Source organism: Haliotis rufescens, unplaced genomic scaffold (genome assembly GCF_023055435.1).
Source record: "Haliotis rufescens isolate VD_foot unplaced genomic scaffold, xgHalRufe1.0.p SCAF_5, whole genome shotgun sequence".
Lineage (NCBI taxonomy): Eukaryota > Metazoa > Mollusca > Gastropoda > Lepetellida > Haliotidae > Haliotis > Haliotis rufescens.
Genome location: NW_025964223.1, coordinates 44,140,205 through 44,212,293, shown reverse-complemented (window position 1 = coordinate 44,212,293; position 72,089 = coordinate 44,140,205). Strand labels below are relative to the sequence as shown.

The following is a 72,089-nucleotide window of genomic DNA, read 5'->3' as shown; positions in this document are numbered from 1 at the left end:
TTGCAGTACAATTTGTGTTGAAATCTCAAAACAATGATTAAGATTAATTAAATGGAGATAAATGCTGGTAGAGTGAATTCTATAATTTCTTTTTCCAAATGCAGAATAGTTACCCTTACCACTAAATATGCAGATACAGTAAGGAGATAAAACTAATGTGTTTTAAAATTTGAGGTCGCTTAACTGTAAGTTAGAAACCTTTAATTTTAATTTCAAAACACAATAGATATATCTGTATCTACAAAGACGACAAGAGCAATTTCAAAACGGTGCTCTTTGTGAACGCGCACTTGTGTCATGGGTCAACAGGCCAGCTATCTTAGAACGTGCCGAAAAGGAGTCACAGATTGCGTTATATATTCTTGACTAGTTCAAAATAATGGTTACAAAGTAACAAAAATTCCACACGAATTGATAAAAAGACCTCAATAGATTTATATTTAACTTCGCCGCAACCTGTTGCATATATGCACCGCGTCCGTGGTCAAGAGGTAGAGCGTCCGCCCGGAGAGCGGAAGGTTCGGGGTTCGATCCCCGGCAGCGTTATACCAAAAGATGTTAAAAGATGGTACCTGTTGTTACTCTGTCTGGTCCTCGGCATTAAGGGGCTAAAGCAAGGACTGGTCGGCTCGGGAATTATGTTAAACTGCGGCATGGTATCTAAGTGAGCTAGCACTATACATCGGCATCAGTCCGGACTAGTACAAGCAGCAACACAAACACACAAACACGTACATGCACGTCGCTATATAAGTGCAATAATCTTGGACGCGACGTTAAATCCCAATTCACCTCACCTCACCTGTTGCATTTTTGCATTGTTTGAACTCTACCAAATCGGTTTTTTTTGGAAATCAAAAGGACATCTTCCATCCGGCTGACCTGTTTCTCAAATACGTTATTATGTACACTGCTACTTAGTTATTTTGAAGGTGTATGTATGTACCAGTTTGCTGAAATACCTAGCCAGAAACAATAATACATATTCAGAACAGAATGACCAGCTCTTCACCCCAAACTTCGACATGGCTGAATTGACCTTCTACATGTCCCTTTACTCTTTGCTGTTCATGACTTCAACAAAAGTTGGTGACAGTGCTATTTACTAATTAAATGTACCCAGAGGATAACCTCGATCTGTAATAATGTTCACAAATAACGTGATGCTTTAATGATGGACATGGCCGAATCCTCATTGCCAATGGAACCACCCTGAAATAAGGCTGATTACCGCCGTTTTAAGCTGAAGACGAGCCAGCATTGTACGACACGAGACAGTCGGAGACACGGCTCACTGTTATCTTCGAATCTGTATCCATATATATAGTTATAGGTGTGTTTTGCTTAACATGTGTGTGTTCTGAAATTTATTTCAATATCCTTGTAAGCTGTTCTTCTGATATCGAACGTATACAAGTTCGATAACTGTTTATCGGCAGCCATTGTTATGTGCATCAATGTGTAGGCAATCGATAGATCGATGTTGTCATATGCAAGGTTTCTGTGAGAAAAGGCAAGACAATTCTGTGGTATCGAATACATTTAGATACCTGATTTTGTCCAATCAGAATCAAGCATTCTTCAGTGCCATGGGAGAATTCAGGTTGGTAGATTGCGACCTATTTTCTTTTCAAATACAGTTGTAGTTCATAATAGTAGTTCATAACAATAAATGAAGTTGCAATTATACTATCAAGTCAGGATGTACTACTATTGTCAATATGTATGTTGATATAGCAATAGGAATTTCATAGAATGCGAGTCCACATACATTTCAAGGAAACACTGTTCAAATGCACGTCACATAATCGTCGTCTTACCTCTTTTTCCTATCAGTCCCAGTCTGGCAGCAATGCCAACTCCAGTGAGAACCTTTCCGCCTCTGATACGAAGCCATCTGCGGCGGCGACGACGACGGAATAATCCTTCCGTTGGGAGAACAATCAAAGCCATCAGGAGGAACACCACGAGCAGCCTCATCTGGTCAAATGAAGTAAACATCTGGTGATGTATAGCATTCACTATTTAATAACATGGGAGTCCCTAGACAAATTGCACGAAAACCTGTGGACCTAATCACAGTGCTGTGAAAACTATGACAGTACTTTCTTTGGGCTGGCGAAAGGATGGACAGAGAAATAGCCTTTTTTCATTGTTGAGCTGGTTATGAATCCAAAACATAAATATCAGCGCGAATGTTGTTTTATGTAACCAATCATTCGTTCATTTATTAAACTGTAGGCAAGGCAGTTGGTTTACATAAAATACCTTTCAGTTACTTTTGCTAGACACGGTAATTTAGAAGCTGAGAAAGATGAGAAAAACAAATAAGCATATAGACATTCCGTTTGAAAACTGGGGATTTGTAAACGTCAATTACTGTAGGTCTGCATGCATCAGAGACTGTTAACCCTAAGGTCATTGATAGATACAAAATTAAAAATTTCATGAAAGAATATTTACTCATCAGAATCTTTGACGAATCGTTCAAAACACTGTTTGAGCTTGAATAGAATCTACAGATTCACTTACCTTCAGACGAATCTCGAATTCGGATGCCACAGACTTATTACTGACTGGGTTATATAGAAGGTAGATGATCACTATCACAGCTGAGGTGTTTGATGTGATAAACGATGAATAATATATTCACCTCCACATCAGACACCCCAATATGTGATTAATCAACACTGTATAATTGATACAATTATAGAACTATCAATTAGGATAAGTTATTTATGGTCATGTATTTATGACATACTCTTTATTACATGTACTCGAGTATTTATCATTTTCATGTTTACTTTCCATAAATAACACATTATCTGTAGACAACAAATACATTATTAAACAAAATTTGTGTGAAATGCCTAATCTGTCAAGGCTCAAATATCAACCATGAAATATCTAGATGAATTTTAGGGAATCAATTATCCAATTACTTGAAACACATATATGACAAGTAATAATGGCAACAGTCACACTAACCAGTGACAACTTCAGACATAGCCACGTTTTGTCGTCAGCACATCAATCACGTCCTACTACATCCTGTAAGAGGTGTGTTAGGTGTCGACAGGGGACTTTATGATTCACTCCGAGTCACACATTTCATACGTCCACCAGGATATAAGGTATCTGTTCACTGATCTATCACCTCAGATTGTCTGTCACATGACCAATTCGATAGCGAAGCTTGGGTTGTATATTGTGAAATTTCTAATTCGTATTTCTAATTTGATATGCATATATTCAAAGGTCTAGCTGCTGCTGATATATATAAATACGACGGAGTAATTAATAATGTGTTGGTGCCGGCAAAACAATGTTCACCCCCTTCAATTTATATTAACCTCTACCAGTCCCGTTTATTAATATGAACGTTTTAAACTCATTGGTAAAACCATCATTACATAGACTTAGCCGATTGGTCATTGTATTATACACGATAACACTATTCGCAATTCAACTACATTTACATGTTATAGCCCGCAATAAGTCTGCGTTCAAGAGAGTCAAGGTTATTAAAAAGTGCTGAGTTTCTTTATTTTATTCTTGAAAGAGGGTTTTATAAATTTTTAACATTGTCTTGTGTTCAGAACTTTGGATTATTTGACATTCTTCCATTTATAAACATTTGATCCTCTAGTTTTATTTTGTTAAAACAAAATTCTACCAAGAATTTGGAAAATACTGGAGTTTGATTTGTCAGTCAGATGTATAAAATCACCATAAATCCCCTCTTATAGAAACAGCAGGAACACCGCGGAAGCTAATGTCTCAGAAAAGTACTTCTTGTCATTGTCGGTAGACATATTTAAATGATAATATGTACAATGATAAGCCACAAAATGCCCTTACCACAATATTCAAATGTGTAATTTAGCGTGTTAGGTCCATAAGGAATAGAATCAGGCTACACTGTGATGTTATGTTTAAACCAAGAAAGAACACAAAACCTGTTAGCGTCCTTCCTCTATCTATTTGCCGCAGACGTGTCAGGAAATATACACTACCACAAAACTATGCGATCATGAAATATAAATGGTATAGTCGGTCTCAAAGAAAGCTCAGCTTTAAAAAGGGACTGCCAAAACCAAAACTTAATGCCCCAACACAATCGTGTACAGCAGAGACATTGCAATTAGACCAAGCAATTCATCCGTGCACTAGTAGCGGGTCAACTTGATTTTTACACTACAGTTGAAGGTTATCACGTCGCCCTAAACAATCAGCATTATTCAATTTGTTAAATCTGTAGTAAAATGTTAGCCATATACTGTTATAGTAGTGCAGTATTTGTGATCAGATTGGGAATGCACATGCGTCGTCTACAACGTGATGGACGCCTGGGTGCTACTGAAACTGGTAGAACTCAGCGAGAGGAAGCCACATGTTTTCAATGTGTCTTAGTCTGTGATTTGATGACTTTGGAACAGGTTTTGGCAGACAAAATGTCAATGCTCGGCCCTGCACATGGGCCCTTGGTCAACAACACAAGTCCATGATCGTTAAACAATTGACCCGAAACACTCAATCAAATTTACTTGCACCAGACCACAAGAGTTAGAAATCGTCTGCTTAATTGCTTATTCCGCGACCGCTTGTACCTGCATTAACAAATCGACACAGTCCAACCATACGCCAATGAATTTAGAGTTCAATCAATGTAATGTCTCGTGTAATGCTTTCAGATAAGTCCAGATTCACTCCGGACCTTCAGGATAGACGTGGACGAACGAACATCATGCGAACGTAAAAGATTTGTTTTTTTGTTTCTTTGTCTTCCATGATATGTCAGGACGCCATTACATATTGTCCCAGGACGGGTCCCTGGACAGTACAACCGAGACAACATACGTGCACCAAAAGTTGTGCCGTTTGCCCTCTATACTGGTCCACATTTTGTCTTACAAGACGATAACGCTCTTGCCCAACGGGCACGTATCGTAACTGGCTACCTCCAGCCGCAAAACATCACCATGCAATGACCAGCCATGAGACATGACCTTTCCCCCATACAGAACACATCTTGGACATGATCTGGAGACGAGTACGCCCACGTTAAAGGTCTATCGCCACGTTAGCCGAATTAGGTCAGGCGCTTCGAGTAGGCAAGACACCCCGAAATTGTCAATGTGAGATTAATTCGGCCCATACTACGCCGTATAAACGAATGAATTGTTTGATAGGCATTTCTTAGAAGTTGACGGATGACAAAGTAGACAGAATTTGTGGAGAACAACGTCTTTATTTTACTATAAAAAATATAATTAAGAAGTGGTACCGAAACCAGTTTAAGATATAAAGGGTGCAATGTGATTTATAGCACTTAAAACCAAGTATTATATTAATTATATATTTATTATTATCAGTTATTACACAGTATACCTCTGTCTGGAATGGAATTTATCTCGTCTTACACATTTCTAACTATTTGTAATCTCGAAATTCACAGTGAATTTCATGATCATGATTCACTTTAACCAACTTTACGGTAGGATTTCTTTGCTTGACATTCCTCTTATTTAAACATTTGTTCCTCTAGTTTTATGTTGTTAAAACAAAATTCTTCCAAGTATTGGGAAAATAATCGAGTTTGATTGGTCAATCAGATGTATTAAATCACAATAAATCCCCTCTTATAGAAATAGCAAGAACACCGCGGAAGCTAATGTTTTCAGAAAAGTACTTCTTGTCATTGTCGGTAGACATATTTAAATGATAATATGTAAACAATGATGGGCCACAAAATGCCCTTACCACAATATTCAAATGTGTAATTTAGCGTGTTAGGAATAGAATCAGGCTACTCTGTGATGGTATGTTTAAACCAAGAAAGAACACAAAACCTGGTAGCGTCTTTCCTCTTTCTATTTGCCGTAGACGTGTCAGGAAATAAACACTACCACAAAACTATGCGATCATGAAATATAAATGGTATAGTCGGTCTCAAAGAAAGCTCAGCTTTAAAAAGGGACTGCCAAAACCAAAACCAACACAATCGTGTACAGCAGAGACATTGCAATTAGACCAAGCAGTTCATCCGTGCACTAGTAGGGGGTCAACTTGATTTTGACACTACAGTTGAAGGTTATCACGTCGCCCTTACACAAATCTAACTATTTTGTAATCTGCGAATTCGCAGTGAATTTCATGATCATGATTCACATTAACCAACTTTATGGTAAGACTTCTAGGTTTATTTTAGGGCAACACAATTCCCATCTTTTTACGTGTCCACGATCCCGTCATGAGTATTCACTGCATTTGATAGAACAGTCGCAAACAACACAAGGCTTTTTTCCAGGTCAGAACTTTAAAACCTTTTCGCATTTGTCAACGAAATTTGGCATATGCATTTGCCATCAGCTTAACTGGTGTCTGTTGCTTTTCATTTTTGTATTATTTTACTATGTTACGTCACCATTAAAACAATTTGGATCTTGTCTCAAACAACTCTAGGCTTCGTTTCCGAGCCATAACATTCAAACTAATTAAATGTTTTTGCGTGGAGCTAGACATGAGCAGTGGCCACATGCTCAACTATTGCGTTTTCATATTTTTCAGACCGCCTCCGTGGTCTATTTAATTTGTAGTGCGTCTGCCCTGACTGCCGGAGGTCGGGGGTTCGAACCCGGCAGTGTCATGCCAAAATACGTTAAAATATGGTACTTGTTAACCTGTCTGGTGCTCGGCATCAAAGGGCTATAACAAGCACTATAAAATCGGCATTTGTCAAGACTGGTAAAAGCAGCCTCACACACGCGTGAATGCACCTCGATATATAAGTGCAACTATCTTGAACGCGACGTCATTTTTTGTTTTTCTTGTGTTCCCATAGACAAAATCTCGAATCAGTTTCAAGCAAGTAGCGTTTGTTTCCCACCAAAGCTCCACAGCAAATGAATATTCTGCATAAAACCATGAAATGTGTACAGTCTATAATTTGCATGAAACTATGAGATCTTTCCAGACGATAATTGTTTTTCGGATTTGCAAACACATTTATAGTAACTTCTTTAAATGTATTGAATTTCCATAAATGAACAAATGTATTGAAAAGGACACTACAATCATCAATCACCTGTGACAACGTACGGTCTCTATGTCATGTAGTAGTGACGCACTAGTAGCAAGCTGCAAGTATTGGGATGAGTCCGTTTATGACTCATGAAAGTCCGATGAGCCGTGCTCCGTGGGTGTATTTTGTGCGATTGCTATCATTGCTTGATAATATTTAGAGCAGACATCCACGAAGCTATGAAATATGTTGCATACGCCGTCGAACGAGAAACATGGCGATTATGTCCCTCACCAGGAAATGTTTCCCTCTCGCCGGAGCCAAATGTACATGTACTCACGGGCGATTAAGCAACACAATGCAACAAACCCGTGAAGTATCATTGCTTGTTGGTAAATGCATGCCTCTGACATTTATTTGTCGTGACCAAGCTCATAAAGTTCACATCGGCAAGTTGATTTTCCTTTTATGCCTGAATTACAATTTGCACTCTGTTGTTCATAGGCTTACATAATAGGACTCCGGAATCAACCAATTCACTTCCTCACTCATGCAACTAGTTAATATGTCAATGTTTTATTGATGTTTATTTTATTCTAAATAGCAGTGTTCTTGAGAGAAATGTCGATCATCAGGCCTGAAAACATGTCCTGTACTGGTCTAACACGACAAACAATTGAAAGTACATATTGGATTTGGAAAATCATAGAGATAGGAGTGGAACGTATAATTATATAGTTTAAATGTACCGACATACAAAACATAAAAGCGACTTTTTCTGCAATTATTTATTTTCAAGCATTAAGAAGATAACGTTATCATATCATCTTAATGCGCTGGGTTGGAAAGTATCTACTCTGCATCTGAAACAGAAAATGCACACGTGATAAAGAGATGCCTAAGTCTTACTAATCATCATGGGCGGAATAACATATGGCACATAATTCAGAATTGAAGTTGTATTTATTGACGGTCATCAGGTTATGACGACAGTGCCTCACGTGAGCAAATTCCATGATGCGCGAAGGGCTTCAGGATAAATATTCTTATGGAGGCATTGTCTTCATCAGCTGATGAACGTCAACAAATACAACTTCGATCCATATTTTGACAGACAGCATAAATCTAGATATACATAACTCATTACAAAGCAATACATTTAAACACCAAACTATTTTTTTAAATCGAACTATATTAACGAGGTAACGTTGGAATTAGATTGAAATCCAGACCCCGGTTGATGTTGAAAATGGATCAATATGAACGTTGAACATCGGGTGTGTGTTTGAGTCATACTAAGGCTAGATGACGGGGATTACCACTTGAGGCGGCGCGGTTGGATTCCCTGATGCAGTACAAAACAGTGTGGAGCTTAGTCATTTCTTTTAGAAAGTAGAGTATATATATATTGTTTACATATGTATATGATCAACAGTTTCACTGCACACTTAATTATACTGCTCTGGAAAGTAGAATTTTATCGTCACCCATACCATATTTCCTTTGAGTGACTTTGATACCAAAGCGGTTTGGATCGATTTGAGGCGTTCCGGTAATACTCGTCTGGTCGAATATGCGTTGACAGTTTGCCTAAAGAATGTGTAGATCATGTATATGAGTAACTTTTACACCACGCCGATTCCCCCAATTGCTTTTTCTTGTTTTCTTGTTTAACGCCGCACTCAGCATTATTGCAGCTATTTGACAACGGTCTGTAAATAATTGAGTCTGGACAAAACAATCCAGTGGCTGACATCATGAATATCGATCAACGCAATTGAGATACGATGACATGCATCAACCAAGTCACTTAGCCTGACAACCCGATCCCGTTAGTCGCCTCTTACGACAAGCATAGGTGCCTTTTATGGCAAACATGGGTTGCCGAGGACCTATTCTGACCAAATTGCAATAAATGGATAACTTGATATTCCTGCATCTGCCGAAACAAATAAGGTTTGACATAGGGTTTTCTATTTCAAATGAAAACAAAACAGGAATTTAAATTTATCAATTTAATTCACTGAGTATTAAATTCCTGTGGAGTCTTCATTTGTTCCCGTAGTTGATCTCTGCAATATAAAATAACGTCTACTTGTACAACAAGTATAACATTACATATATATATATATATATGCATTCATTCATTAGCATAGAAAGTTTCAAAACTTGTACAGCACGTGAAACAGTATTTCACTAGTATAATGAATATATAAGAATTGACTTCAATAGGCTTTTGTGTAAATGGGGATATAAACTGTATACACTGTTTAAATTTACGCAAAGTGTCCACACCGGTTTTTACGCAAATAGCATATTTAAGTTAATTCTTATAAATAAATACGTCAACAATTAACTTAACATTCTGCTTGTTTATTACACACAGAAATCTAGAGACAGCAATACGAAATCAGTGACATATAGTTAAAACCGCCGTTATATAGCTGGATTATTGCTGAGTGCGGCGTTAAACGAGAAACAAACAAACAAATATAGTTCAGCACTATTGCAACACAAGACCCTCTCATTCTATTATCCAGAAAGCAGGACACAGCCGTCCAGTAATTATAATGGACGCGTAAACATACATTTGAAGTTTATCCAAAAAGAAAACACATTCTTTATAATTGCCTAAAATGTAGGGAAAACTGTAAGATTTTAGTATCTCAAGATGAAAATCAAAATGCCGAATAAATAGGAAAGGAATGCTTTACAGCCTTGGTATTCTGACGAAATTAACTTGATTTTCATGAAGCAGTTCTATTCCTAAAAGACTATCAAGAAACTGTATAACGTTTCACCGACGTTTCAGAAACGTCGTTACAAAACGTGTGATTTCCGATGCAAAACGTTTTCATAAGGTTAATGTGCAAACTTGTTATTACGTTGTGAAATAACGTTGCACGGTGACGTAATAATAACGTTGTGACAACGTTGTATCACGACGTTACCAATTCACAACCTTACTACAATGTTGTGACAACGTAGTTTGTCAGCTGATTAGTGTATTAAAAATGTAAATTTCTACCCCTTGTAATTGGATAATACTGGCAAACACTGTTCACTCACTTCCATTAATACACTCTTCCAGTCCCGTTTGTTGATATGAACGTGTATGTTTAATATATACACGTAGTTATATTTAACTTTGGTCACAAATAGATTAGGATCTTAAAACACAGAATTATATTAGTGAGTGAGTGAGTGAGTTGGGTTTAACGCCGCTTATAACAGTATTCCAGTTATATCGCGGCGTGTCAGCTTATTGTGGCAGGAAAGACCAAAGTGATGCAGATCTGAGACGTTTACCACTTTGGTGAAACCCACGAGCACGGGTATGGTGCTGACAAACCTAGAAACATAACCGGGGCGAACCGGGATTCGAACCCATAATCATAGGTTTCTGGCGTGTCCAAGGGACGCAACTCTGCACAGCGAATCGAGGCGCCTTAGACGACTGGGCCACCCGTGCCCCCAGTATTATATTAAGTGATATGTATTATAATCAGTGATTACACAGTATACCACTGTCGAGAAAGGATATTATCTCCTCTTACACAAATCTAACTAATTGTAATCTGGGAATTAGCAGTTAATTAGCAGTGACTTTAACCCAGTAAGGCTTCTGGGTTTATATATGACAACACAATTTCATCAAATTCCCAATATATTACGTGCCTACGATCCAAATTATACTCTTTTATGTTTCCATGGAAACAAAAATCGACATGGACTCAAACGACAGTAGGTTTCGTTTCAGGGTTATAACTTGAAAACCGTTCAACGAAACTTATCACCTGGTGCTTAGTGCTTTTCTTAAATTTGTCTAAATTTTATTTTCTTATGTTTCCATGGAAACACTTTCGATTTAGTCTCACGCGAGGGAAGGTTTGTTTCCGGGCAATAACTTGAAAACAAATCTTGTCCATCATCTTAACAAGTGTTTTTTGCTATTATAATTTTGTTTCTTTCTAAATTTGATTTTTGAATTTACCTTTCCATTCTATGGAAACAAATTGGACCGAGTCTCAAACAACTCTGGGTTTCATTTCCGCACCATGACAACCAAACTAATGAATATGTATTGCATGACACTACAAGTACATGTGCAATGACCACATGCTCCACTGTTGACTTGACTATTTTTCTAACAAAAAAAATCTTTTGTTTCCATAAAAACAATTAGGACTAAATCTCAAACAAGTAGCATTTGTTTCCCTCCAAAACTCTACAGCTGATGAATATTGTGCATGAAACCATGAAAATTTTCCAGGCTATAATTTCCTATTATTGCTTTTCGGATTTGCAAACGCATTTATAATGGCAATTTGAACTAATGTATAAAACAGGACGGGGAGACAAATGTTTGTAGGTGTATAACACATTCTAGTTGAAATGTAAGTTTCGGCTTCAGGTATTCATTGGTAACAGAGTGAGTTGTTGCAAGTATTGAAATGTGTCTGTTTATAACTCATGAAAGTACGACGAGCCTTATCCGTGTGTGACCTTTGTGCGAACACCACCAATGCTTGATATTGTGTAGAGCTGACATCCCTACAGCTATGACATAAGTTGCATACGCCATCAAGCGAGCAACATGGCGTTTTGGGTTTGAACCCTCGCTAGGCATAGTTCCTTCTCGAGATTACACCAAATAGCAGCCACATCTTTTCACGGGTGAAAAGCGTACTGTGACGTGTCACTGATTTATGTAAAGTGTAGTGCCTCTGACCTTTATTTGTCATGACCAGGCTTATGAAGTTCATATCAGCGAGCTAATTTCCTTTTTCAGCCTCAATTATCATTAGCATTGTGTTGTTCATGGGTCACAAAATCGAACCCCGGAATAAGACCCATTCATTACCAGACAGACAGACAGACAGACCGATTTATTCAGTAATCAGGCCTCCAGCCCATAATACATGTTAACATAATGTAGATCATACATGCTTATATACTATGGCGTTATGTTAAGACAAATAGTTTGAGAATACGTTAGAACAGAGTTACGTATATTCATAACTTTAGATAGAAATAGTCCAATGTGTTTTAAAGTTCTTGTGGAGTTTGTTGACATAAGGTTTAAAAACTGCTTCACTTTCAGCAAAGCATTCTCTTCTTGCAGCTCGGTATCTGTCACAGATTGACAATACATGATACTCATCCTCAATTTGAGTTAAATCTTTGGAGTGGCAATACACGCACACACGTTCTTCATATGGGATTTTAGAATGTCTTCCGGTTTCAACTGCAAGTTTAAAGTTGTTACACCTGAACATACATATTAATCTTTTTATAATAAGCAGAGATTTCACATGATAATAAGTATATTTCTACATTAAGGAGAGATTTGTACTGTGAGTAATCTTTGCATTTAGATGAGAGCTCTATGGAGAGATGCCCGTTTTGAGAAAGACAGTCATACAGCCTCTGTTAAAATTTCATCATCAATAATTTGCTATCACCGCATTCCTGATTTATCCAAATAAAAACAAATCCTTACTGAAACAGGATATTCCTGTTGTGTGATACCCATGTGGTTTTACCAGAGTCATCAAGTGACTTGAGCATACAATAGGACCGATATAGTAATCTTTGAGGCTCCATATGGATCCCTCTGCACCAGTAACTCACTGCTCTGGACATATAATGATATTGAAGCGGCACTCTCCCACATTCTCCTTGAGCCATGTTGTTATTAGTATATTTATTAAGTTTCAAATATCTTTTGCAAAATCTGTGATGCGCTTGCTCAATAGTGTTACAGTAGTTAATTCCCCATACTTCAGCTCCATAGCATAAAATGGGAGTTATCATTGAGTCAAAAAAATTAAAAACTTCTCCAACAGGAATATATCCAAACTTTTGTTGAAATTGTTGAAGTGAGAATAAAGCTTTAATGGCTTGAGCGGCTAGACATATCTGTGTTTTAGCCCATGAAAGTTTCGTTGTGAAGGGAGTTCCCAGATATTTATAACAACTCACTGTTTCTATTTGTTCACCTTTAAAATACCATTTCTCAAATTTTCTCAGTGGGCCACCATTCCTAAACACCATGATTTTCGTCTTATTGAGATTTATCTTCATTCCTGTTGAATTGCAAAATTCTTCTAGTACATTAATTTTCTGTTAAAGTTGATTTGTTGAGTCTGAAACAGCTGACACATCATCTGCATACATCAATGCAAATATATCTTGAATATCACAAGTCATAAAAATTCCTCTTCAACTCTTTTCCTCCAATTTTATCACAAGTTTGTTAATGAAAATCAAAATGATTAGAGGACTCATTATACGCCCCTGACGGGTACCAGTGCTGCATTTGAAATAATCCGACAAACCAGAATCTGTCCTCACACAAGCAGAAAGATTTGGTGTACATAGATGTAATAAAATTTAAGAAGTTTCCTCTGAGCCCTACATCATGAAGACTTTGAAAAAGAACATCATGATTTATAAAGTCAAACGCTTTTCTAAAATCTATGAAGATGCAGTAAAATCTCCCCCCTTTCTTCAAAAGATATTTTGTTATCATTGCTTCAAAGTGAAAATATGGTCCGCTGTTGAATATGTAGATCTAAAGCCGGCTTGCGTTTCTGATAGTATGTTGTGACAGCCACACCAGTCTTTGAGTCTATTGTTTAACACTGCTATTAAAACCTTACAAAAGGAGTCAATGAGAGATATGCCTCTTTAGGTTCCAGGCTCCTGCACCGGTCTAATTTTATGAAGCGGACATATAATGCTCTGATCCCAAAGATCTGGGAATGTGTTAGTAAAAAGCATCTGATTAAAGAAGTTTGCAAGTAGTGTAGTGATATAGTCTCTGGTTGACTTCACAAATTCATTTGCAATCCCATCTGGTCCAGGAGTTATATTATTTTTCAGACTTCTAATGCGGTGATAAACTTCTTCTTCTGGAATAGGTTTGTTTAAGTCCAAACATAGTATATCTTCTCCAGTGTCACATTCTAATTGCAGCTCTTGATTAGGGTAAGATGAAAAATTATAAACTGTAGAATTAAGTAAGTTCTTAAAATAGTTCTACCATGTGCCAGTGGTGATGTTGTTAGATGAGCTACCTTTTTGTCTCTGATTCTTTAATAGCTTCCAAAATTGCTTAGAGTCTGAACAGGAAGAAGATAATAAATCTCTTTGCTTACTCAGATATATGCTCTTTTTATGTGAAAATAACTTCTTAAAATACCTTCTTTCCTTTCGATACACATTTAAATCTTGGTTAAAGTCCCTATGATTTCTAAGTGCACGGTATTTATTTTGTTTCACACATTCCAGTTCATCATCCCACCATGGCGGTTGTTTATTCTTAATACTGTGAAATGTTTTTTTGTAAACTTTTCCAAAACCTTCTCCTGCCTTATGGTACATATTCACAATTGCATGAATGCCTTGATTAACTCTGACATTGATCAATGCTGAACATTCATCATAATTTTCAAGAAAAATACTCTGAAACTTTGTTAAAAGTCGAAATGTCTATCTTCATTCCATGTGTATTTCATCCACTCTTGTGAGTCATCATTTGTAAGATCATTTTGGCTATTGATATTGTGCTGACAGTCATCATACACATTTGCTTCCATATATTGAGGGTTTGTTTGGTTAAGGTTAATCTCACATGAAAGAGGAAAGTGACAGGATTAATCTCTGTCAAGTACTTTCAAATCACTAAAATGTGGAAAGAGGTCAGACGCTGCTAGCACATAGTCTACTACACTTGCTCCATTATGGGTAATACAGGTGAAGTTACCAACTTTATCTCCAAATAAACGCCCATTTAGGGCATGAATACCATAGGCAGCACACATTTCAGCAAGCTTTAGCCCATAGTTTTAATGTCGCATGTTGTCTTTAGACTTCCTAGGCATATCAAGATTGTCTGATGGATAGTCTTGACTATCATCATGGATAAATTCAAGTGAATCTGATGGGATGTAATCAAGAAAATCTCTCATCCTTGCATTAAAATCACTAGACAGAACTAAATGATGATTATCATGAGTAGTCCAAGTAGTTTCAACATAGTGTATAAGGCGATCTATACCACCCATATTCATTGTGTGATAGATAGGAGAACTCTCTGGAGAAATGTAAACAAAAAAGATGACATTCATTACCACACCCATACAACTCATAATATCTCACTGTGTCATTGGTGTTATGTCATTCTAAACAGCAGTGTTAATTATCAATTTCGATAATCGTGCCTGAAAACTTTATCTAAACATAAGAAAGATAATTTATGGAGGTCAACTTATTTATCATGATAAGGAACACAACGTCATAATAAAGAAGTTGACATCAATAAATTCTATCCCTTATGTGTGTCACTTCGAGATGTCTTCAAAGACTTGATCTGTACAGATCAGGAAAAACAAATGAGAGGGACATATTTGTATTGGAAGATTATTGAGAGTGGAGTGGAACCTACGGCTGTTTGCTGAAGTTTTATGTATGGACATACACATAACACACGACTTTGTCCTGCAATTATTTATTTTCAAGCATTAAGTAGAAAGCATTATCATATCATATCATATCATCTTCATGGTACTGCCCTGGTTGTGAAACTATCTACTCAGCATCTGAAACAAAAAACGCAAAAATGATAAAAAGTGAGTGAGTGAGTAGGATTTGTATGCCCCTTTGGACATTATTCCGGTTATATCACGGCGTGTCAGCTTAGTGTGGGAGAAAAGCCCGAAGTAATACAGGTCTCAGAATTTTACAACTTTGGTAAAACGCACGAGCACGGGTATGGTGTTGACAAACCTGGAAACATAATCTGGACGAACTGGGATTTCAACCCTCGATCATAGGTTTCTGCTGTGCCCAAGGGATGCAACTCTGCATAGCGACTTGTGGCGCCATAGACGAGTTGGCAACCCGTGCCTCCCACGCGATAAAGAGGTCACCGTGGTTATTTGCTACTCATCATCATGAGAGGAATAACCATGATATTTAATCTGTCATATATTCGATTAAACATTGAAAAAAAAATCAACAACTCTGGGATGAACTCTGGATGTGACTAGAGATGGAGTCACCGGAAACACGCAATGACAAAACATCGAATTATCATATCACAAATGAAAGTTAGCCATGCAGTTCAACTCATACCTTTGAAACATCAGAATTGCAAAGCTTAATAATAATATTAATAAATAAAGTCAGAGACTTTACAAAGTCAAAGAAAATCTAGAAACATACTGGTCAGAATGAGAGGGAGTATCTGTATTTTTCGTCACATCAGGCACAATGGAAATCATACACATTGCGGATGTGGGAAAATTATGTGAGTACTTTCTTAAGGCGGACGAACGTATGGACAGAAAAGAAGCTCTTTTCATTTTAAAGTTGACTATGAATCTCAAACATAAATAACCGTGTGCATTGTTTTTATGAAACCATTAATTCGTTCACTTCTTTAACTATATAAATAGACATAGGAGAAAATGAGAAACACTAACAAACATATGGGCACTGAGCGGAAGACGATCGAGTCATGATCAATAACATGTCTGTTGACAGTAAACACTTTAAACCTACAAATGGTAAACAAACGCAAACGTATAAATATCATGAACGGAGACGTTAAGGAATAATTGTCTTCAAACACTGTTTGATCGTCAATAGAATGTACCTATTTACTTACCTTCAGACGAACGTCGAATTCGGAAGCCAGGGACGCATTGCTGTCTGGGTTATATAGGAGGTTTATGGCCGCAATCAGAGCTGAGGTGTTTTGTGTGATAAACGACGAATATTAGTCTCAACACCACATCAGACACCGCAATATGTGACTAGGAATTGATAACGGTGAAGCTGACGTTAATAGCATGATATAGGTGTGAATTAGGAAAGTCATTTGTGTTCATGTCAACACATATGTTTGTGTTTGCTTTTTCACAATGAACTATATTATAACAGATTAATAGTTTTTTTCTGAATTATTTTGAATAAAGTCTTTGAAAGGCATTTAGAAGTGATACACATAAGGAAGAGAATTTATGGATGTCAACTTCTTTATCATGAGGAACACGTTTCGGAGTATATGCCTACTCCTTCATCATGTGAAAGTACTGATGAAGGATTAAGCATATACTCCGAAACGTTATGTTCTCATAATGGAGAAGTTGACATCCATAAATTCTCTTCCTTATAATTGAATATGCAACCTTTGTTTATAATTGCCGTCTCTGAAGAAAACAAGCTACTGACAGTTTAGCTTGGATTATATCATTTGTTCTGGTCTTCGGATTCTACTTTACACAGACCAACATAGCGTACTAATTGGTATTCATAATGTAGTACCTGTTACTCCAGTTTTTATCATTATTGTATTTTTCATTTCCATAAATTCCACGATTATGGTCTGTAGATAACAGATATATTATCAAACCAAAATTCGTACAAAACGCTTAAGCTGACAGGGATCAAATATCAACAATAAATTATCTAAATGTGTTATAAGGAAATGACAAATAATAATGGCTACAGTCACTCTAACCAGTGACAACTTCAGCCTTAGCCACGTTTTGTCGTCAACGCACATAGATCACGTTCAACTGCATCCTGTCAGAGTTGTGTCAGGTGTCGATAGGGGACTGTATGATTCATTTTGAGTCATTTGATATCAAGTTTGCTGTCAAGCAGGGTATGAGATCTCTAATGTGTGTACATTGTATGTATGTATACATGTGTAATATATAAATGCCAGTTTTTATTTGAAATTTCAAATATATTCCAAATTCTGATTGTGAGATATCGGTACATTGGAGATAACGGAGTTTGAGATAATGAGATTCGGCTGTATGTACAAATAACAATGTTGTGTCCTGTCGTGGCAAAACAATGTTCACTCCCTTAAATTAATTAGTTCACCCAGTTCCGTTTATTAAAATGAACATGTTTCGTATTCTTATCAGACGATGAAAGAAGGTTTTGTCATTTACTGACATTGTTTTGCATTCAGAAGTGTGGATTTCCTGGTCAATAGTTGTTAAAACTAAATTATATCGCAGCGGGTACAGTCATGAATAACTCCAAAACATGTGAATTGTAACAAAGGAACCAATTGACATGGTTGACAAATCGAGACATTTGAATGTTGAGAAGAGGCATTTCTAAGACTTTTTAAGTAATCATCCTTTGCATCCAAGAATGCAGTGCCCATAACTTTCTTCACTGGTCTTGAAGATTTGAATTTCTTTGGTGTCGGAGAAGTGTAATGGTGCCATTCCATGGATTGACGTTTCAACACGGGATCATGGTGGTAGACCCATGTTTCATCACCCTATACTAATCTCTTTTTTGAATTTGACGAAATCATCATCAATTAACTCATTTCATCTGGCAATGTCAGTTATGTTTTCCTTAAGATCAGAATTTAGAAACTTTGGCACCTAACGAGTAGATGTGTTATTCATCTGTACATTTCATAAATAATATTTTCAATGGATCCATGGTTTAGACCTGAGTCCTTCTCAAGTTAAGCAATGGTGTCTATCTGAAAGTATAAGTTTTTCTGCCTCCTTGATTGAATCTTCATTGATGGAAGTTGAGGGACGTCCAAACCTAGGCTCACCTTCAAGGCTTGTTCTCACAGCCTTAAACATAGCTGCCCAACGTTTAACAGTGGAATAGCTAGGACACTTCCCCGCACACACTTGTGACATGCGGTCAGGAATTACTTGGGGTGTACTTTACTCAAAAGTCAAAACTTGATGACTGTTTGGTACTCGTTCTTTTCCATTTATGTGGAACCCCTATCACGTTCAACTTATATACAAACGACTTTCACTTTTGGCAACATATTCAAGATTGAAAACCACAGAAATAATTCTCTTTTTTAAAACGGAGTGAGTTTGAGAATTGGCATTAGGTCACAATGTCCGACATTCTGCATGTACAACAGTTTTACATCATTATAGTGAAGCGTAGATCATTTTCTCAAGCTATGACGTTTGGAAAATTCAATTATTATCTGTTTCTATAAATTTAAATGCAATGTTAATAGAGACAGTACAAATAATTGCACCTCTTGTTCATGGTAGTTTTCGTTAAACCCGTGTTGTAATCACAACAGCGTAAAACAATACTCTTCATGACAAGAGTATATCGATCGTATACATTGCAGTGAAACCATGCTCTACCACATTCCTCATTAAGCACGGTTGGTTAATGCCTATATTGTTTTCATTATAGTTGCCCTCCTTAAAACGTAGAGGAATTTGGGGAATATTCATTTATTGAATGTGCATATGGACCATTCGTTCCACATCTAGATCTGCAAAATTGCACATTTATTAACCCTCGCAACACAAGTCATGCAGTTTTGAATAAAGCTCCGACTAATGTCCAGAGTGATTTCAAAGTGCATATCGGTAGACTAACGATCACAAAGCGTGAGTGCGTGAGGTGGGTTTATCGCAAGCTATGAATACAATTTCAACTTGACGTAGGAGGAACACCTTACACGACATGGTTACATGTGCTGTACAATTTAACTTTCTCTTCTTGGCGGACATGATTTCCTATTTATTACTGATCATGAACTACGCCTTTCAACTCGCTGGTGTTGTTTTAACATGATTACAATCGTGAAACAGGCCATGCCTTGTCATGATCAGGGGAATTGAATGTCGACCCAGACGTAAAGACAAATAGTCCTTTGTAATTATAAAACCTTTAAGTCTTTTGTGGATGAAACAATATTTGGACGGTCCTAGGTCGTTTCGGACCAATGCTCTCCTTAATGAAATACATGTATATGTATTGTCATGTCATGATTGCCAGCCTAATGGTCAAATGGTCACGCCGAAGACCCGGGTTCGATTCCCGACGTGGGTACAATTTGTGAAGCCCATTTCTGGTGTCCCCCGCCGTGATATTGCTGGAATATTGCTAAAAGCGGCGTAAAACCATACTAACTCAGTCATGCATGATGACCACTTTAAACAACACGTAGTCATGTCCAGGCTGACAATGAGGAACTAGTCAATTGTTTGTCTTCTTCAGTCTGGATTACAATTTGCATTGTATTGTTTATAGTTTACATAGTGTCGGCTCATGCAGCCCCTCCATAACTACTATGAAATGCATGCTGCTGGTGTGTTTTGCCATTCAAAACGGGAGTCCTGTGTGTCTTGTGTCATTTCTGTTGGTCAATATTTAAACCCGAATTACTGTCTCATACACATGTAACAGAGTCAGAAATGGATTCAAAATAGTTGTACAGCACCTGTTTCAGATTTCTTGTTTTAAGTTTTAGCCATTTGCTGAAGGCTTCGAAAACTGACAAATAACAATTACACAACAGTTTGTTCTGCAATAATTTATTTTCAGGCATCGGATAGAAACACTGAAATATTATATCACTTGTAGCACTAGTGTTGAAAGCATCTACTCGTCACCTACAACAAAACAAAAACACATTGCATATGAGAAAGACAGAAATTACACGAATAATTAGAGAAATCACGTGCTATATTATAAGAAATTACCCGTATCCAAAAAGAACAACACCCACCCTGTGAGAAAAGGTCTTCCATTCCTCGGATGAACTCATCATGACTGACAACTGAGTCACCTGAAAACACCATCACAAACAATGAATGCCAGATACAAACGACAGGAATATAATCAAATCAATGCATGACTCTGAAACATATGTATTAGAGTTGAAGTTATAAAGCAGTTTAATAGCAAGGACCCATGAGACTGTCGACGTCACGATGACGGGGTGACCACTCATACACAGGTTAATTTCAGACAGCAATCTCAAAAGCATATTTTTATTGTGATAAAAACATACACATGACAGGTTGAAATCTATACATCTGCTATTTCGTTACTTGCCATCTATGTCAACCAAGTTTAGGATTTGTTCCGCATCTCGTTTGTCGAATAGATTCTCAGCTTCTGATTGGTCAATGTTGCCATCCTCATTCAGATCAGCAGAGGCAAGGTCATCTTGCACATCTTGGAAGATTCAAAGAATCGTGATTTAATAAATTGCTATAGAATACTGTAGTTATACAGCTATATATTATCGTTTCCTGTTTTGAAAACATACAAAACTTACGTGATTAAATTGTGTGGTTCTGTAAAACAGATTCAAATAGTATGATTTGTTGGTTCGTTGTTTGTTGTGCTATATAGTCAGCAATATTCCTATTTAACGATGTACATAAGCCGTCCTAGGCCGGACAAATAAGTGGTTGACGTTATGTGCAGCGGCTCATGCCGACGTGGTACGATAAATGCAGTCAAGCAAGTTATCCGGTTTACGCTTAATTTCAAATGATTAACGAAATTGGTCGTTTCATGACACTTATATTGCAAGGGTAAGTCATGTGTTCACGTGAACAAGTCAATATGGTGCATCGGATAACACTTTGGTCAGTGGTTCGTTCAAATTATCCTCCACGTGTCTATATAAAAGATTATAAAAGCTTTGCTGAGGCCTTGAATGCTAAAAATATATGTGATCACACACGTTTCAAGCAACAGTCGTCACATGACACAAATAACATTTATTATTGCCATGGTTGTACATGATTGAATGAGTAAGTGTGTGCATCACGATTTAATGTCATATTGGTGATATGACGACTATTGATATGTTTGCGAATAGTTTTCATCGTTAATTTGGCAGAAAAAAAGTCGAATAGACAGCAGTTGCAGATCGGATGGTTGTCAACATAACTATCCTCTTACCTCTCTTTCCTAACAGTCCCAGTTTGGCAGCAATGCCAATTCCTTTCAGAACCTTTCTGCCTCTGATTCGGAGCCATCTGCGACGACGACGACGACGAAACAGTCCTTCCGTGGGGAGAACAATCAACGCCATCAGGAGGAACACCACGAGCAGTCTCATCTAGAAGCAAAGAACGTCAAATAAAGCAATCAGATACGCATAGTAACAGAAAAGGAACAGTAACAGTATTTCAGTTATACAATGGTGCTAACTTGCCGTTGGAAGAACGCCCGAAATGATGCATGTTTCGAGAGCTGACAACTAATGTCAGTGACTGTAACCAAAGCTTCCGCCTATATTTTGACATGGAAGATTGGAGTTATGTTTAAACTTCGAGACTCAGAATCTGACAGTTACTTTGTCAAAATCGAAATCACACTCATATGCTTTCCGTTTTGAGTGAAATTTTCATTTACTGAATTTGCGCTGATAAGCTTTTCATTGAAAATAAAGTTGTATTTTTTTTAATCTGCAACAAGAGGAACATCACATCTGCCATATGGACCAGAGTGACAAACAAATACAGACATTTTTAGGACTGGTTCTACATCTGTTAACCTATATGAGTAGAATTAACGCAATATCATCAACGTACTTTTAATAGTATCTACACACAGTAACTTACCTTGAGTAGCCTCTCGAAGTCAGATGCCAGGGACATGCTTGTTGACTTTATATAGAATGTATGTGATCATTGCCACAGCTGAGGTGTTTGATGGGATCAAGGTTGAATAATGTATTCCACAGCACATCAGACACCACAATATGTGTAGCTGTCCAATCAGCGCTGAGTAATTGAAAGCAAGATATAACTATCAATTAGGGTAATTATAAGTTACATTTCCGTGTCAATATGACAAATAGGAGGCGACGTAACCGATTGGGTGGATATGACATACATCTGGCATGGGGTTCTGATTAAAATAATTAAAGGTATGCTTTGTGTTATTACACCACTGTCTTGAGTTAGGAGAGAGGGGAGTGAGTGAGTTAAAATTTAACTTTGGATCGGCATTATTCCAGCCATATAGCGACGACAGGGGGGAAGAGAGAGAGAGAGGTGGTGGCGATTGAGGGATTGGGTGAGTGCATGGCATATGATATCAATTACTGGTTTGTCTGGTCAGCGCTCGATTATATACGGATCGCTGCAATACAGGTGGAAGACTGTTCCGCTTAGAACATCCAAAAAATGAAATATAACATTCCTAGATGTTCTTTCACAAAATCACATATGGTTTCTGTGAAATTAGTCAACAATATATTGTCGCACTAACATGTCACATGCTAATGACATAAGCCACTCATCCAAAGAGGCAGGTTTAACCTGTGGTTCACATGCAGCAACCCATACCAAGCTAAACCCATCTTTTCACGTCAGTGCATAAATCATATTCTGTTTATTATGGCCATCACATCCTGTTAGAGGTGTGTCTGATGCCAGCCAGTGAGAGTGAGAATGGGTGAACGGGGGTCACATTTAGGATTTACAAGTTTGCAGTCCCAGAGTGGGTGAGTGAGTGAGTTGTGTTTAACGCCGCTTTTAACAGTATTCCAGTTATATCACGGCGTGTCAGCTTAATGTGGGAGGAAAGCCCGAAGTGATGCAGGTCTCAGACGTTTACCACTTCGGTTAATCCCACGAGCACGGGTTTGGTGCTGACAAAGCTTGAAACATAATCTGGGCGAACCGGGATTCGAACCCACAATCATAGGTTTCTGGCGTGTCCACGGGAAGCAACTCTGCACAGCGAATCGCAGCGCCTTAGACGACTGGGCCACCCGTGCCCCTTGCAGTCCCAGAGATCAATCTTTGTATAATCATACCGATCTTCCCTATTGACGAAACAAACAGACAGAGAGACAGACTTGTATTACACTTTTACTCCAAGTCGTCACAAAATTGTAACAAGTACAATACATGTATGACCACTCCGAACGGAGTTCGGAGAGACTCTTCTGAAATGTATTTACCTATTGCACATATCAAAAGAAAACAGAAGCTGATCAGCAGCTGTGTAAATCATTTTATTTTTTTGGTAAAATGTTATTGCAGGTTTTGGTGGTAAGAGGACATAAAATTTTATCTGTAAACATATAGGCATGTATTTCCTGTATATCTCATGATCACGAGTTGATACAATTTGAGAAGTGTGGCATTTGTTAAGGAAACTACATCGCTCAACATTATACACAGGACAATTTTAAATTATAGCATGGCATTCGTCTTCCATAATGTTCAAACACTGAAAACACTCAGGAGAGGGGTTGGGAAATTAATTTGTTTCAGCAAATACTGGCAAATATTTATTTTTGCTTCAGGTTTTACAAAAACAAGTATTTGTTTGATGGACACAAAATCGTCCTTATTGCTATATATATTAACGGCATCTATGAAATATCCAAGGATTGAGACTCTACGAGGGATAATGGCACACTATATGTCTCAGATAAATATTATTCGAGAACACTCGTTCAGCATTCTAATCTGAGCCGAAAGCCTCTGTCACGTCACTATACACTACACAAAAGGAGGAGTGATCAGCTTGGAACCTTGCTTGATATTTATACATAATCCAGTGATAATAATTTATACCTGTCTCATATTATCTTTGAAAACATTGTATTAGTGCTACGGGGTTATAGACAAAACCCGTTTAATCGGATATATTGAACAAATGGCATTTGTGCCAACGTTTAGCTACGTAAAGTTATATTGAAAGATATTGTGTACTTACTATGTGAATAAACAATATATTATTTTATCCAGGCCTGAAGCCTATTCTTTGTGAATTTCGTTGAGTATTTAAGCTTACACATATGAGTGAAATGGTGTTTAAGGCGGCGTCAGGTCAGGAGGCTATTACACAAAACGTCAAAGATCCAGCTTAAAATATCAAATAAAAGGAATTTATTCACATACTACGACAGGTCGTGTATACGTACATGTATTGCTATGGTCATAGGTGAATAAAATGGTGAATAGAATTTTCGCTGTGATATTTTTTATACTATGTTGTGTACAGGAAGTTGACAAATTTCGAGGCGGAAGTGTCATGGTGTGGGGTGCTTTCTGTGGCAATGCACGTTCCAGGCTTCTTGTCATCCGTGGCAACCTCAACGCTGCTGCTTACGGCGACCAGGTACTGGCACCAGAACTTCTGCCTTTTATGGCAGCACTTGGACCCGGTTTGATCTTCCACCACGACAATGCCAGACCCCACACAGCAATTTTGACAAGGAATTTCCTTCAGAATGCGGGAGTCAACGTCATGGACTGGCCGTCAAAGTCTCCCGACCTCAATCCCATCGAACTCGTCTGGGATGCTCTTGGCAGTAGTCTGCGCACTCTCCAGAACCAACCACAGAATTTGCAAGATCTTGGCACCATTTTGCAGCAACAATGGCGTCGTCTTCCAAATCATGTGTTCACAAGCATCACAAGGTCAATGCGGAGGCGTTGTATGGCAGTTGTAAACGCACATGGTGGCCATACACGCTACTGAACTTGTGTGCCATCAGATTCTCGTGCTTGGGACTTATCATTTAAACTGTTGATGTTATTACCGAATACCGTAGGTGCTTGGAACAAATTATGGTTACCATCGTTAATTAAAATCCTTCTTTGGACATTCATGATTAAAAATTACCTTCTCTGATACATTTGTCCGTTGTATATCATATATGGGATTACTTTTAAAAATGTATCTCATGATCACGAGTTGATACAATTTGAGAAGTTTTAATTTGACTCAGTATATATTATCAAACCAAATTTGTACAAAACGCTTAATCTGACAGGGATCAAATATCAACAATGAATCATCTAAATGTGGTATAAGGAAATGACAAATAATAATAGCTACAGTCACTCTGACCAGTGACAACTTCAGCCTTAGCCACGTTTTGTCGTCAACGCACATAGATCACGTTCAACTGCATCCTGTAAGAGGTGTGTCAGGTGTTGATAGGGGACTGCATGATTCACTTCGAGTCATTTGATATCAAGTTTGCTGTCAAGCAGGATATGAGATCTCTAATGTGTGTACATCGTATGTATGTATACATGTGTAATATATAATTGCCAGTTTTTATTTCAAATTTGAAATATATTCCAAATTCTGATTGTGAGATGTCGGTACATTGGAGATAACGGAGTTTGAGATAATGAGATTCGGCTGTATATACAAATAACAATGTTGTGTCCTGTCGTGGCAAAACAATGTTCACTCCCTTAAATTAATTAGTTCACCCAGTTCCGTTTATTAAAATGAACATGTATCGTATTTCTTATCAGACGATGAAAGAAGGTTTTGTCATTTACTGACATTGTTTTGCATTCAGAAGTGTGGATTTCCTGGTCAATAGTTGTTAAAACTAAATTTTATTGCAGCGGGTACAGTCATAAATAACTCCAAAACATGTGAATTGTAACAAAGGAACCAATTGACATGGTTGACAAATCGAGACATTTGAATGTTGAGAAGAGGCATTTCTAAGACTTTTTAAGTAATCATCCTTTGCATCCAAGAATACAGTGCCCATAACTTTCTTCACTGGTCTTGAAGATTTGAATTTCTTTGGTGCCGGAGAAGTGTTATGGTGCCATTCCATGGATTGACGTTTCAACACGGGATCATAGTGGTAGACCCATGTTTCATCACCCTATACTAATCTCTTTTTTGAATTTGACGAAATCATCATCAAATTGCTCATTTCATCTGGCAATGTCAGTTTTTTTTTCCTTAAGATCAGAATTTAGAAACTTTGGCACCTAACGAGTAGATGTGTTATTCATCTGTACATTTCATAAATAATATTTTCAATGGATCCATGGTTTAGACCTGAGTCTTCCTCAAGTTAAGCAATGGTGTCTATCTGAAAGTATAAGTTTTTCTGCCTCCTTGATTGAATCTTCATTGATGGAAGTTGAGGGACGTCCAAACCTAGGCTCACCTTCAAGGCTTGTTCTCACAGCCTTAAACATAGCTGCCCAACGTTTAACAGTGGAATAGCTAGGACACTTCCCCGCACACACTTGTGACATGCGGTCAGGAATTACTTGGGGTGTACTTTACTCAAAAGTCAAAACTTGATGACTGTTTGGTACTCGTTCTTTTCCATTTATGTGGAACCCCTATCATGTTCAACTTATAAACAAACGACTTTCACTTTTGGCAACATATTCAAGATTGAAAACCACAGAAATAATTCTCTTTTTTAAAACGGAGTGAGTTTGAGAATTGGCATTACCCCTTAGGTCACAATGTCCGACATTCTGCATGTACAACAGTTTTACATCATCATAGTGAAGCGTAGATCATTTTCTCAAGCTATGACGTTTGGAAAATTCAATTGTTATCTGTTTCTATAAATTTAAATGCAATGTTAATAGAGACAGTACAAATTATTGCACCTCTTGTTCATGGTAGTTTTCGTTAAACCCGTGTTGTAATCACAACAGCGTAAAACAATACTCTTCATGACAAGAGTATATCGATCGTATACATTGCAGTGAAACCATGCTCTACCACATTCCTCATTAAGCACGGTTGGTTCATGCCTATATTGTTTTCATTATAGTTGCCCTCCTTAAAACGTAGAGGAATTTGGGGAATATTCATTTATTGAATGTGCATATGGACCATTCGTTCCACATCTAGATCTGCAAAATTGCACATTTATTAACCCTCGCAACACAAGTCATGCAGTTTTGAATAAAGCCTCGACTAATGTCCAGAGTGATTTCAAAGTGCATATCGGTAGACTAACGATCACAAAGCGTGAGTGCGTGAGGTGGGTTTATCGCAAGCTATGAATACAATTTCAACTTGACGTAGGAGGAACACCTTACACGACATGGTTACATGTGCTGTACAATTTAACTTTCTCTTCTTGGCGGACATGATTTCCTATTTATTACTGATCATGAACTACGCCTTTCAACTCGCTGGTGTTGTTTTAACATGATTACAATCGTGAAACAGGCCATGCCTTGTCAGGGGAATTGAATGTCGACCCAGACGTAAAGACAAATAGTCCTTTGTAATTATAAAACCTTTAAGTCTTTTGTGGATGAAACAATATTTGGACGGTCCTAGGTCGTTTCGGACCAATGCTCTCCCTTAATGAAATACATGTATATGTATTGTCATGTCATGATTACCAGCCTAATGGTCAAATGGTCACGCCGAAGACCCGGGTTCGATTCCCGACGTGGGTACAATGTGTGAAGCCCATTTCTGGTGTCCCCCGCCGTGATATTGCTGGAATATTGCTAAAAGCGGCGTAAAACCATACTAACTCAGTCATGCATGATGACCACTTTAAACAACACGTAGTCATGTCCAGGCTGACAATGAGGAACTAGTCAGTTGTTTGTCTTCTTCAGTCTGGATTACAATTTGCATTGTATTGTTTATAGTTTACATAGTGTCGGCTCATGCAGCCCCTCCATAACTACTATGAAATGCATGCTTCTGGTGTGTTTTGCCATTCAAAAAGGGAGTCCTGTGTGTCTTGTGTCATTTCTGTTGGTCAATATTTAAATCCGAATTACTGTCTCATACACATGTAACAGAGTCAGAAATGGATTCAAAATAGTTGTACAGCATCGGTTTCAGATTTCTTGTTTTAAGTTTTAGCCATTTGCTGAAGGCTCCGAAAACTGACAAATAACAATTACACAACAGTTTGTTCTGCAATAATTTATTTTCAGGCATCGGATAGAAACACTGAAATATTATATCACTTGTAGCACTAGTGTTGAAAGCATCTACTCGTCACCTACAACAAAACAAAAACACATTGCATATGAGAAAGACAGAAATTACACGAATAATTAGAGAAATCACGTGCTATATTATAAGAAATTACCCGTATCCAAAAAGAACAACACCCACCCTGTGAGAAAAGGTCTTCCATTCCTCGGATGAACTCATCATGACTGACAACTGAGTCACCTGAAAACACCATCACAAACAATGAATGCCAGATAAAAGCGACAGGAATATAATCAAATCAATGCATGACTCTGAAACATATGTATTAGAATTGAAGTTATAAAGCAATTTAATAGCAAGGACCCCTGAGACTGTCACGATGACGGGATGACCACTCATACACAGGTTAATTTCAGACAGCAATCTCAATAGCATATTTCATTGTGATAAAAACATACACATGACAGGTTGAAATCTATACATCTGCTATTTCGTTACTTGCCATCTATGTCAACCAAGTTTAGGATTTGTTCCGCATCTCGTTTGTCGAATAGATTCTCAGCTTCTGATTGGTCAATGTTGCCATCCTCATTCAGATCAGCAGAGGCAAGGTCATCTTGCACATCTTGGAAGATTCAAAGAATCGTGATTTAATAAATTGCTATAGAATACTGTAGTTATACAGCTATATATTATCGTTTCCTGTTTTGAAAACATACAAAACATACGTGATTAAATTGTATGGTTCTGTAAAACAGATTCAAATAGTATGATTTGTTGGTTTGTTTGTTTGTTGTGCTATATAGTCAGCAATATTCCTATTTAACGATGTACATAAGCCGTCCTAGGCCGGACAAATAAGTGGTTGACGTTATGTGCAGCGGCTCATGCCGACGTGGTACGATAAATGCAGTCAAGCAACTGATCCAGTTTACACCTAATTTCAAATAATTAATGAAATTGGTCGTTTCATGACAATTAAATTGCAAGGGTAAGTCATGTGTTCACGTGAATAATCACGGGACCATATGGAACAAATCAATATGGTGCATAGGATAACACTTTGGTCAGTGGTTCGTTCAAATTATCCTCCACGTGTCTATATAAAAGATTATAAAAGCTTTGCTGAGGCCTTGAATGCTAAAAATATATGTGATCACACAAGTTTCAAGCAACAGTCGTCACATGACACCAATAACATTCATTATTGTCATAGTTTTACATGATTGAATGAGTAAGTGTGTGCATCACGATTTAATGCCATATTGGTCATATGACGACTGTTAATATGTTTGCGAATAGTTTTCATCGTTAATTTGGCAGAAAAAAAGTCGTATAGACAGCAGTTGCAGATCGGATGGTTGTCAACATAACTATCCTCTTACCTCTCTTTCCTAACAGTCCCAGTTTGGCAGCAATGCCAATTCCTTTCAGAACCTTGCTGCCTCTGATACGGAGCCATCTGCGACGACGACGACGACGGAATAGTCCTTCCGTGGGGAGAACAATCAAAGCCATCAGGAGGAACACCACGAGCAGTCTCATCTAGAAGCAAAGAACGTCAAATAAAGAAAAGGAACAGTAACAGTATTTCAGTTATACAATGGTGCTAACTTGCCGTTGGAAGAACGCCCGAAATAATGCATGTTTCGAGAGCTGACAACTAATGTCAGTGACTGTAACCAAAGCGTCCGCCTGTATTTTGACATGGAAGATTGGAGTTATGTTTAAACATCGAAATCACACTCATACGCTTTCCGTTTTGAGTGAAATTTTCATTTACTGAATTTGCGCTGATAAGCTTTTCATTGAAAATAAAGTTGTATTTTTTTTAAATCTGCAACAAGAGGAACACTACATCTGCCATATGGACCAGAGTGACAAACAAATACAGACATTTTTAGGACAGGTTCTACATTGTTAACCTATATGAGTAGAATTAACACAATATCATCAACGTACTTTTAATAGTATCTACACACAGTAACTTACCTTGAGTAGCCTCTCGAAGTCAGATGCCAGGGACATGCTTGTTGACTTTATATAGAATGTATGTGATCATTGCCACAGCTGAGGTGTTTGACGGGATCAACGTTGATTAATGTATTCCACAGCAAAACAGACACCACAATATGTGTAGCTGTCCAATCAGCGCTGAGTAATTGATAGCAAGATATAACTGTCAATTAGGGTAAGTTACATTTTCGTGTCAATATGACAAATACGAGGCGACGTAACCGATTGGGTGGATATGACAGAAATCTTGGGTTCTGATTAATATAATGAAATGTATGCTTTGTGTCATTACACCACTGTCTTGAGTTAGGAGAGAGGGGAGTGAGTTAAAATTAAACGTCGCATTGGCATTATTACAGCCATATAGCAACGAGAGGGGGGAGAGAGAAAGAGGGGTGGTGGCGATTGGGGGAGTGCGTGCCATATGATATCAATCACTGGTTTGTCTGGTCAGCGCTCGATTATATACAGATCGCTGCAATACAGGTGGAAGACTGTTCAGCTTAGAACATCCAACAAATGAAATATGACATTTCTAGATGTTCTTTCATATATGGTTTCACATATGGTTTTTGTGAAATTAATCAACAATATATTGTCGCACTGACATGTCACATGCTAATGACATTAGTCACTCATCTAACGAGGCAGGTTTAACCTGTGGTTCACATGCAGCAACCCATACCCAGCTAAACCCATCTTTTCACGTCAGTGCATAAATCATATTCTGTTTATTATGGCCACCACATCCTGTTCGAGGTGTGTCTGATGCCAGCCAATGAGAGTGAGAATGGGTGAACGGGGTTCACATTTAGGATTTACAAGTTTGCAGTCCCAGAGTGAGTGAGAGAGTTGTGTTTAACGCCGCTTTTAACAGTATTCCAGTTATATCACGGCGTGTCAGCTTAATGTGGGAGGAAAGCCCGAAGTGATGCAGGTCTCAGACTTTTACCACTTCGGTGAAACCCACGAGCACGGGTATGGTGCTGACAAAGCTTGAAACATAATCGGGGCGAACCGGGATTCGAACCCACAGTCATAGGTTTCTGGCGTGTCCACGGGACGCAACTCTGCACAGCGAATCGCAGCGCCTTAGACGACTGGGCCACCCGTGCCCCCTGCAGTCCCAGAGATCAATCTTTGTATAATCATACCGATCTTCCCTATTGACGAGACAAACAGACAGAGAGACAGACTTGTATTACACTTTTACTCCAAGTCGTCACAAAATTGTAACAAGTACAAAACATGTATGACCACTCCGAACGGAGTTCGGAGAGACTCTTCTAAAATGTATTTACCTTTTTAGCATATCAAAAGAAAACAGAAGCTGATCAGTAGCTGTGTAAATCACTTTAATTTTTTTGTAAAATGTCATTGCAGGTTTTGGTGGTAAGAGGACATAAAATATTATCTGTAAACATATAGGCTTGTATTTTCTGTATATCTCACGAGTTGATACAATTTGAGAAGTGTGGCATTTGTTAAAAAAACATGGCATTCGTCTTCCATCATGTTTAAACACTGAAAACACTCCCTGTCCTCAGAAGGCATGTTAATATACCGTCCTAGTTCAATTTGGATAGAAACATTATCAACATCTAGCTTTAGCCAAAGCGCTACTTAAGTTATATAAGTCTTACTTAAACAACACCGTCTCCTAATGTCACCTCTACAGGTATTCAGGAGGGAGGTTCGGAAATTAATTTGTTTCAGCAAATACTGGCAAATGTTTATTTTTGTTCGATGAACATGCTGGATATCCAGACACAAATCGTCCTTAGTGTCATATATATTAACGGCGTCTATAAAATATCCAAGGATTGAGACTCTACGAGACACAATGGCACACTATATGTCTCGGATAAATATTATTCGAGAACACTCGTTCAGCGTTCTAATCTGAGCCGAAAGCCTCTGTCACGTCACCATACACTACACAAAAGGTGGAGTGATGAGCTTGGAACCTTGCTTGATATCTATGCATAATCCTGTGATAATAATATATACCTTTCTCATATCATCTTTAAAAACATTGCTTAGTGCTACGGGATTATAGACAAAAAACGTTTAATCAGAAATATTGAACAAATGGCATTGATGCCAACTTTTAGCTACGTAAGGATATATTGAAAGATATTATGTACTTACTATGTGAATAAACAATATATTATTTTATCCAGCCCTGAAGCTTATTCTTTGTGAACTTCGTTGAGTATTTAAGCTTACACATGTACATGTAAGTGAAATGGTGTTTAAGGCGGCGTCAGGTCAGGAGGCTATTACACAAAACATCAAAGATCCAGCGTAAAATATCAAAATTAAGGAAATTTATTCACATACCACGACAGGTCGTGTATACGTACATGTATGGCTTTGGTCATAGGTGAATAAAATGGTGAATATAATTTGCGCTGTGATATTTTTTATACTATGACGTCCTTGCATTGCAACCTCGTTGCACTGCATGACGCCATAAAAAGAATATCTCCGCATATTAGACGTATGAGGGAATTAAAAAGTTAAAAAGTTAAATGCCATCATTTATAATGTTATGCAAAACTGTTAACGCGGTGTGTGATTTCCTGATATACCGCTATGATAAAAAGTGAATATGGCGCAGATATCCTCTACTGACCACCATTAGACATTTCATTGAGCAGGCTCGCTGACTTGGTTGATGCATGTCATCGTATCCCAATTGCGTGGATCGATGCTCATGATATCAATCACTGGATTTTCTGGTCCAGACTCGATTATTTACAGACCCCCCGTCATATAGCTGGAATATTGCTAAGTCGCGTAAAACAACATACCAGCTGACCAATCAACTTAATGTCAGTCAGCAGACAAATCCAACAAGAACCGAATGGTATTGTTAATGAAGATTATCAAAAATGTGGAAACACGAAGACAATAAAAACTAGTATTGAGGTCGTCATATGTCAAAAAGGAAATAAAATTGACTTGATTTGCGCCAAACAAAATATTGCAAAGGTTGGTTCAGCAACTGTATTAAATCAAGAAGTGCTTCATGGTTAATTCCGAATTGTCAAACTAACCAGTGTGCCATTTAAAAGCATGTTTGGAGTGAGCGATCTGTAAGCCTTACTCTTGCTTATTCTGACTTGTATACTGTTGTGTTGATACATTATGGTACATCAGAGTCGCTTCCCAAAATATGTAGTCCTAAACAGAGTCGTAGTCCACCTTAGGACATGCCAGTTACATTCAATTAGGAAAGGGTTGTGACACGGAGGATCGGACCAGGTCAGATAAAAGGACGTACATTGAGAAGGCATTTCAGGGCACTCTTACGAAGACTATATGAATGACCCTGGTCTTGAGGAATGTAACTAAACACATCGTTTTTTTGAGAGTTGTGGACATTTTTTTTCAAATGTATATACATACTGACTCCATATTTTATCCCGCGGTAGCCTGGGAATAAAAATGGGTTTTTCAGATTAAAAACGATGTTTTATTGGTCTGTTTTCAGTCGTACAAATGGGTATCTCTCATACCCTCACGTCTAATCGCACGTTTAAGAGGAAGCCAGAAGCTGGAATGTAAACATTAAACTTGTTTCCGTCCGGTTGCGCACGCACCTCCCTATGACATGTCACAAATCTCGAAGAATAAGCCATCAAGCAGGACTGGACTGGATTACTTCCCTGTGGGGATGGCTGGGTGGGAACGTACGACTGAAAACAGACCAATAAAACATCGTTTTTAATCTGAAAAAAACATGTTTTAGTCTGTTTTCAGTCGTACAAATGGGTAGAATTCGACGGAACACTGGAAGGAGGGTCGGGAAAGCAATCAGGCAGTGACCACTTTCACGTCGAATGTACCAAGTTCCTCACCCCTGTAGTGACAATAGAACATTCAACCAGATGCACGGACGAGACAAGTTTTTTATCACGAACGCACAGCATGGTTAATGCTCTTCGACACACAACTAATTATCGATGCGACAGGCCAACTGCACGCGTCAGTTGAACTGCGATCGAAGTGTGGTCGACGAATAGTTTAGTTACAGAGCAACTCGCAGTATACAAGGTAACTAAAACAGCATGTTTAATGCTCTTCGACTCACAACTAAGTATCGAAGCGACAGGACAACTGCACACGTCAATTCAATTGCGATCGAAGTGTGGTCGGCGTATAATTTAGTTACAGAACAACTCGCCGTAGACAAGGTAACTAAAATAGCATGGTTAATGCTCTTCGACACACAACTAATTATCGATGCGACAGTACAACTGCACACGTCAGTTGAACCCGGATCGAAGTGTGGTCGGCGCATAATTTAGTTACAGAGCAACTCGCAGTATACAAAGTAACTAAAAAATACGAGCAGTACTATAATGTATGGGAAGACGATGCATACACCGAATAACCATAATAAAAAGCAGAAGTACTGCACGCAACATAAAACCATAAGAATGCGTACATTCACCAACAGCTTTTATTGTAACCTGTTATATGTCACGAAGTGTCGAGCAAAAACTCCAAAGTGAATAAAACACAAATTCACTGTCTTTTCTGAGAGATCTGTTGTGCCACCACGAGTGGACCAAACTGTTTGAGTCCTTCAACATCTTCTGTGGAGATATCTCTAAGATAATGCGAAGCAAACACTGAAGTAGATCTCCAAAAGCTGCCCTCCATAATAGCTTGTAGCGAACAATTACTGTGGAGTGCTAGGGTTGAAGCGATGGCTCGAACTTCGTGCGGATGAGAGGAGGTGGGAGGTGCGAGTCCTTGCGCCTCGTAAGCTCTGAGAATTACCGCTCTCAACCAAAATGAGAGAGTATTACGTGTAATCACTTTCTTTGCATTGGTTGTGAGCGGTATGAACAGCCGTCGAAAATGTTGTCGTCGCTGTTCAGAACGCTGCAGGTAAATACGAAGCGCACGAACTGGGCACAAGGTGAGATCAGCGTGATCATGAGGGCCCATAATGGCAGACAAGGAAGGAATGTGGAACATTCTCGGATCTTGGCCAGGAAGTTGATTTTTCGCTAAAAAATCCCATCTGAGACCAAGATGGACGTTGCCATGGTTACGCTGATCGAACGTAATCCGACCGACGTCAATGGCATGTATATCCGAAATTCTCGCAGCCGTAGCCAGCGAGAGAAGGAAAGCCGTTTTCTGAGACAATAAGTCGAACGCGACCTGATCGAGAGGCTCGTAAGCCTGATTAGACAGGTTGCGCAGAACGACATCGAGGTCCCAGGCCGGCGGTCTGAATTTACGTGACTGATCTTCAACCATGAAGGCACGTAGGATCTTCTGCAACTCCGGTACTTTAGTGAGCTTGTCGCCCGTAGGAGACAGCACCACCGAAGCCAAAGCTGCCAGATATGTCGAGATCGTCGACCCTTTCAGACGCCGAGATGACCGGAGAGAGACTAGGAACTCCGCCACCTGTGGTGGGGTCGCTACCGCCGGGTTGAAGCCATGAGACCTGGCGAAAATGGAGAAAGTGGTCCACTTGTCATCGTACAGCTTACGAGTCGTAACTCGATGTGCCGACGAGACAAGCGCTGCCGCTTTAGCCGAATAGCCTTTCTTCATTAACGAGGTCTTAAGCAAACCCAGGCGTGAAGCTGGAAGTTCTTTATCCCCGGATGCAAGTCGTCGGTGTGAGGATGAAGAAGGAGGTCGTCTCGATCTGGCAACGGGAACGGTGGTTGATCGATTATCTGAAGAAGTTCCGGGAACCACCTTCTGGGCCGGCCAATAAGGCGCGACCAAAAGCAGACGTAGGTTGGCCGTTTGACGAACTTTCACCAGTATCGATGGTAACAGCACCGTTGGCGGAAACGCGTAAGCGTCTAGACCCTCCCACGATATCGCTAGAGCGTCGTGGTCCCATGCCCGTGGGTCTGGAACCGGCGACACGAATCGAGGGAGGCGGTTGTTGTACCGGGTTGCAAAGAGATCTACTTGGGGCAACCAGAGTCGATCTGTCAGCAGATGAAAGACTGTCGGATGGTTATCCACTCCGTGGGAGACGGCCTCGATGGTCTCGACAGGGCGTCGGCTATCACATTCTTGGCCCCCGGAATGTGATAGGCGCGTACGCCCATGTCCAAGTCGTCGACGAGGGCGAAGAACCTGAATGTCCGGTCCAGAAGGGCCGCCGACCGAGTCGTTCCCTGTTTGTTGACGCAGTGGACGACTGTGGAGTTGTCCGACTGTATCATCAGCCGTTTCCGACGGAGTCGAAGTTTCCAGAACTCGACCGCCCGAATCACTGCTTCCATCTCGAGGCAGTTGATGTGGAGGACCTTTTCTACTGGCGACCACAGCCCGGCCGCTTGGTCGTCCCCGAAGTGCGCTCCCCAGCCTTCCAATGACGCGTCTACGAATAGGTGTAGTATGAACGGAGGCTCGCTCATAAAGACGCCTTCGCAAACGTTCGACGGCTGGAGCCACCACTCCAGATGACAACGTAGCTGCGCCGGAAGTGGAACCAGGAGATTGGGAAACTCCAGCGGACGAAGTTGAAGACGACCTCGGCGAGTCAGGTCTTGGGCCGATGTCAACAGACCGAGGACTTCCTGCCACGTGTGCACCGACGCCGGGGCATGTAGAAGTCTCCGAACGCTGCTGACAATCGTGTCCCAACGGTCTTGAGGTACCATGACCAGATTGACTCCCGTCTGGAAGCGTATCCCAATGTACTGTAGATCCCGAGTTGGTACCAAGTCCGACTTTTGAAAGTTGACGATCCACCCGAGGTACCGTAGTAGACTCAGGGTGGTCGCCAACTCTTCTTGAAGGGCTTCTGTGAATTGGTGAGCTTGGAGCCCGTCGTCAAGGTAGAAGGCGACCCTGATCGCCTGCCGATGGAGCCATTCTACGACCGTCTTCATGATCCGTGTGAAAATGCACGGGGCCGTAGAAATTCCAAACGGGAGGGCCGCCCACTGGTAATGAATACCTTGGTATTCGAATCGGAGGTACTTCTGGAACTCGGAAGCTATTGGTACATGTAGATACGCGTCCTGAAGGTCTATCGAGACGAGGAAGTCGTTCGGTAATATCATCCGACGCAGAGAGCTGAGGGATATCATGGTGAATGTGTCGGGTTGTTGGAGGTATGTTGCGTTGAACTTTTTGAGATTGAAAATAAGCCGCATCTTTGTGGAGTTTTTTCTTGGGTACTAGAAAGATGGGCGAGTAGTACCCCGGCGATGGTGGCGAAGTACGGCCGCCTTTTCCACCAACAAATCGATGGCCTCCGTCAGCCGATCCGTTGGTGGAATGTGGAATGTCGGGGATGACGTCAGTGGTGGCGTCGATCTCAGGCGAGGGGCGTAGCCTGTTGTCAAAATGTTCTGAACGTAAGGGTCGTTGAGGAAAACCCACTTGTGGGCATAGTGATGAAGTCTCCCCCCTACCGGTAGCTCGTCTAAAGGTAGAGTCACCGGGGGGACTCCAACCACGGCGACGGCGGGGGAAGGGACCTCACTTCCTCCCCCGCTGGCCCTTTCCACCTCTGGGATACTTGGAAAAGGAGACCTGGCGACCTTTCCTGTCAGAATCTCTCTTGCGGGACGGCTGTCGAGGAACGTCCCTGCGGAAGGCCCGTTGCACATTCTCGTTTCGGTAACGTCGTCGTGGGGCGTTCGAAACCGGTGGCCGTCTGGACAGGTTGTGTGAAGCCGAAGTGATGATGTCACGCTCGGCTTCCCTGGAGTACTTGTCCAGAACGTCGTTGGTACGACCGTCAAACAACTGTTGCGATGACCACGGGGCCCGTAGGAGTGACCTGCCATGACGATCAGGTAGGTCAGTGCAGTCGATGTAACCATGGCGACGTGCCGTAGTAATCTGGCCCGATACATATCGGGACTGGGCGAGGACGTCCGAGATCCACCCTTGCATACAGGTGAGAACCGATGGCACCGTCCTGCCGTCCTCGTCCTGGGGTTCTTTCTCCTCAAAGTACACTGAGAGGGCCTCGATCGCTGTCGACGTCATAGCAAGCGGTTGTAGCTGGTGACGAACAGCAGAGTCCATGGATTCCAAATGCCTGTCTTCTACAAGAATTTTGGAGGGCGCTGGTTTCTTGAAGAGTAGCCCCCAACCCAAATCCCTAGTCATGGGTGACGAAAACGGCATGCCATAGATCGGGTAACGAGATCGACCAGGCGGCTTGCAGAAGCTCTGTCCAGGCAGAGCAGAGGCAAAGTTCTGGTCCATATCGTGAGCCATGGCCCTGAAGACATCGGGAGGAGAAAACTGAAGAGTCTGTGGTGTATCTCCGACCTTAAAGCCCGCACGCGTCGGTTTGTCATCGTCTTGTGATAACTCAGGTAGAAAGTTAGATAGCCAAGCAAACAACTCAATGTCTTTGGGAGGCCTAGGAGGGCTGTCGTTACAATCCATCGTCGACGTCGATTGTGGAGGCGTAGATGAAGGAGCTGGTGTACTAGTTGACGGGCCATGGACCCCCGACGTAGTCGTATCCTTCTTGGTCGACGCCGTCGAGGCGAGGACCGCCGCCGTGATCTGGGCTATCAAAGCCGGGTCGATATGAAAGTGAGACGAGGTCGTCGTTCTGTCACTATCTTCACTACGACGCTGAACTCCCAAACTCTCCCTGCGAGAACGTCGCACGTCCCCGTGGGGACGAGGGCTACGATCTCTAACAGTAGAAGTACTACGATCCCCATCGTAGTTATCGTCCGTCTCGTACCTACGACGACCACGATGGCGATGAACGCCCTAGTGTCGTGTACTGTCTCTCGACGAGGCACTCGACCTGTCGTACCGACTTAATCGGGAACGACTTCTGTGTCCACTGTCGTCCCGCACGACGTCCCTATCGTCGTTGGAAGAACGAGATACGGACCGACTGGGGACCGTAGTCCCCACATGGTCTTCGTCACCACCCGGTCCCGTCGTAACAGGGGAGGTTGAGTGACGCTCTCGATCAACCGATTGACGAAGATCGGTCGTGCGGGTGGTATCATCAGCAGGCGAACGGTCACGTGACTTGTCGAAAACAGAAGTTGACTGAGGCGGGTCTTTATCAACTGATTTCTTAGGTGTGGCCGACCCGCCACCCCCAGGGCCTGATGTGGAGGGTGCAGAGTCCAAGGATCCAACCGATGTCCTTCTCTGCTTGTAGCGCTTGTCAGCGGCCCGCTTCGCCAACGCACGAAGATACAAGTTAAAGTTTATTGAAGACAAGTTCTCACATTCTTTACAACGTTTAAACGTTGAAAACCCGTCCTTAATGATGCAGGAAGGACAATACTTGTGAGGGTCCACTTTAGACAGTTTTCGTTGACACGAGGCACAAATGCCCGACATATTGCCACGTGTAGAATCACTGTCAACCAGCGAAACACGCGTTGAACACAACAATGGATTACCAAGGATTACATTCCAGGAGTCTACAGGTAAGACATATTATTATTATTACTTTATTAGAACAACTGTAGATAAGCGATAAGCACTAGTAGAATACAAACTAGCAGTCTACCGCGAAAGACTTTCTCGAGCGTCCAGCACAGAGGCGCGCTGAGAGATTTGTTACATGTCATAGGGAGGTGCGTGCGCAACCGGACGGAAACAAGTTTAATGTTTACATTCCAGCTTCTGGCTTCCTCTTAAACGTGCGACTAGACGTGAGGGTATGAGAGATACCCATTTGTACGACTGAAAACAGACTAAAACTTGTAATTTGTTTGCAAAACTACGTAGTGGGGCCACGGTGAAAATTGTTTTGTCTAAGTATCACCTGCGTAGGACTTAGTATCTTCTACGTAGGACTTACTATCTCCTACGTAGGAGATACTTAGACACACAAAAATTCACCGTGGCCCTACTACGTTCCGTAAAAAACCCGTCATGCACATTGGACTGAAAAGTTTACAATGCCCGAGCCATTGGATCGATGTTGAGGATTATAACATCGTTATAGTGGAGTGGAGCTTCATGTTCTCAAGGTGTATCGTTGCAACATTTAATATTATACATACTCTATGCATACAGCAAACGAAACGTCAGTCCTATGTGATGTAACAACACATCTTGTTTAAAATATTAGAATACGTGTGTGGAAACAGCGAATGATGAAGATGTTGTGCTACTGTTGTGCTACTGTTGGAAGTCACTGTATATGGACGGGCGTTGTCCAGCTGGAATACGTATTTCTAGTGACGGACGTAACACGGCAGGACCTACGGCCCAAGAACGTGGCCGGAGTTGTCAGATAGCAATGACACCATTACCCCTGCCTTGTCCAACGTTCTGAAAGACCACACGTACAGGTCCAACTCGCTGGTTTCATCCTATTCCTCCCTAAAACATGTTGCATGGACTGTCCCTTATACAATCGTTCGCGTACCGTTCGTCCCCCTTTCGCCTGCCCTGATTCTACCATCCGAGGTTGAGATGCAATATCGACTCTCTCATCATTGTAGATGATGGTCCTCCATTGCGGATGACGCCAATGTTTATGCTGTGTTGCCAATCAAAGTCGTTCCTGTCGGTTAAGGTTTGTAAGAATGCGGACCTGAGCTGGACGATGGCATAAGACGTCGTTGGTCCTTCGACGACGTCGGACTGTGTCGGCACTGACTGAATGTCCATTGTTTGCCAAGCTGTTTCAGTGGCACTGGTGAATCGATTCTGCAGGTTCTTGCGGATATGACCATCTTGTCCAGGTGTGGTGACTGTGGGCCGACCACTTTATGGCCGTCGATACTTTTTGTGGCGTTATTACCATAGCTACCATGTGTTAAACATGTTTACAAGAACCTTTCGCAACGAGCCCACACCAGCGTTTCGGACGTTGCGTTTGCGCGAATGATGTTGGTCGTATCCCATTTGCAACTTGCGTTTCATTGTAATGATACGATTCAGTAAGACGTTACATTGTTTACTTCCAACAAAAGTATATACCAGACCCCATCACTGTTTAAAACTTGACGTTTCTTTTTCTGTTCACTTTTTATTTGTCCATCCACTAAATACTTTTTAAATGCACCTCCTGTATACTCATGGTACTTTTCACATACATTGTAATTTGCTACCGCCTTAAACATTGCTATTCGTGATAAAAGTCACTGATTGCAGACATTTTAGTAAAATGTAATATAAAAAATACGATGTTATTTTATCACGATAGATGCCCATCTTGCAAACACATTGAACAAAATAAGGTATATTTATATGTTTCTCTGCAGACTTATGCTCCCTCGTAACACATGCCATGTGGTTTTAAATAAGCGGCGAATATAGAATGCATGGGCTTAGAACATTTCCAGAGTACCTCTAAGGTGCATATCAGTATCGAGGTTACAGACCACCGATGACATGGAACATTTGCCCAGTGTTTGCGAGTTCATAAGGTGGGTTAAACGCCGCTTTGAACAGTATCTCAGTCATGTCAAGGAATGTCGGCATCAGTCATCTTGACGAGGGAGCAAGGCCCGAAGTGATGTATGGCCAAGGAGCATGCGTATGATGCTGACAAACTCATGCTGATGAACCAACAGGATGAACCGGGACTCGAACCTACGATAACAGATTTCTGACACATCAAAATGCCACCTTGGCTCCCGAACATTTTCCTAGATGCTCATAGGAACATGTCCAGTATCAAATGTTCTGCATGCATGTTCTGACATCAGCATGTAATAAGATTCCAAGTTCACCGGATTCAGCCAACTCTCTGATGACCGTGCTGGGCGATACAAAACGACAATCCTTCTGTTGGTGTTCTGTGGTTAACAAGGGAGCTTCTAGGTATGTCATCTCAAACCAACAATTCATGTTCTTACGGTGCACCCTCCTTGTCAGGTGTTTGCGAATGGGTTTCTCCTTACAGAAGATTTTCTTTCCAAACGCAAGTCCAACACCTATTGTGATCACTTGATTTACAAGTGAGACCTGGCCCTTGCCTACATTGTTTTGTCGCTTTTATTTCTATGAACATTTGATATTGGAAGGGTTTTGTAGTATTTATTTACGTGAAACACATGGAATCAAAATATACGAATCTTACACAGATTCTGGTAGTTGAATATGATATTGGTCTTTTCAAAAAGGTTAATTGCACTGTGACTGTCAGGTTAGATGACAAATAACAGTTGTTGAAGAGTTTGTTCAGCAATGATTTATTTTCAAACATCAGTGTAGAAAAACTGACATGTTATTTCATCTTGGATTTGTGTCGAATGTATCTATGCAGCATCTAAAACAAAAAACGAAAACATTCCTTGATAAAGAGAGAAGTAGTTCGCATATCATCATTTGAGAAATTCATGACATATGATGATTATATTCGATAAAATAGAACACCCACCCTGAGAGAAAAGGTCTTCCACTGCTCGGATGAACTCATCATGATTTACAACTGAGTCACCTGTACACAGAAAAAGGAAATAAGGAATGCTTAATCAAATTGGCAGGTATACAATAAAAAAAAGTCAAGACACTGCAAGATATATAATGTACGAGAATTGAAGCAACACAGTTCAGTTGCAAGGACTCTGCAACGTTTACAGTCATGGTACACTGGTGATCAGGGATTTTTTTATAAACTGCGTTACAAGAAGCACCCATTATGTCACGGTAAGTACATTGTACTCTTTCACATGTTATGTTCAGACGTGAAGCACAAAGATAAAAAAGACATTCCCAAGGCATGCATCTGCTATTTCGGTACTTGCCATCTATGTCAAGCATTTCAAGGATTTGTTCCGCATCGCGTTTATCGAAGAGATTCTCAGCTTCTGTTTGGTCAATGTTCCCATCCTTATTCAGATCAGCAGAGGTAAGTTCATTTTGCACATCTAGAAAATACGTGAAAGATTACATGAATCGTGAGTTCGTTAATGTCTTCATCAGTACAGAAACAAGGCAGTTCTTCCACAACAGAATAATTCATTATTATACCTAGCTGTAAAAACGATGTTTTAATTGACAAACAAGACACGTATGTTATTCAATGGTATGTTTGTTTGTTGTGTTATGCTGCAGTCAGCCAAACAGTAAACTACGGTTATAACGAATGCAAAGGAACCATTAATTTTAGTTCGTTATAAGCATATATACATGATATATACAGCAAATGCCCGGGACAAAAACAACAGTACGTTTTATCCGTCAAATCGTTATAAGCGTGTTCGTTAAAATCGTAGTTGACTGTATATCAATTTTTCAATGCCAGCCTGTAAATATAAATCTCTAGGCAAGATTAACCACTGGTTAGCATTATGTTCAACGTCAGGTTACAATATTTGCAATCAACCAAGACATCGAAATTCACGGCCGATCCCATTTAATCGCCTCTTATTATAAGCAAAATATAATGCGTGCTATTGACCTCTTTTAATCTGTGTCCCTGAGGTCTTGGGACATTATTATTTTCTACAATATGATATTGTTCTCTACATTATAGAACAAGATCAACATGGTTGTTTATAGCGTTTCCGTCGCAATTATACTAGAGTGCAAAGTGAACCTGACCAAACACTGTAACAAGTTGGACAAGTCAAAAAAGGGTACTCCACTGGGCATAACTTTGAAGCAACACTCGCGTGATATAACTTGTTGAAACGATTTTTAAAAAGTGAGCGAGTGAGTTTGGTTTTACGCCGCTTTCAGCAATATTCCAGCAATAGCATGGCAGGGAACACCAGAAATGTGCTTAACGCATTGTACCCATGTCGGGAATCGAACCCGGGTCATCGAGGTCATGACGAGCGCCCTGATTTAAAAAGAAATGAAATGAATAATTACTCTCCGTCATTGTTTTAGATGTAGATAACTGAATGAGTGAGTATGTGTTTTAGGATTAAACGCCAAATCTACCATATATAATGACTGTTACTATATGTATGTTAATAGTTATCATCGTTAATTTGGCACTACAAAACTTGAAGATCGGATGGTTGTCAGCATTGTCTTGCCTCTCTTTCCTATCAGTCCCAGTTTGCTAGCAACAGCAAGGCCAGTAAGAATCTTTCTGCCTCTGATACGGAGCCATCTGCGACGACGACGACGACCCTCGGTGGGGAAAACAATCAAAGCCATCAGGAGGAACACCACGAGCAGTCTCATCTTGAAACAGAGAATGGCACATAAAAGAATCAGTTATGCATTATAATTACAGGAAAACCAATGGCGGACAACTAAAAGCAAGTGTGTGTGTGTGTGTTAGTGTATTTTGTTTTAATGCCACTCTTAAAAGTAATTCAGTTATACATATTGGGTTTAGATGGATGTTCAAACAAATTCCAAAGTGAGAATAAAAACTAATTATAATTATTATCACCAAGGACTTCGGTTATCTGCGGTCATTTTGTCATGGTAGATTCAAACCAACCGTGTTTCGGGTTTTTTTAACTTGAGGTTTCTGAATCAGAATCCAATACAAAAGCTCACTCTCGCGAAATCCATTTTGAAGGAACATCACGTGTACCGAATCTACCCTGACACCCGCTTATTTTAAAGTACAGGTCTGTTTCCAAAATAACCAACATCAACATGAATACCGACCAGTATTAGGAAGAATCTGGCTACGCACAGTAATCAATATTTGAGTCAATTCATATCATTGTGTGTGTTTTTCTCATCCCTGCTCATCTTCATAGAGAACAGCTGTGAGACAAAAATGTATATTTAATTATCTTTGTTTGAGAATATGGACAAACGTGGTTCACAGTTTATTAACTCCGTAGTTTAAATCTGGTTCATAAAAAAATATAAATAAAAAACAACTTTCAAAAGTGGGATGATATCTATTATCTAATCGAATGGGTCGTTATAAACGAGAAAACATTTTCATTTTCAGCGGAAGAGTCGGTTGGAACTGCGGAAGATCATAAAACATAGGCTCAGTGGGAGACTGAGGATTTTCGTACGCCAATATAACTGCATGAAACACTAACCAAACACACAGGGAGAAAATAACCACAAAACTATGGATATCATCTATTTCTTTAACAGAATCATTGGCGAACACTTTGAACTTAGCTCTTCATGGGCATTCTTATTTTTCTTTAAGTTTCATCTGAACAAATACATGAAATACAAACATATATTATTTTGTGTTGTTGGTTTGTTGTTTAACACCGCACTCAGCAATATTCCAGCTATATGACGGCGGTCTGTAAATAATCGAGTCTGGACCAGACAATCCAGTGATTAATATCATGAGCATCGATCCACGCTATTGGGATCGATAAGATGCATCAACCAAGTCAGCGAGCCTGACCACCCGATCCCGTTAGTCGCCTTTTACGACAAGCATAGTCACCTTTTACGACAAGCATGGGTTGCTGAAGACCTATTCTAACCCGGAATCTTCACGGGACTATTATTTTGTGGGATTATTTTGTGTGGTGAGGACGAATATGGCTACGTATTGTAATCGCTGTGTTATGTTTGTAGGTCATACTATTAGGTTCAGCTTCAGCTTCAGCGGGAGTGGCCGGGCGAAAACAATGAAAAACAAGAAGCACAACTGTATTGTTTGGCATTTGGTAACTGTTTTGTCGAATATTTGGAAATGGACAGAATCATCCACAATTGGTCTTCAACACATTAAATAGATTTAAATAGTTTCTGACAATGGCACATGTACGTTCACATAAACTCTCAGCATCGTTATTGTTGATGAGGTTGGTGCATCAGTCCTGGGCGCTTAAAAAGCGGAGTTCTTTACAAAGCGGGATGGTACACATATGTGTTCAAACGAGGAATTGGATTGATATAAAACACTTTTTCGATCATTGAGCAGGATGGAAAGATGTGAGATGAGCTCAGAAACGCAAACAAATACAAATGTCTTAAAGGATGTTTGCTTGAAACTCCTGTTACCCTACGTGACGAAAATATACGCACAATTCTGAACATCATCAAAGTATCTTCCTAAACAATCGGTGGTGAACACTCGCGTTATGAAAAACTATTAGCATTTCAATCAAATCAACACAACGCAACTTACCTTGAGTAGTCTCTCGAATTCGGATGATATGGACTCATTGTTGGCTGGTTTATATAGAAGGTGTACGATCACTTTCACAGATGAGGTGTTTGGCATGACAAGCGATGAATAATGTATTTCAACACGACGTCAGTTCCAATCAGCACTGTATAATCGATAGCAGCCTTGCATCATCACCATGTGTTCGTGTGATTATAAATTATGTTTTGGGGTTGTTTTATTTCATTCACAATGAACATTGCTAAACTAGGCACAGATTATGCATGCAACTTATGCGAGGCTACTGAAAGGATCCCGTTGCCATGACAGGAATATGAGATTCTGATAATGCTTTCTTGATAATCTGATATCGTTCAACGATGGTCAACTTTGGAATTCCCTTCATACTATTTTTCGCGAAGACCTAGTATCGCCAATATTTGACAGTGATGCATAAACACATCTTTATGTTGGATGTTCTTATGATTATGATTTTGTGACTTTCATTGAGTTCTGTGAGAGAAAGGGTTGAGAGGTGTTTGATAGTAAAAATGGCATACGATGTGACTTTTTGCCAAACCTTTGTCTAATCCAAACGATCATTTACAAGCCGTTGCAATATACATGTAGATTAAAGATTGCTGAGTGTGGCCTAAAGCATCAAACAAATCAAACATCGCATATGACCTTTCTAAAAATTATTGACAACATATGGTTTCTGATAAATAGAATCAACCATTAATTGTAACATTGACATGCCCCATGTTGATGACATCTGTCACTATGATGTGGCAGACTTAATCTGTGTGCCCCATACAGCAACCTATCCCAAGCCAAACCTGTAAGTTCACGTCGGTGCTTATACAGGTATATTATTCTGCTAATAATAGCTGACTCACCACCACCTGTAAGAGTGTGTCTGATGCGAGCCGGTGAGGTTTTGCAGTCCCAGTGTTAATTAATCTAAGTAAAATTACGAAATATGTTATCTTCTACATAAACAACAGTCTCCTTATTTCACATCTTAAGTTATACAGGAAGGAGGCTGGTACTTTTGTCACAAAATAATTTGTTCCAGAAAACGGTGGAAAAAATAATTTCGCCTCAGGTGTAACACAAACAAATAATAGTTCTATACTCATGCTGGATAGTCACACAAAAATCGTAATTGGTATCATTTATATTAACGGTGTGTAATGAAGTGTCGCTTTGAAACCTGCTTGCTGTTTGTACATAATTCCTGTGACAGTGAATATTTAAGCTTCCTCATAACATTTCGTTTGCATATTTTGTCTTGGAGGCACACAATTATGGATCACAATACCGTTTAAACGGAACTATTGAACTTATAGTTACTTTAATATATTGAATGAAAATGTATATGCCTACGAATGCCTACGTGGTCTAGTGGTAGTGTGTCTGCCTGGAGAGCAAAGATATGGGGTCCGATCCGCGGCAGCGTCATACCAAAAGACGTTACACGGTGGTCCATGTTACAGGCATTAAGGGGCTAAAACGATGTCAGAATACAGTGTCGGAGTGTCGGAGTGTCGGGGTGGCCATGGAGTATTCATGTTAAACTGCTGCCAATATTTTGTGGGCTTGCACTATAAAATCGGCACGTGTCCGGGACAAGTAGAAGAAGACACGACGTTAAACCATATTTTACCTGACCTAACCTACTAACGGAATAAACAATATATTATTTTAACCGGCCCTGAAGACTTCTTCTTTGCTGACTTTCGTTCAGTGTTTATTATGGTACTTTTGGATTTTCAAATTTTCTGGGGGGTTTCATATTTGATGCCACGGATATATAATTCTTCAGTGTGGGCGTACCCCTTTTAAGATCAGAGTAAGAATAGGTCTTCAGCAACCCAATACATGTTTGCCGTAAAAGGCGACTATGCCTCGTAAGATACGGCTAGCGGGATCGGGTGGTCAGGTTCGCTGACTTGGTTAATGCATGTATCCTAATTGCGTAGATCGATGCGCATTATGTCAATCACTTGATTGTCTTGTCCAAATTGGAATATTGCAGAATGATACCGAACGTTAAACAACAAACAAACAAATCCATGGGAGCGTCACAGGTGAGTGACCCTTCAAATTGTAAAACAACACAGCAAGTCTCACCAAAGCGAACTGTCGCATCCCTTTTGAGACAATATATGTTTTGATGATAGGAGGTAAGCGATCAACAAACGAGCAAACAAGCTTTGAAGAGACAGTGGTGTCACATTCCTAGTAACACACAACGGTGATGCTGATAGTATATATTGTGAAGGCACATTGTTTGTTTGTCCCTGCCTCTTTCATCAACTGAAAAGCAGAACAAATTGAAACCACGAGTAAATAATGGAAGTAACGGCAAAATAATTGAAATTTACGAAAATATACCCGAAATGACGACCAAAATAACAAATTAGTGAAAATAAACCAATAATTGTAATATCGCGAAATTTCGATTTAAAAATAAATATATAATTATATATATGCTACCAAAGAGGCACCATTAGGCCGTCGTACCGTTAGGCTTTCGTAAAGAAACCTTGGACAAATGATTCGAAACGTGATCAATGCTTGTATCCGCTAGCTTAGTTGCTTATAACAAAGGTGATTGGGAGGCACGGTGGATATTTCAAATATATACATTAGCTACAGTCTGAATGTTGCTGACTACGCATTTTCAATAATGGCTTAAATTGCATATGATCCGGTTCAACCGTGTCCTTTACATGCAGTGGCTCAACTAGCTGAAAAGCGTCAACTCCAGCGATAAAATAATCGTGTACACTTGAACCCTGCTCAGATATGAAGGTACATTCTCATTCGGGGTCCGTTGAGAATATGAAAATTTAAAGTATTACACAGCTTTAATAATATTCTTTCAAATCTATTGGTAATATTGTCACTTGCGATAATATTGCGACTATTAAGTGGCACCGCTTCTTCTTCTGGAAAAAACGTTCCCGGCTAAGTCAGATAAACTCTCGGGAGGGGTTGTCACAGCGTCCATCGGTGAGCTAGGATATCTGGGTTGTCATCCAACCACTGCTCAAGGAGTTCAATACCAACGTTTTTCCAACTTGATGTATAGTATAGGGGCCCCTCTGGTACGTACATACCTATCAAGAAATATCATTTTTACTTTGCTGTACCCGTTTAAGTATTCTCAGAGCAACAGAATTATCAATACTAAGCATTACATGTACAAGTGTGCGCAATGGTTCTGATGTATTTTTGTCAAAATATACAAACCGTCCGACCGTCGTCCATGTGAATTTCGCTATATAAGGTGTAAACACTAATAAATATGGAATTGAATAGTAACTTATCACTGACTGTTTCTAGTAAATACAGAAAGTCAAACTCAGATAAATATTTCAGAAAATCAAAATCATCGAGTTATATGATATACCGTTAATATTCCATGTTAAAACGTTATGATAATGAATAAGTAAATATTCATCTGATAAGGAAGTGGTAAGGATTGGTGCGTGACGGTTCTCTGGTCCATGGCCTCGCCCGTATTCAGGAGCATCACTGGTATTGCTAAGTGAAGGTTGTGACTTCTCCTCCAGGTTGAAGGGCACGGGTGGCCCAGTCGTCTAAGGCGTCGCGATTCGCTGTGCAGAGTTGCGTCCCTTGGGCACGCCAGAAACCTATGATTGTGGGTTCGAATATCGGTTCGTTCCGATTATGTTTCTAGGTTTGTCAGCACCATACCCGTGCTCGTCGGTTTCAACGAAGTGGTAAACGTCTGAGACCTGCACCACTTCGGGCTTTCCTCCCACATTAAGCTGACACGCCTTGATATAACCGGAATACTGTTTAAAGCGACGTTAAACCCAACTCAATCACTCACTCCTCCAGGTTGGCATTTGGGGTCGGCTGTCTACCGTCATTAATGACCCTTTGATCTCGATCTTCTCGCTGAAGTCTGTGTTTGCCTTTTGTCATCTGTCTTCAGTTGTTTTCGTCTGGAGGCGGCCGATCTTGAAAAGTGACAATCAACCACGACATCGCATTTCTGCAATAAACTAGATCTGTCTTACACTATTTATCACATGGTTTGAGATGCCCATGTTATCTGACGAGAAAGGATTGGTGTTTACCGACTGCCTAAATTTTGTCATCAGAATATGAAAACTTGACAATAAGGGGGCGGGGCTTACTTTCAATCCCAGTTCACTTTGATTTTAGTCGGCGTGCTCTCAATATAATTCCTGAATTTGGCATACTATATTCGACACGTTGAGAAGAGTAATTACGGTATTCGCATAATCGTCATGAGTTTCCCTCTCTGGTTCTGGAACACCGTGGAACCTTCCGTTGTCCCTCTGACTAAATGCTGCTAGACCTGTGAAGATCCGGGTTAGAATAGGTCTTCAGCAACTCATGGGATTGGGTGGTCAGGCTCGCTGACTTGGTTGATACATGTCATCGTATCCCAATTGCTTAGATCGATGCTCAAGATTTCAATCACTGGGTTGTCTGTTTTTTTAAGACCCGATTATTTACAGATCGCCGTCATAAACGAGTAGATTGGATATTGTTGAGTGCGGCGTAAAACAAACAAAACAAAATGCTTCTAGACTCTCTCCTTTAGCCGATTGTTCTCTAAAAAATGTTCGAGTTTATTCATCTGACCCTGTAATGCATCAATATCAATGCACATCATTTCTTGATCGTGTCTAAAGTTCTCTATTTCTTTCTTGATGAAGTCGATTGTCATCTCAAAAGATGAACATTTCCTCTGTGGTTGGTCGTTCTTTCCTGCAATTTATGTCTTCAGGGATCCCGTTTGAAAAGCGCGCAACTCATCAACTGTTGCTGATTTAACCTCATTTATGACCAGGTATTTCATTCATAAACCGGAGTTTAATTCAACAATATCAGAATATTCAAGAGAGAAACATCCAATTCTGGCTCTATACAGTCAACTACGGTTATAACGAACTCGCTTATAACGAACTGACGGATATGAATGAATGAATGAATTTCTTTATTTCCTCCAGAGTTGAATCCGAAGATTTTACATGGGCAAGTACATTATTTAAAATACATCAATGAAATTACTTGACTATATACAAAGAAATCATGTTATACACTGCTATGAATAAACAATTTACAATGTACATTTTGAGAGCAGTAAGGTATCTAGTAGATATACATAAGGTATTTCTTTAAATTCCATACGAAGTGGCAGAAAGACAGTATGATGCTTTGCCAAGTATCGTAATCAAGTTCGTTTGTCAAGTCATGGACATCTGCACCGAGAAAGAAAGAAAGCATATCATCATCGTCAAGCATATCTATTTTCACGTATACATCTACATCAAGTTTATCAATTAGGCATGAGAAGAAATTATTTCTGTCAGGCATAAACATTTCACAGTGCAAAATAATATGGCAATCATAGTCATAGCAATGTCTATTGCAATGGTTACATTCTTTCGACACTTTTGCTCTTGATCCGATTTTAATACAAAGTTGCAGGGGTTGTCTTAGATGTGGATAGAGATACATTACATTATAAAGAACATGCATTTGTAACCGTTTATGAATTTTATGGTATCGTGAAAGATCCGGTCTCTGTGCTAGTCTCTCTCTCCAGATGTACTGTTCATTCTCTGATAGACGTCTGATTACAAGAGCTCGCCAAGCCGATTTTGTTGGGAACGAACCGCTATCAGTATATCCCTTTATATAGTTATCCAAATGGTATTTTTTAGCAGTATATAGAAGGATGTTGCATATGCTTACTGGACGGCTAATATTGACAAAAGCTTTGGTAGCAATGTGAGCACAAAATAGGTCTTTTGTTATTGAGTTACAATCGTTATTGCAGAGCCTTCCTAATAATTGTAGTCTACATTTATCAATGTAGCCATTCATTGACCACATACCCAAGTTAGAAATAGACGAATCGGTTGGATGTCTTTTACCAAATCCTTGTATATGACGAGCAAAGTAACGTTGTGTACATTCAATCATTTCAAGTTCTTTACCGTAAAAGGCTGGTAACAATTCACATCCATAAAAGCTTGTAGATAAAATCATTCTTTTCCATATATTGACACATGCAACTGGGTGGAGGTCTGAGTCGTTGAGGCCGAGTGATCGTAGTGAATTAACACTTTTTCTTGCTTTTGAGCAACATGTCATGATTCTTTCTTTACAGGATAAATTATTGTTTATGATTATTCCGCCATATTTGACGGAGTCGGAAGTGTCAATTATTGCATCGCCAAATTTGTAGGTTACTTTATTATGACGCTGGCGTGTTTTGCAGAATACAAGTGATTTACTCTTGGAGGCATTATAGGTGAGTCGCCATTTGTTGGCATATAAACGAACTGAATCAAGGGAAGACTGTAAGCCCCGTGGGGTTGTAGACAAGAGCGTTGTGTCATCGGCCTACAAATATGTAGGTGTGTTGAGTGTTGTGTACACATCAAAGGTCGGGTAACTCCACGTATGCCCATCTTTCAAATAGTATGATTTGATTGTTTGTTTGTTGTTTAACGCCGCACTCAGCAATATTCCAGCTAAATGGAGTCTGAACCAGACAATCCAGCGATTGACATAATGAACATCAATCCACGCAATTGCGACACGATGACGTGGATCGATGTTCATGATGTCAGTCACTGGATTGTCTGGTTCAGACATGATTATTACAGTATGAATCAGCTTATGGCATATTAATTTCAATTGGCTTATGTACATATACAGCTTATGCAATATTAATGTACCTTTACAGATTTATACACCCCTCACAATGATATATACATGTATATATATATATATATATATATATATATATATATATATATATATATAGTCATAATTAAATAAGTGGAGTAAGATTGAACACAGTTTTAATAGGCTAGCGCTTTCAACTCGTACCACGTACGAGTCTCATCAGGCCATAACTGAATAACGGACATGAAGTAGTATATATATATATATATATATATCCATCTTTGCCCCTCGTTTGTATTACAGTGATGTCTTACAGGTCATGTCATTCATGAAGACGTAAACCTCGCTGTCAATATGCAGTAGAACCAAATTAATATGACGTAAGTAACCCTCTGTCCAGCATGTTCTGAATAGCAGCATTCTGACAGCCTCATTCACGTACGTCGAACGTTGATTTTGGGGGTTTTTTTTGTAACCTTAACACACAAAATCTAGTCTTCATAAACTTTTCTTTCACTTAAAAATTTATGAACGACATAAGTCATTTCCACCTTAAACAACTAGGCCGGTTGGATGTGTTATTGAGTGTGGGTTATAATTTGCATTGTGTTGTTCACAGGTCACATACTGTGGCCTCTTGAAAAAAAAACTATTCACTTCCTCCCTCAGTGACTAAATGTAAAACACAACACACACTTCTCTTCCGTTATATACTGCAGTGCTATTTATTTTACTTTAAAATAACAACGTAAATATCAAAGCCCGAGTCATAAAAAATGTAACACAATGGATGGAATCAAAGTATGCGAATGTCATCTAATGTAGATCCGTGTAATTGGTCATTTGCTGAAGGTTAAGTGAACCGTATGCGACTTCCAGGTTAAGTTGGTTGGTTGGTTGGTTAGGCCGCACTCAGCAATATTCCAGCTTTATGACGGCGGTCTGTAAATAATCGAGTCTGGACCAGACAATCCAGTGATTGATATCATGAGCATCGATCCACGCAATCGGGATCGATGACATGCTTCAACCACGTCAGCGAGCCTGACCACCCGATCCCGTTAGTCGCCTTTTACAACAAGCATAGTAGCCTTTTACGACAAGAATGGGTTGCTGAAGACCTATTCTACCCGGGATCTTCACGGGTCCTTTCAGATTTAGTGACAAATAACAATGATAAAAACAGTTTGTTCTGCACTGATTTATTTTCAAGCACCGGTGTCGAAAATCTGACAGATTATTTCATCTTGCTGTACTTTTGTCGAAAATGTCTACTCAGCATCTAAAACAAAAGCAAATAAAGCCATGAAAAAGAGAGGAGTGGTACGCATATCATCATTAGAAAAATGCAGTGATATTTTATAATTATATTCGATAAAATAGAATAGTACACACGTTGAGAGAAAAAGTCTTCCGCTCCTCGGATGAACTCTTCATGACTTACAACAGAGTCACCTGAAACACACAAAGACGAACCAATGAATGCTAAATAGAGAGGGATACAATCACAGCCATAAATGTTGTTTTGTTTTTTTGTTTAACGCCACAGTCAGAAATATTCCAGCTATATGACAGAGGTCTGCAAATAATCGAGTCTGGACCAGAAAATCCAGTGACTGACATCTTGCGCATCGATCCACGTATTTGGGATACGTTGACAAGCCATAAATGTAGTTCAAATGCAAGGAACCCTCAACAGTCCTACTGAGCATGTGGCCAAGGCAAAATCTGCGTTTAAGGACACCCTACACTACTCAAACAAAGTTTATTTTCAGAAGTGAATCACAATGGACTCTCATGATAAATACATATGACAGTTTTAAAACTATGCATCTGCTATTTTGTTACTTACCGTCAATGTCAGCCGATTGCATGATTTCTTCCGCATCGCGTTTGTCGAAGAGATTCTCAGCCTCCGATTGGTCAATGTTCCCATCCTCATTCAGATCAGCAGAGAAAAGGTCATCTTGTGCCTCTGACAAAAATACGTGATTGGTCGTGAATGTCATTAATAATCGAACAATGCAGTTCCCCGACAACAGGAAATGATAATACCTAGTTACGTGTATATACCAAAATATCTATAATTGACAAACAAAACATATGCATGATTTTATTCTACTATTTTGTAAATCAAATTGGAATGGTATGAATTTTGCGTGTTTCTTTGTTTGGTTGTTGTGTTATGCTGCATTCATCAATATTGTAATTGTAATGGCAGCCAGTAAATATACTGGTCTAGGCCTGAAAAACCAGTGGTTGGCAGTATATGCAGCGTCCCATGCCGACGGGGAACGCCAGCGGCAATTAACCATGACACCGAGCTTTACCACCGATCCAATTTGTTTGCCTCTTACAAGCAAAATGTAGAGCAATGTGAACCTGTGCCTAACCTATGTCCCTAGAAGCAATAAAGATGTGACGTTATGATATGTAAATAGGATATGTTTCAATCTTATAATTCTCAACATTTCAAAAGATTAAGTAATATGATATGGTCGTTTATAGCGTGTCCATTGCTATTAAATTTTTGCAAAGGCGCGTCAATAGTTCAGGGCAAAGATGATACAAGTCAACGTAGAGAAGAGTATCGGATATCATTATAGTCACGGAGGGGTCAAATGTGGAATTGTGCTCCACATGTCTATCGTAAAACTTTATGAAAGCTTTACTAAGGCATTGAATGCTGTAACCCTGATGAAACGAATTTTGAGCAAGAGTCGTATGACGCTTCTTGAAATCGCCACATCGGCCTTAACGACAGTTAATACCTATGTGAATATGTCACATCGTTAATTTGGCAATACAACATTCATATAAAAACGGTTACAGGTCGGATGGTGGTCAACATTTTCATCGTCTTACCTCTCTTTCCTATCAGACCGAGTCTGCTAGCAACAGCAAGGCCAGTGAGAACCCTACTGCCTCTGACACGGAGCCATCTGCGACGACGACGACGACGGAACAGTCCCTCCGTGGGGAGAACAATCAAAGCCATCAGGAGGAACACCACGAGCAGTCTCATCTGGAAACAGATATGGGCACATAAAGCAATCAGCTGTGCATACATTAGTTATCACATTGATTGAGGTGAGGTTAGGTGAAATGGTGTTTAACGTCGCGTTCAAGCTTATTGCACTTAAATAGCGACGTACATTGTGTGTACAGACTCCGAGCCGACCAGTCCTTGCTTTTGCCCCTTAATCCGAGATGATTCAGGCAGGGTAACAACAAGTACCTTCTATTAACGTATTTTGGTGTCTGACAGCTACTTTGACCAACTCGAAAGCTCATTCTGACAGATACCGATTCTTCGTTGAAACTTCTTCCTTGAAATTACAGGTGAGCTTCCTAAATAACCAGAGGAACACCAACATGACTTGTCTCGTATGGCCCAGTTGGAGAAGCATTTGGCTACGTGTACTAATCACTCTCTAGTGTCTGAGTCCATTCTCAGACAATGTAGAAAACAATTTCTTTAACATAAAAGTATTTAAGGTGTCTGCTGTATGTTTAGATATGTACAAACATGATTCACAATGTTATCCCCAATGAACTTCTGGTTGCAAGAAAATACAGCTTTGATTGTTGTAGGATACGGCTAAGCAGTAATTTTGGACTGTGGAAAATGAAAAACACGACAAATGTACAGACTGACTAAAACTATACTCCACGGGGGACTGAGGATTCTCATACGCCGGATGTCAAATTAAAAACAGTGTTAAATTTCTTCTGTTTGAAGGAGAAGACAATTGGTAACCGTTCAGGTGACTTTAATTAGATATGAACAAAACGTCAAGACTTCAGAACGAGTTACACTTTTTTTCAATAATGCATGTGCTCATAAACTCGCATCGCTATTGTTGATGAGGTTTGTGTATCGGTGCTGAGAGATTAGAAAGCAAATATCTTTCAACATGGGAGGATACACACATGTATTCTTTTGTTGTTGTTGTTGTTGTTTAACGCCGAACACTATTCCAGCTAACGGCTGTCTGTAAATAATGGAGCCTGAACCAGACAATCCAGTTATTGACACCATGAGCATCAAACTACGCAACTGGCATACGATGACATGCATCAACCAAGTCAGTGAGCCTGACCACCCGATCCCGTTTGTCACCTCTTAAGACAAGCATAGTCGCCTTTTACGACAAACATGGGTTGCTGAAGACCCATTTAACCTGGATATTCAAGGGTAATACACGTATTCAGACGAGTGCTTGGGTTCATATTCAACGTATTTCATCTACTGTTGAGCCGTCGGGTACACGGAGATAAGATCAGCGACACAAACAAATACAATCTTAATCAAAGTATCTTCAGAACAGAATCGGCGGCGAACAATGAAATCTATTTGAATTTCAATAGAACCTGCACAGATTGACTTACCTTAATAGTCTCTCGGTTCGGATGCCAAGGACTCAAAGTGGACTGGGTTATATAGAAGGTGTATAATCACTATCACAGATGAGGTGTTATACACGGTGAATAATGTAATCAACACCACATTAGACACCACAAGTCATGTAGATGTCTAATTAGCACTGTGTAATTGATGGCATCATATACACGTAGCTATATGTCAGGGTTGTGATATATATTTATGTATACACACATGGTGTTGTGTGATTGTTTCATTTCCTAAAGAACATTCCTAGCATTGGAACATATATGCGTGTATATAGGGGAAATAATACCAGTTGACTTAACAGATCATGCTAGGACAGGTTTCTGAGGATCTGATTTAAAAACGGAATGTGTGCTTTGGTTTACATCACCAAAATACTGACGTTTGGAGAGAGAGAGAGAGTGAGTGAGTGAGTGAGTGAGTATAGTTTTACGCCGCTTTTAGCAATATTCCAGCAATATCAGGGCGGGGGACACCAGAAATGGGCTTCACACATTGTACCCATGTCGGGAATCGAACCCGGGTCTTCGGCGTCACGGAGAGAGAGAGAGAGAGAGAGAGAGAGAGAGAGAAGGTGTGTGGGGGGGGGGGGGGGGGGGGGGGGGGGGGAGGCGGCGTTGCACATGATATAAATCAGAATCGATTATTTTCAGACCTTTGCAAATGAGATTAAAGTCTGCTATCAATCTCTCGTCCAGACTGGATCATTTACAGGTGGTTGCAATATAATTGGATGATTTACTGAGTGCGTTTTTTACAAATCAAATTGTCGCATATGACATTATTCCTTCATCAAATTGGACAACATATGGCTTCTGTGAAATTAATCAACCGTGTGTTGCAGCACTGACATGTCACATGCTAATGGCATTAGTCACTCAAATGAGACAGGCTTAACCTGTGTGTCACATACAGCGACCTATACCGAGCCAAACCCATCTTTTCTCGTCAGTTCATCAATCATGTACCGATAAGTAAACCCACCACAGGCTGTTAGAGGTGCATCTGATGCCAGCTGCTGACGGCGAAAATGAATGAATGGCATCGGACGCACTTCTTTGAAAGTTAGTTCGTATTGATATAATACCGATCTATTGTATAGTCGAGCTTGCTAAGTTTTACATGATGAACAAGACTGTCTGCTAATTTTATTTTAGAGTATTCAGGATGGATGCTCACATTAAATGTGGAACAGAAGTAGGTAATTGCTCGATGGAAATGCTGGATGAATCGCCTTTTATAGTATTGACATTAGCGGCGTCTATGACATCTCCGAGGATTCAGGGGCTAGGGGGACAATGACAAACTGTGTTTCAGTTGAAGTATTAATCAAGAACACTTGTACACCATTCTTTTCCTAACAGAAAGCCTTTGTTATGCCACTATACGCTACAGCTGCTGCCATTTTCATTATTTTCTGATTCCTTCTTCATGTTGTTCGTTTGTTTGTTGTTTAACGCCGCACTCAGTAGTATTCCATGTATGTGACGGCGGTCTGTAAATAATCAAGTCTGGACCAGACAATCCAGGCGAAACAAGAATAACAGAAGAAACATAAGTGTATTGTTGAACATACAATTGGTAATAGTTTTGTGGATTTTTTAGCTCTGGACAAAAACGTCCATAAATGGACGTCAAGACTTCAGAACAAGTTACACTCATTAACTCTCTGCATTGTTATTGTTGATGGGGGATATGTATCAGGGCTGAGAAAGCAGATATCCATGCAAAAACAGGGATACACACATGCATTCATTTTTTGTTGTGTTTGTTTGTTTAACGCCGCACACAGCAATAATCCAGATTTATAACGCTGGACTGTAAAGAAGGGACCTTGGACTAGACAATCCAGTGATTCACCTCATGAGCATTGATCTACGCAATGGGGATACGATGACATGCATCAACCCAGTCAACGAGCCAGACCGCCACCGATCCCGTTCGTCGCCTCTTGCGACAAGCATAGTCGTTTCTGAGGGCAACCATGCGTTGCTGAAGACCAACTCAAACCCGGATCTTCACAGGCTACTTCTGGATGAAATGTGGAGGGATCAGCTTTGACTGTGAAGCCAACTGGCTATTTGTATATAAACATGTGATAATAATATTTAAGCTTTCTCAATTTATTGATGAATACATATTATTATTGATATTGTATATTATAGATTAAAAACAAGGTTAGAGCACATATATTGAACATCTCTGCTAATTTGACGTAATAATATATTGAAAGATAACGTATATGCTTACTAATGGAATAAATAATATATTATTTTATCCGGCCCTGAGACTTTATTCTTTGGTGGTTGTCGTTTTGTTTTTTTGTGGGTTTTTTTTGTGTTTTTTGTGGTACTTTTAGGACTGAAATACCTTTTAACTTTGCCGATTTTGACGATTTGGCACCTGGAATATATATCTTTTTAACTGACGGAGTTCTCGAGCCCTCGTTCTTCGTCGCCGTTACTTTTTAGAATGGACATAAACTCGGGCTTTGTCCTCTACTGACTGCATGTGTCGCCATATGGTATCTTAAAAAAATAAGTGTTCTTTAATGGGACAAGTTTAGAAAGTCGAAAGCACAAGTTGGTATTTATATTTTGAAAGGTCATAATTAGACAAATATCTATCATGTAATATACCAAACACAGATTATGAAAAAGATGTTTTAAATTACGTTAGATGGTGAAAGATTTATTTAAGAGTACTTATTATAGCCTGTAGTTAGTTACAAAGGTTAATTTACCATGTCGGTGTGACGAAACAACGTGTTTTGGTTCTGTAATCTTTCACAAAAGTGTCTGTATGATCTGTATAAGACTAAAATCCCTACAATGATGCACCGTAAACTTATGTGAGTTTGAGATTTGTCACAGCAAGACATACAAGTTACACATAAGTGCATCCTGATGTTTCAATGTTTTTTTTTAGATGAACTTGTGCATGTGTTTGTGACGTCAGAAAACGATGGGACAGGATGAGCTCACCTTTTGGCCAACACCTAGCAGAATCACATTGTCAATATAATTATGATTCATAAACACATACTGATGATATACATAAAGACGAAATCGTACAAAGGATTTTGCTTTTAATAGGGATTTGATATTATTATGGAAGGGGTTCTGTCGCTTTCATTTCCATCTGTAGAACGTAATGATGTCATAACTGATGCATGAAGAATCTGTGTGTTTACTTACCGCGATAGGTGCGCACGGGTGGCGCCGCGATTCGTTGTGCAGAGTTGCGTCCCTTGGGCACGCCAGAAACCTATGATTTTGGGTTCGAATCCCGGTTCTTCCCGATTATGTTTCTAGGTTTGTCAGCACCATACCCGTGCTCGTGGGTTTCTCCGAAGTGGTAAACGTCTGAGACCTGCACCACTTCGGGCTTTCCTCCCACATTAAGCTGACACGCCTTGATATAACTGGAATACTGTTAAAAGCGGCGTTAAACCCAACTCACTCACTCACTCACTCACTAACCGTGATATATTTCTATGTGTCAGTAGATAGCATCATACCATGAATCACTGACAGCACTGCACATGTGGTATCACAAACACATTGTCTCGAAATTGTTGGTTTAGGTCACATCTGTCGCATTGCCTCTGGTAATTAATTATACGATCAAAAGGAGTAAGGGATACATTAAGGGACGAGGTGATCGATTGTCTGATGGGAGTGCTAAATCCGTATTAACACTTAGTCCTTATTTGTAATTGATGAGTAAAAAATTGATAGCATAGTTGCATAAACAACAAAAAGGCATTTAAACGTGTCTCATGCTTCAGTGTCAACAAATCATGTTGTGGGGAGTAATATTGTTTATTCAGCATGAGTGAGTAAGTGAGTGAATATGGTTTTACGCCGCTTTTAGCAACAGCCTAGTAGTTAAAGCGTTCGCTCGTCACGCCAAAGACCCGGGTTCGATTCCCGACATGGGTACAATGTGTAAAGCCCATTTCTGGTGTCCCCCGCCCTGATATTGCTGGAATATTGCTAAAAGCGGCGTAAAACCATACTCACTCACTGTGAATGAAACTTCCTTTGCAACATTCGTTACTTTATGACTGTGCGTTGTAACCTGATGGCATATCGCTGCACGTTAGAGGGAAATGCCTAGAAGCGTACGTTTATATATTTACTCACACACTAACGCATATAAGTTATGATGTTTTCTTACATATGAACGTTTGTTCCTTGAGTGGTTATGATATATTACAAACCCGTGTAGGTTCCCCTGTGTATAAGTCCCCAGCCTCTTATGCTTGTCGTGAGAGGCGACTGAATGAATCGGGTTGTCAGGCTGGGTGTCATCGTATCCCAATTGCTTTGATCGATGCTCATGATGTAGTCACTGCATTGTCCGGTCTATAAACACACATTCCATTATTTACAAAACGACGTCATATATCTGGAATATTGTTGAATGCGGCGTTAAACTAACAATCCCTCAACTGATATATTTGAACAAGTTAAATTCTATCAGTTATACTGTAATGGGTCAAAAACTGTTAACGGGTAATAGATTTCATGACTGTGGTAAAATGTGATTTTGGCGTCGATAGTTTTCAACTGGCAATGTGTAACTTCACCTAAAGCAGTCCTCAATCTGTAGCCAAATCTGAAACAGATGTGACAGTTTTTTTCAGATATTTTCATTATACATTATACATTCTGTTGGCCCTGCATCGTATTTAGCTGCGGATTCAGAACCGTGTAAAGTGAAGTTACAGACTGTTAACAATGCAAGATGACATCCGAGACAGAAGTGGCAGATTTTTTCACTCACTCGCCTCGGATTTCTCTGCAGATTCTGGACGCTTAAGGTGAGGTTTAAAGATTGTCAGCAGGACATATCCCATCCCGGCGCGGGCTATGTCAATGATTGAAACTTTATACAACACCACACTTGACGTAATAGTATCGGCCAATGTAAATTATAAACGTATTACCACTGTGAGAGAAATCGGAGAGTTATCAATCAAGATTCGTTGCGGTTTTTTCCCGTTACGTTATATAAAGACCATATTGTTTTATAATCCACAAACAAATAGTCACATCACAATGTATTGCGTCTATGAAAATTATGTACTTAATTGACAATATAATTATGCTTGTGGACATTTCACATATGTTAATATCGGATGGACCGAGATTACCAAGCCAATGGCAGATCACAATCATCGTCACATTGTACAAAGGGTTACATATTAAATTTATCATAATTATTGTGCATCTCGTGGAGAATCCTGTTAGGATAGGGGGCACGGGTGGCCTAGTCGCCGTGTAAGGCGCCGCGATTCGCTGTGCTGATTTGCGTCCCTTGTGCACGCCAGAAACCTATGATTGTTCGAATCCCAGTTCGCCCCGATAATGTTTCTAGGTTTGTCATCACCGTACTCTTGCTCGTGGGTTTCACCGAAGTGGTAAACGTCCAAGACCTGCTTCACTTCGGGCTTTCCTTCCACATTAAGCTGACACGCCGTGATATAACTGGAATACTGATAAAAGCGGCGTTAAACCCAACTCACTCACTCCTGTTAGGATAGGCCCCCACCAACTTGTGCTTTTTGTAAGATGTGACAAAATGGATCGGGGGTTGTGACTTGGTTGAGTACTAGTGCAATGGAGGACACCTTTGACCAATGTGCCACCACAACACCATCCCATCCGACAACAGGTGGCATCAGCTTGTTGCCTGTTTACGTAGACAGGCTTGACATCTAGCCTCGCTTAATCATACCTTGACGTCAGTTCACTAATCAGGTGCCAGATGGATGGATCATTCAGTGCGCAGCGTTATGAAGTAATACTGTACTATTTCAAGAATACCATATGTTTGCATAGTCGCATGTGGCATAAAAAACGGACCAAAACGAATATTTTGATCTCAAAACATCAAATAGTAATATATTAAACAATTGAATAGACAATAACAAAAAGAATGGATGTAAAAAGAAACAAACATAATTATTGCTAAAATCTATGACAATGGTTTTCGATAGAATCAGACACGCAAACATACACACATACATAGATACATACACACCAAGAAACGTTATATACATGCATTTTACATGGAACTTACGTGCTAATATGATGTCATGAATGGAATTGCCCTTAATATCATTAGACCCGTGAAGATCCGGGGTAGAATAGGTCTTCAGCAACCCATGCTTGCCGTAAAAGGCGACTATGCTTGTCGTAAAAGGCGACTAACGGGATCGGGTGGTCAGGCTCGCTGACTTGGTTGATGCATGTCATCGATCCCAATTGCGTGGATTGATGTTCATGATGTAAATCACTGGATTATCTGGCCCAGACTCGATTATTTACAGACCGCCGTCATATAGCTGGAATATTGCCGAGTACGGCGTAAAACAACAAACCAAACCAAACCAAACCTTAATATTACACGTGCGATGGGTCAAAATACTTGCATCACCTATTTTCAATGATATTCAAAGATCGGTTTCAGTGTTTTTGGTTACGTAAGAAAAATATGATGAAGTTACGAATAAAACTACTGTTATAATGTGAAAAATGCCAAAGCAGGCAACCATCGATGATGGCTTTAAATGTTCAATACGTTCAAAGTAATTTAGTCTGTGTTTCCAAATAAGGTAAAATCCAAGCATTATGTCATAGGTCCTCATTTTCGCATAATTGTTTTGACCGACGGCCATTGGTTAATCAATGAAATTCAAAGCTTCATAATAGCTGTATAACAATTTTGTATGTATGTTTTGACAATATTGTTAATACTCTGTGTCCATAATCGTTTCTGACATTTATTTCGTATTAACACTTGTGCGAGGATATCGCCTTCATTTCAACTTATTCAAATCTACAATTATATCATTTGTAAACATAGCTATTGCTGCTTGTGTTTGTGCTTAATACGTTTGGGTTATAAATCGCACACGTTTGTATAACAGGCAGGCATAACGTATAATTGATACGCACTGGCATTATTTGTCTGTCACACAGACCCTGAACGAAAAAAATCCAATAAAGCCCATGCAAGTCTATAATATTTGGTTAAGATTACTGCAGCAGCATCTGAAAATGAAAACGTTTCTTGGCTCCTTTTGATTATGTTTTATTACTGTAGTTTAACAACTGTTTCTTTCTGTAAAATATTTTCATTTCAGAGACGCGATGTAACTCTATCACATTATTTCAAAGTACACGTTTCCTTTGTGTTTTACTAAATGTGCCGTCACGATATGGCTGAAATATTGCCGATGTGACGTAAAGCTGTAACTCACTCACTCACTAAATGTGCAAACTGTTAATTATTTAGGATTCATTTCCATGTCCAATGTTCTTCGTTGTGTACTCTTTCCGTTCTTGCACGTGAGATAAGAGTACGAATACATTTAAAGCTCTGACGTATAAATAAGTATGCAGAGAATCGAACCGATTTGTCTCACTAACGTACTACCAGAGATAAGGCTTAAGATATCAATTGATCGTGACTCACCGGTCGGAATTTTCCGATCACGACGAAAACAACATGTAACCATGGTCTGATATGTTTTAACCAATCCAAACGAAACCACAGGGCACGTGACAGGCACGTCGGACTGTAACACCTTAAAAAGAGCTTCGCGTGGTGATTCAAGCAGTGCGGGCTTTGTGGTCTCGAGGTCGAGTCGAACCTCGCCCATTCCGTGACGAGCCCTTCATTTACAGTTGGTTTGAAGTTTAAAAAATGTTTATGTCAGTTTCAAACCGTGTGTTGCGTTAATGTCTGTATGGTTGTACGACGATACATTAATGCCAATGTAGGTAATTAGAAGCTACGGCCCGTGGACCCATCGCTCCAGGACCTTGAGAAAGTAGCATCTGACGGCAGTGCTAGTTGCAGATTGATGTCTTTGACTTCCCATGGCGACACGGAACGACAACACGCATAAGTAGCTGCTGAAAGGTCCCTTGGTAACCCCGGGCCCGAAGCCAATTACAACAACACTCACTGATTCTGTGGACGAAGCAGTAAGGGAAGGACACGTATGTCTTTATCGTTGGGCCTTCGAATCGAGCGACCAGCACAAAAAAAACCAACCACAAGACAAAATATATTTGGGTTCATTTTTTATTTCTATTGATTTCTTTTTTATTTTCATTTTTCCGGGCTCTCTTTCCTTAAGAAAAATATTAAGCTAAAAAATCAGGATATGGGTAACTTTTGACCCTTTTAAATAATGTTTGATCAAATGCATTTTATAATTAAAGTATATCTGGCCTTTTCATATAAATTTTAAGTATGGGAATAACATGCATCCTGCACTTAAAGATAATGACATGTTTTCCTCACTAAAGCGACCGACCAAAACATATGTATCAGAAATATAAAATAGAATTATTGTGATAACCGTTTTTCTTATTTCGGCATACTCAAGCTAACTGGTTGTCACAAATGACAACATAACATGTGTCCTAATGTATGTGATCGAACACAAAGTGTGATGGGACAAGCATATTCATATTTATTTCATAGTTACTTCAATATGCATGTTACAGATATACAATTGACACATGACACAGGTAAACAATGTCGATATGGCAAATTACAAATGGGAATATAATTAATAACATTAAAACGTTATCTCCAGACTCAACTTTGTCCATAGTTCATGTGAATGGGTGTATTATGTGTAATTTCAGGATTTGGTATCACACAATTATTCGTCTAAAACCACATCCATCTAGGCCACAATACTACGAGGGGCGTTCAAAAAGTTTTGCAACTTCAATATAAGACCAAATGGCAGAATATCTTTTGCACTTTTATTTTTCAATATAATCTCCATTCACCTTACTAGTCACTAAGGGCTAAGTCGGTGCTATACAGTTACATCACGAAGACGAGGATATAAAGGCTGCCACGGAGGCGTGGTTAGAGGGCCAATCTGCGGATTTCTATAAAAGTGGTATTAAAAGCTTCAAGGACAAATGGAATACGTATATTGAGATGAGTGGAGATTATATTGAAAAATAAAAGTGCAAAACATATTCGTCGACTTGGTCATATATTGAAGTTGCAAAACTTATTGAACGCCCTTCGTAACAACCAAACAGATTAGTTTATTTCAGTAGTGAGGTAGGATGAAAAATTATTTTTCCTGAGACATACATGTATGTAGTAAGCACATAGTTTCTAATAATAATACAGGTCTCTTGATACAAGCCATTACATATTTTAGTAAATTGTGCAAAATATATTATGGTTTCCACATCCGTACTAATATAACCTGGCATGTTCGTTTTTACGTTTATGCTTTAAGGCACCAATTCATATAAATTCAGCATTATCTCTATGCCTTAGGTAAATAAATACATTGTGGCATTATTAGATATTTTTACATTCACATCAGCTTCGTTTCTTTGCCGTAGGTAAATATACTAAACACTTCGTGGCTTTATGGTATATTATTAACATTCAATCAAGATTGTTTCTTTGCCGTAGGTAAATATACTAAACACTTAGTGGCTTTATGGTATATTATTAACATTCAATCAACAATGTTTCATTGCTGCAGGTAAATATACTAAACACTTAGTGGCTTTATGGTATATTATTAACATTCAATCAACAATGTTTCATTGCTGCAGGTAAATATACTAAACACTTAGTGGCTTTATGGTATATTATTAACATTCAATCAACAATGTTTCATTGCTGTAGGTAAATATACTAAACACTTAGTGGCTTTATGGTATATTATTAACATTCAATCAACATTGTTTCATTGCTGTAGGTAATTATACCAAACACTTAGTGGCTTTATGGTATATTATTAACATTCAATCAACATTGTTTCATTGCTGTAGGTAATTATACCAAACACTTTGTGGCATTGTTGTAGGAGTGACATAGTTCTTTTGTATAGACAGCCACGGATAGGTCGCTCCATTAGATTTGACTCTGTAATCACCAACAGTAATGAAACTTTCGATGTATGAGAACTCACTCTCATTTAGCATAAATGTTGTCCAAATAATTATTGGAATATGAATATATATGCATTTACATGTATAATACGTATATAGAAATGTTCGTGTTTATTTTATTAGGGCAAGGTATATAGAAACTAAGACAACTGTAAAGTCTACGATGTAATGTGACGCTGCAGATAGAAAATATTCAAACCTGGGTCTAAAACTTGTGTGCATTTTTTTGTGGGGTTACTGTTGTCCTTTTCCTGCTTTATTGATTTCTTTTACTTGGACCTTTCTTCACGTAGAATGTTTATTGTTTTTTTATCACCCAGCATAAGTAGTACATGCTTTATCTTCAATTCGATCAACAGATGAACTTGATTACATGATGCATCTCGACGATCTCATAGTTATATTAGATGTGCACTCTTCTATGGCTTTACTGATATGTGTCTCAGGCTAACACAACTCGGTATCACATACCAAAGGCTACGTTTGTCTACATGGCAACACGAATTCATGTAACACATTGTTCAGTGTGTTTCAGATACATTTCAACTAGCACAAACTCTTCGGTACTAAATGCTAAGTTCCGTTCACATAACTATTTTAAATGCAAATGCATACTTATGTAAGCCGCTCAGGTAATCGCTATATCGAATTCTGGAGTCTATAACTGTAAATGCTCGCAAAGTGGTCGATGGTTATTTTACATCAATGCATGCACAAATCTGGGCCAACTTGCACAAAGCAACCAAAGCTCTGCGATCATTTTTATTTTATCTCCCGTACTTTAACATAGGCTTACAAAAGTCGTAACGCTAAGGTCGCTTTGTGAAAGTGGGCTCTGGTGTATAAAGGTCAACAGACAATAACATATATCATTTGATACCATTGCGTGCACTCGAAGAGTAAGTAATGGTTGCTATAAGAAGCGGTCGTACAATCCTGTAACACAACCACACCTGAATCTTATGTTAAAACGCAGGCTTGTCGACGCATTGTTGTATTTCATCTCCTTTGTCACCTTGGAATACTTCTTAGTATTTGGGTGATGGTATAAGTGATAAGGTGCCTTTTATATACAGTACGAAGAAATAAAAAAAATGGTTCCCAATATGATTATTGCCCTTAATAGCATGAACATTTTCCTGAATTGCATATGCTCATAAGGCCCCTGAAGATCAGGGTGGGGAATAGGTCCTCAGCAACTCATGCTCGCTGTAAAAGGCGACTATGCTTGTCGTAAGAGGCGACTAACGGGATCGGGTTGTTAGTTTCGCTGACTTGGTTAATGCATGTCATCGTTTCCCAGCTGCGTATATCGATGCTCATGATACCGATGCAATTATTGTCTGTTCCAGGCCAGATTATTTACGGACCGCCGTCATAAAACTGGAATATTACTGAGTGCGTCGTAAACCACAAACCAACTAATGCATATGCCCATGAACTCGCAGACATCCTTATAATGCTATGTTCGTTGCTGTATCGGTGTTAGTGGGGGTCCAAAGAAAGAAAAACAAACTGAACCAAAGGCGAATCTAAGGGCAGTGTAAGGCCACTTATTTGCGAACATCATTCCGATGACTCACAGCGAAGATTTCCTTAGTTAACCCGGAAACCGTTCACTCTTTTAGGATCGGGGTGACATTTATATTATAACAGGAGAATAGGGAGATACATAAGCCTATGGGCATTGCGAGATAATTAGGGACCTCAGAGGTTGAAACACAAAATGATAACGGCATATGCAAGCACTAAATACATAACCTTGTCACATCCCTATCACAGTGAACCAAGGTAACCGCTGTGACTACGACTTCGTGAATCAGCAAGGATGCTTCTGGGCTCAGCCTTATACCATCTTTCCCTCTTCATGAATGCCTCCTCTGCCGTAACAAATTTGCCAGATTGCCTTTTAATGCTGTTTACTCTGGAGTTTGGCTGAGAGCTGTATCCACTGCCTGTTATGGCAACCCTGGTGATGTACCTCCGCTTTGCCTCAATGGTCGCTCCACTATTGACCCTTTCCGCATTCCTCTTCCCTTCCTTGAACACATCCAGTTGATGCTGGCGAAACACCTTCGATGTCTCCTTGAAGAGGTGTCCATCTGCCGTTATGGCGTGTGCAGGGATGTGACTGTCATCAGCTGCAAGCATGTTTGGTCGTGTACCTGGAGGGCTTGACTTGACTCTTCTCAATTTATCTTTATTGGAATAGAGAGTGGCGGGATGGACGGTCGTGTAGTCTTGATTAGAGCTTGGGACGACTTCAGTCATGGGTTTTACGTCGGGTATCTCATGTGGTGTATACTTTTCAACTGGCCTTTCATTTCGGCAACATAACCTGTACCAAAGAGGAAGAGTGTGTGAATTCTGTGTATCCACCAGATGGGGAGTATTTCAATTTTATTCCGACCTGTCAGATTACTGTTCTTGGAAAGTCCAAAAAAAAACAGGTTGTATATATTATCACTCTCGTTGAAGGCACGGTACACGAGTGACAGGTCACGGATAATAAACGACGGTCTTCCAAAGGATTTAGGTGTTCTTTAGTATTCAATAGAGTGGAGTAACTCAATGTGGAAACGATTAAGTTTATAATGTTTAGAAAAGGGGGTAAGATAAGGAATATATACAAGTGGTTTTATGACAATTAAGCAATCAAGGTGGTTGGTATATTTTCATATTTCAGAATGTTTGTAAGTATAAATAGTATATTTACTTTTGTTGAAAAAGTTGGCGGATCAGGGTAGGAAAAATATAATGTTGTCTAGATCGCAAAGTTTAATCATTCTTTCTTCGTGTTGAAACCATGTTATTATTATTTGACAGATATGTTGGCAGTGTACTGTGTTATGCTTACGGAATTTGCCCAAGGCTTATAATATTGTGAACGTTTCTCTCGAGTATTGTAAGAATATACTTAGAGTAAAAATGTGTACATGTAATGATATGGTTTATTTGGCGATATTCTTTGAAATATATTAGAATGTTTGATATGGTTAAATACTGGTGTAAATATTTCGATACTGATAATTGCATATAAAAAGGTTGTTAAGATTTTTTTTTATATCTGAAACCTGAATATGAATATATTAGCAAGAGGGCAAATAGGCTCATATTAGCCAGTTTTGGATACAAGTATAAAATGTAAAACAGAGATGTAACTTATGAAAACGTGCAAGTATATTAAGATTTGAACTAATTCATTTAGTTTCTATTTTCTCCACTTGAAAATTAAAAGATGTAAGCCCCTCTTGTTAAAGGTAAGTATTGAATTGAATTAGGTGCATCTCCGATTATGGCAGCATTTCAGTTATATTCCGACATGTCAGCTTTGCTTTGGAAAGACCAAACTCATACAGGTCGTAGATGTTATCACGCGAAAGGCACGCTACACGAGTGACAGATCACTGATCATAACCGTGGAGATTCTGGAATTCGAACAAACGACAAGCGGGTCCTGGCAATGTTAAGGGGTGCAACTCTGAACAAGAAGGTCCTACATGGTCGGTGTTACCCTTTCTAACCTCAAAGCGGTGGGGCTTCTTTAAACAACATTAAAACTTTCAATGATGATACCAGTAACAATCGCTCACAACTCGATCACACACAGCAGTGTTTTATAACAAAAAAAGCATGACGAATTTGCAATGACTTAGTATCCCTCTTTCATTTGTCATCTTGGTACTTTTGTTAAATAATTTCATTCTGGTTTAACGAATATCCAAAGATCGTCGCGTCTGTAGTATCGGGTAAGTTACCATATCAAATAACCTTCAATACCATATCCTCGATCATAGAGTATATCTCCATTTCTGTTAAGATTATTACCTAGGATTGTCTACTATAACCTAGTTTTTAGACAGTCGTTCGGCTCGACGCTAAATAACTCCCCAATGAAATTACTGCCCTTCGCGAGAGCAGTTCCCTGCTCAGTTAGACATCGGAGTGATGGAGGTGGTGAGGCCACTTCATAAACAAAGCTATGGTTTGTTATCGAGGATGTCAATACGAGTGATGGAGAATAAAGTTCATCCGTTATATTCGGAGCTGACTGCAGCTAGTCAGTTGGCCAGGGGTGAAAAACAAGATTTTCGTTCCCACATTTTCCTGTATACCTTAAACCTTTTCTATTGTATAAAGGAGGTATCTGTACACAATTTTCATTGGGTAGTAAGCTTGCAAGTGTGTGCAGGAATTTTCAGGGGGTCAAAATTTTCATTAAGTCATTAAATTATCCAAATTAAGTCTTTGATTACAGGTAATAGGTTCGGTTATCTGAATTTGGCAAACATTTTGTTTCATTTAACTGTTATTCTAATTCTCAGTGGAAACATTGGTAAAAATCATGTTTTTTTACTTCATTTTCAAATCTTGTGAGTAGGTAAAACACTAATTCCATTGAATTGTGACAACCACTATAACCGGGTATTAAAATCTGCCTTAACCATTGTACTATCCTATACAAAAAACAAAATGAAAATATATTACATAGGG

At 39.5% G+C, this 72,089-nt stretch overlaps 7 protein-coding genes across 7 annotated transcripts in view; all 7 read right to left on the bottom strand.

Annotated features, from left to right (window-relative positions):
- Positions 1–2,617, bottom strand: part of LOC124139999 — a 4,562-nt gene extending 1,945 nt beyond the window's left edge. Inside the window, exons 1-2 of the mRNA XM_048384056.1 lie at positions 2,533–2,617; positions 1,821–1,980 (exon numbers count right to left, since the gene is read on the bottom strand). Coding sequence (XP_048240013.1) covers positions 1,821–1,980 — 160 coding nt within the window. The 5' untranslated portion in view covers positions 2,533–2,617. The remainder of the gene's footprint in view (positions 1–1,820; positions 1,981–2,532) is intronic.
- A 17,749-nt stretch (positions 2,618–20,366) lies between these two features.
- LOC124140075 lies at positions 20,367–21,950 on the bottom strand. Its single transcript, XM_046507431.2, has 4 exons — positions 21,767–21,950; positions 20,906–21,028; positions 20,577–20,636; positions 20,367–20,460 (listed from the first exon to the last, which is right to left on the bottom strand). The coding sequence occupies exons 1-4, from the start codon at positions 21,924–21,926 to the stop codon at positions 20,450–20,452; spliced, it is 354 nt and encodes a 117-aa protein (XP_046363387.2). The 5' UTR covers positions 21,927–21,950; the 3' UTR covers positions 20,367–20,449.
- A 6,548-nt stretch (positions 21,951–28,498) lies between these two features.
- Positions 28,499–30,571, bottom strand: LOC124140002. Its single transcript, XM_046507327.2, has 5 exons — positions 30,521–30,571; positions 29,914–30,073; positions 29,031–29,153; positions 28,709–28,768; positions 28,499–28,592 (listed from the first exon to the last, which is right to left on the bottom strand). Exons 1-5 carry the CDS (start codon positions 30,554–30,556, stop codon positions 28,582–28,584), a joined length of 390 nt encoding a protein of 129 aa, XP_046363283.2. The 5' UTR covers positions 30,557–30,571; the 3' UTR covers positions 28,499–28,581.
- Positions 30,572–36,525: 5,954 nt separating this feature from the next.
- On the bottom strand, positions 36,526–37,701 carry LOC125373303. Its single transcript, XM_048384304.1, has one exon. It carries the CDS (start codon positions 37,699–37,701, stop codon positions 36,526–36,528), a length of 1,176 nt encoding a protein of 391 aa, XP_048240261.1.
- A 4,979-nt stretch (positions 37,702–42,680) lies between these two features.
- On the bottom strand, positions 42,681–46,679 carry LOC124140001. The gene is made up of 5 exons (XM_046507326.2): positions 46,533–46,679; positions 44,494–44,644; positions 43,252–43,374; positions 42,885–42,944; positions 42,681–42,773 (listed from the first exon to the last, which is right to left on the bottom strand). Exons 1-5 carry the CDS (start codon positions 46,626–46,628, stop codon positions 42,763–42,765), a joined length of 441 nt encoding a protein of 146 aa, XP_046363282.2. The 5' UTR covers positions 46,629–46,679; the 3' UTR covers positions 42,681–42,762.
- Positions 46,680–54,408: 7,729 nt separating this feature from the next.
- LOC124140003 (calcium-binding protein 5-like) lies at positions 54,409–57,663 on the bottom strand. The gene is made up of 5 exons (XM_046507328.2): positions 57,615–57,663; positions 56,088–56,247; positions 55,075–55,197; positions 54,618–54,677; positions 54,409–54,504 (listed from the first exon to the last, which is right to left on the bottom strand). Exons 2-5 carry the CDS (start codon positions 56,245–56,247, stop codon positions 54,494–54,496), a joined length of 354 nt encoding a protein of 117 aa, XP_046363284.1. The 5' UTR covers positions 57,615–57,663; the 3' UTR covers positions 54,409–54,493.
- Positions 57,664–66,024: 8,361 nt separating this feature from the next.
- LOC124140004 (hyphal wall protein 1-like) overlaps positions 66,025–72,089 on the bottom strand; it is a 15,161-nt gene continuing 9,096 nt past the window's right edge. Inside the window, exon 7 of the mRNA XM_046507329.2 lies at positions 66,025–69,933. Coding sequence (XP_046363285.2) covers positions 69,372–69,933 — 562 coding nt within the window. The 3' untranslated portion in view covers positions 66,025–69,371. The remainder of the gene's footprint in view (positions 69,934–72,089) is intronic.

What these genes read in the sequence shown, in the direction of transcription:
- LOC124140075 (XM_046507431.2), bottom strand. Translation starts at nt 21,926, where the DNA reads ATGAGACTGCTCGTGGTGTTCCTCCTGATGGCGTTGATTGTTCTCCCC. An exon ending in GGGACTGTTAGGAAAGAGAG is followed by an intron (nt 21,029 to 21,766) that starts GTAAGAGGATAG and finishes GAATCTTCCAAG; the next exon opens with ATGTGCAAGATGACCTTGCC. An exon ending in AAACTTGGTTGACATAGATG is followed by an intron (nt 20,637 to 20,905) that starts GCAAGTAACGAA and finishes TGGTGTTTTCAG; the next exon opens with GTGACTCAGTTGTCAGTCAT.
- LOC124140002 (XM_046507327.2), bottom strand. Translation starts at nt 30,556, where the DNA reads ATGTCCCTGGCATCTGACTTCGAGAGGCTACTCAAG. An exon ending in ACTTCGAGAGGCTACTCAAG is followed by an intron (nt 30,074 to 30,520) that starts GTAAGTTACTGT and finishes CTTTGCTTCTAG; the next exon opens with ATGAGACTGCTCGTGGTGTT. An exon ending in AAACTTGGTTGACATAGATG is followed by an intron (nt 28,769 to 29,030) that starts GCAAGTAACGAA and finishes TGGTGTTTTCAG; the next exon opens with GTGACTCAGTTGTCAGTCAT.
- LOC125373303 (XM_048384304.1), bottom strand. Translation starts at nt 37,701, where the DNA reads ATGCGGCTTATTTTCAATCTCAAAAAGTTCAACGCAACATACCTCCAA.
- LOC124140001 (XM_046507326.2), bottom strand. Translation starts at nt 46,628, where the DNA reads ATGCCAAACACCTCATCTGTGAAAGTGATCGTACACCTTCTATATAAA. An exon ending in AATTCGAGAGACTACTCAAG is followed by an intron (nt 44,645 to 46,532) that starts GTAAGTTGCGTT and finishes CTCTGTTTCAAG; the next exon opens with ATGAGACTGCTCGTGGTGTT. An exon ending in TGAAATGCTTGACATAGATG is followed by an intron (nt 42,945 to 43,251) that starts GCAAGTACCGAA and finishes TTCTGTGTACAG; the next exon opens with GTGACTCAGTTGTAAATCAT.
- LOC124140003 (XM_046507328.2), bottom strand. Translation starts at nt 56,247, where the DNA reads ATGAGACTGCTCGTGGTGTTCCTCCTGATGGCTTTGATTGTTCTCCCC. An exon ending in CGGTCTGATAGGAAAGAGAG is followed by an intron (nt 55,198 to 56,087) that starts GTAAGACGATGA and finishes TATTTTTGTCAG; the next exon opens with AGGCACAAGATGACCTTTTC. An exon ending in GCAATCGGCTGACATTGACG is followed by an intron (nt 54,678 to 55,074) that starts GTAAGTAACAAA and finishes TGTGTGTTTCAG; the next exon opens with GTGACTCTGTTGTAAGTCAT.